We start from the raw sequence: 72089 nt of genomic DNA, 5'->3' as shown, positions 1-72089 counted from the left end.
TAAATTCAAATGAAAATAAACCTGCATATGGCCACACACAAAAAGGACTTTGCCTTTTTTATTGCCATCAGGATCTCCATAACAAAATAGCAAGCACTGAAGGTATGATGAATATATCATCAAATAATCAGACGAGCTAAAAATCTCTTCTACCAAAATTTCAATAGAAAATCTCTGAAAAGCTACATTCATTGTTTGTTTTCTTTTCAAAATGTGACCAGAGAGGAATGAATAATTAAGTATATTAACTAATAACTGTTTACATGTAATGCAAACTTCACTTCTTTACCTCCTCATACTCGGCGTCAGGAGTCTTGGATCCTCCTCCTTCACTAGAGGACGACTCGCCATCGCCGCCGGCGCCACCACCACCACCAGATTTTCCGGTCATATGCTCTCCAATCTTCGAAACAGCTTTATTAGCAGCTTCAAGCTTAGCTTTAATCTCATCAACATTTTCAGTTTCCATGGAGCTCCTCAATTCAGCAATAGCCAACTCAATCTCAGAAACTACTTCCCCCGGAATCTTATCCCTATACTCATTCAAACTCTTCTCCATACTGTAGATTGTTGTATCCGCATTGTTCTTAAGATCAATTAGTGCTTTTCTTTCCTTATCCTTTTGGGCATGAATTTCAGCTTCTCTAACCATTTTTTCTATTTCGTCGTCAGAAAGGCCTCCTGAGGAACGAATTGTGATTTGTTGTTCTTTACCTGTTGTCTTGTCTTTGGCAGAAACTGTAACAATTCCATTTGCATCGATATCGAAAGTTACTTCTATTTGAGGCATGCCTCTGGGAGATGGTGGAATACCAACAAGATCAAATTCACCTAGACTCTTGTTATCGGAAGCCATCTCTCGCTCGCCTTGCAACACCTTTATACCCACTTGAGTTTGGTTGTCGGCGGCTGTTGAGAATACCTGAATCAAATCATTCATTGTATATTTTCATTAACTTGTTAGGGCATGTTTCTCTTATCATCAACATAAATACTAAAATATTAAATACAAAGGATATTTTAGTCATTTAACCTAAAAATCAATTTTTGCATCAACGTGTTTTTCTTTTTGTTTAAAAAAAAAGAAAACTACATTAAACAAGCACTTGGTTTACCAAAACCCCATCTCAACATGCAAGTTTCCCACTATGTTCACGTAAATTTAGCAAACACTCTGTCAGATATCAGAAAAGATTAAATATTAGCCTATTTGAAAACTACCCCAATTAGAAAATTGTTAAAGTTAAAATTGAAAAAGATTTAATTTTAGTTTGGTACAAGATCACATCTGGATCATTATTTTGTGGTTTTAGTTGCTTCATTTAGCATACAACTTATTTTCTATATCATTATCCAAACTATAGTCAATTTTTTTTAGTTGATATCATGATCCATATTACTATGTTATAGATCCCTTGGCAAACAACTATATGATGATTAGCATGACAAATGTTGATAATAAAACAAGCCATTTAAATAGAAAAAAAAAGTGCAATACCTGACTTTTCTTAGTAGGAATAGTTGTATTACGATTGATCAACCTAGTGAACACACCACCCAAAGTCTCGATACCAAGTGAAAGCGGAGTGACATCAAGAAGCAGAAGTTCCTTAACATCTCCACGAAGAATACCACCTTGAATGGCAGCCCCCATTGCAACAGCTTCATCAGGATTAACCCCTTTGCTAGGAGCCTTACCAAACAAAGCAGCCACAACTTCTTGCACTTTAGGAACACGGGTCATTCCTCCCACAAGCAAAACCTCATCAACTTCCTTGATAGTGATGCCAGCATCCTTCAGACAGTTTATGCATGGGTTTTTCGTCCTTTCGATTAAGTTGTTCACCAAGCTCTCAAACTTTGATCTGGTCAAAGTGATATTTAAATGCTTAGCACCAGAAGCATCGGCCGTTATGAATGGTAGATTGATCTCAGTCTGAGCAGTTGACGATAGCTCAATTTTTGCTTTCTCAGCAGCTTCTCTTAGACGTTGTAATGCAAGTTTATCTTTTGTCAGATCAATTGCCTCTGTTCTTTTGAATTCACTCACAAGGAACTCCAAGAGGGCATTGTCAAAATCTTCCCCTCCTAAGAAAGTATCACCATTTGTTGCTTTCACCTACATAGTTATAACAGTATTAATAAAACTTAAGGCCTTATTTGATGTGGATTAGTTGTTATTAATTACAAGAGCTTGTTTGAAGTATTTGTTCTTTTTATAGACTGGTTATTTGGAAAAGAATCTCGTTTTATAAAAATGTGGATTAGTTGGGTTTATTGGGCTAAATTACTAAAATACCCTTACATTATTTAATATTTAAAAAGATAAAAAAAAATCAATAATTTGAATGAGGGAGTGATTGACAATGGAATAAGGAGTTATTTAGGTTAAATCTAAATAATCCTTGGTCAAAACAACGTCAAATCACCTAATAACCCATTGACAATCTACTCATCAATCACATAATTAACCAAAATATTCTCTATTTGTTTTAAAAAATATATAATATGGCTAATTTATCTATCTTTTACATTTAGACAAGTGTTAAGTACCTCAAAAACACCATTGGATATCTCGAGTATGGAAACATCAAAAGTCCCTCCTCCAAGGTCAAATACGGCTATGAGACCCTCTTTGTTGTTCATGCCATATGAAAGAGCAGCAGCTGTGGGTTCATTAATTATCCTTTGCACATCAAGACCTGCAATTCTACCGGCATCTTTTGTGGCTTGCCTCTGTGCATCATTGAAATAGGCTGGGACAGTTACAACAGCTTTAGCAACAGTTTTTCCAAGGTAAGCCTCCGCAGTTTCTTTCATCTTAGTGAGTACAAAAGCCCCAACTTGACTTGGAGAATACTGCTGCCCATTTGCTTCAACCCAAGCATCTCCACTAGGAGCACGGATTATCTTGTAAGGCACCATCTTCATTTCTTTTTGTGTCTGGGCATCATCAAATTTTCTTCCTATAAGTCGCTTGGTTCCAAAGACAGTATTTGTAGGGTTGGTCACTGCTTGGCGCTTAGCAGGAGTACCAACAAGAAGCTCTCCCTTTTGAGAAAAGGCAACCACAGATGGAGTGGTTCGAGACCCCTCAGCATTTTCAATTACTTTTGGATTCTACAGAACATATGAAAAGATAATGGCACATGTTAGCAATTTTTTAACTCTTCCACTAAAAGGTTTATTATCAAGACCTCAAATAGTTTTTACCTTGCCTTCCATGACAGCAACACATGAGTTGGTTGTACCCAAGTCAATTCCAATAATGTCATCTCCAAGAGGCTTTGAACTGTTACAGAGAGAAGGTAAATCTTACAAGATTTTACTATCAAAATGGATTCAGTAATAGTTCTATGGACAGTACCTAAATGGTCTGACTAAATTAGCCGATTTCTGTCCCATACGTGATGTTGACCATGTGGTGGCATTTCCAGTCAGCTGGAAAAGGCATCCCAATGATAGATTAACACATCTTTGCACTCAATAAGGTTTTAATGAAAATGATTTTTAAAGAGCAAAAAATGAGCAAGTATTCAAAAAGATCAAATTCAGAAATTACTTCATTTTTAGTTACTTATGGGCTAAATAACATATCAATTCAAAAAGAAAGATCACAAAAGACCAGCTTCAACAATTTTCAATACCAAATCAAAAACTGCAGGGGTTAGAGCATGTAAACCAAACTAAAACACCTGACCATTCAACTGTCAAAAGGCCAAACAAACTATGAATAAATAATTCCATAACTGGAAGACCATCAACCAGTGTTCCTATAGGAGTAATGGATCAACAAAAGCATCCATCATGTTGAAACTGTAACTGAATAAGGACTCCATTCAATTTATACATAAAGTATGCACACTTCAAGATAACAATCCTTTCATGAAAGATGAGAAGAAAGAGCCAAAAAATTGCAAAAGTTATATATATATTTTCACCAAGTTATAAAAAAAATGATGGCAAGTGTTGACATATGTTTACTAATCTTTGCCCTCAAAAGATGCTCCAGCAAGGTCCAAAAGTTGAATCTTGGATATCAAAGTGATTTATGAGTATTCAACAAAAGATTGTCTAGTTCCATAGCATTAATAGCAAATGAAATCAGCCAGACATCTATTTCCGGTCTCTATCAAAATCTTGAGCAAGAAAGTTAGAGCTATGCAACTATTTGCTCTTTTAACTCCTAACATGTAGATCTAAGCCTAAGACCACGAACCAGACACGTTGAGAAGTAATAAAAACAAAACAACTAGACATATCTAAATATAAACATACAAATTTCAATTAGACACGTTTGGTTCATTTCTAGAGTTCAACTGGAACAACAAATGCATACAAATAATAATAAACAAATAAATGTCGCAAAAGAGAATCATTGAGAAATCAACTATAGTCAAAATATCATTTCAAACTTTTCTTTTGGACAACAGAAGGGGTAAAAGTTGAAAATACTTGAAATGAGTCGGTCAATCACAGCGGAAATATATACGTGCAGGTTTGATAATTCATAGAACATGAAAGGATAAAATAAAGTAAAAGGAGAGATATGCATCCCTATAACACTTGTATATAATGGAGTCTGATCAACTAGGCCACAACCACAATTAAAATCTATGAAAGATGTAACAGTCGTAAGCATCTTCAAGTATGGAAACGACCAAATAGATAGATATAGCACACGAAATGTTGGAATCAGTATATTAATTCGCATGAAAAAAATATAATCTTTGGCCTCGTACGTATTTGTAAGCAGAGATAGGAGAAGAGGAAAGATCGCGGCGCCTGATCGATCTGAGCAACACGGAGGTCGCCATTTTTGAGAGAGAGAGAGAGAGACGGATTGAAGGAAACCTGAAGCTAGCTGATGAAGGATGGGTTATGGGTTTTCAAATTGAGGGTTTAGGGTTTTTAGAGTGATTGGACAAAGGAGGCGCTCAAAAGAAGAGGTGTAATAACAACGAGGAATTCATTAAATACGGAAGGCAGAATCAAAGTGTGGGTCGGTCGGGTATCCAAATATCCTTTTTCCAATGTTATTACTATTTTTTTTAATGAAAATCACTATAATTATCGAAAATGAAACCAAAAAAAAATGTAATACAAAAAGCTTAAAGATTATTTTTGGGTTTTAATTAGGAGCATTCAATGTTTGGTCTCAATCGAATATCGAATTTGAATAAATTAAATTCGAATTTTATTTTTAGTTTTCAAATTAATTTGAATTTAAATACGGTTTTTGAATTAATTTTCGAGTTGAGAATTCAACCCGAAAACCAAATCGAAAACTGAATTCATTTTTCATTATTTATTTTATTATTTATTATATATAATATAAAATTTATTATATATTATATTATTTAATATATATAATAATTTCTCTCTAATTTCTTAGCCGGTTCTTACCTCATTTATGGCTTCATCTTTATTCTCTAACATAATTAAATAATCTATCTAGTCTCCCTATCTCTATTCTCTTAACCTAATCTCAAGCCGTCATCTCTCTTTCATCTTCATTCTCATATGAATTAACATAATCTTTAACGTCAACTCCATCTTTCATCTTCATTCTTATATGAAAGAGCCTTAAGGCTTCAATTACATCCATTCTTCATTCTCACATGAAGAAGTCTTCAGACTTCAACTATATCTGAGTTTGATTTATTTAATCTTGTTATTTCTTAGTTTTTTCTTTGTTAAAACTGTTAAATCTTAATATATCTTCGTGACGTTTAACACATATTTTGAATTCAAAATCTATCTTCGTCGTTCAACATCATAATTCAAATTTTGTTTTGAATTAGAATAATCCGAATTAAATATTAACAATAAAAGTTAGGGGTGTTCAATATTTGGTCTGAACCGAATATCCGACCGAATTCGAATTCACCGAATTCGAATAAACCGAATTCGAAATACATTTTCGGTTTTCGAATCGAATTTTAAACCGATTCGATTTCAAATACGGTTTTCGGTTTGGTTTTCGAGTTTAGGTTTCAACTCGAAAACCAAACCGAAAACCGAATTCATTTTTATTATTTATTTTTATTATGTATTATATAATTTATTACATATTTATTTATATTAAATTATCATGCACCTCCTACTAGATCCCTACATTAAATCCATAATCCCTAATTCATTTTCGCATTTCTCTAGTTATCAACACGTCACAACCGCCATAAATTGTCGTCGGCGACACTATTTTACTTTCGTCGTTTAATTGTCGAATATATATTAGCGTTAAGCTAAATTTGCGTGATTTATATTTTTTTTATAATTTAAGTAGATAAGATCTCTTTAACAACTTATTTATTTTGTTAACTCTTTTTAAAAAAATTATCTTATGAGTAGGTGATGTTCTATATTTAGTCTAAACCGAATATCCGACCGAATTCGAACCGAATTCGAATTTACCGAATTCGAATAAACCGAATTCGAATTTATTCAAATCGGTTCGGTTTTCGAATTTTCTTAAAAAAAATAAAAATTCGAAGAACCCGAACCGAAAACTCGAAGAACCCGAAAACCGAACCGATGAACACCCCTAATAAAAGTAAAAAAGAAAATCGAATTTAGTTCGAATTCGAATTATTCAAAATTCGAACTGAATACCAAATTCGAATTTAGTTCGATTTTATTAAAATTTATTCAAATTCGGTTCGATTTTCGAATAAGCTAAAAAAATAATAATTTGAAGAAACCGAACTCGAAAACTCGAATAACTTGAAAACCAAACCGATAAACCCCTAGTTTTAATACTAAAAGAATGGTGTTATTTAAATAAATTAAATAGTTTTTTAAAAATTACAATGAAATGAAGTAATTTAAATTTGTTTAAATAAAAAAATCAAATTTTATATTTAATATGTATAAATTTAAATATAATGTAAATTTTTATTTTTATTTTTTTGTGTTAATATATTATATTATATCATGAAAATGAAGTTTTATATTAAATATATAATTTTATATATTTAGTTATAAAATATGTAATTTGGTGTATTGATGTATTTATAGTTTAAATTTTTATATTTTATTTTTCATATATTTTTTTTCTTAATTTATTTTTAATTTTCATATAAATAAAATATGTTACATTATAAAATTAAAATAAAATACTATAAAATAAATTTTTAAATAAATAAATTTATATTAATAAATAAAATAAAAGTATTAACAATAAAATTATTACAAATATAATATGTTCAATTATTTATAATTAATATTTGATAACCAAAATATGAAGCCTAATGATTGATTAATAATGTGATGTGAATCATGTGATATAAAATTATAAATAACTAAAAATATGTTATAATATCTACTATATATTTTTATTTACTAATTTCATAATAATAATAAAAAAAACAAAATTTAATATTGCTGGTAGATTTTAGAAGGTTAGGAGGGAATGTCAAATATATATATATATATATATATAAAAATTAATATTATTGATAAAATATTATTATAAATATATATGATCAAATAAACTTATTATATATATAAAAACAAATTGGAAAAATATTATATAAATATAAAAATTTATTATTAGGTTGCGTTCTTTGGAGATGCTTCTTCAATTTGAACATACACATATTCATATGAAATTTTTATACAGTTTGGCAGTGTTTTTCTATTTTTGACCAATCATGATTAGGGGTGGCTAAACCTACGGATCAGATACGATCCGGTATTTTGGATCGGATATCCGCTTTTATTCTTTTAAAAATTGCGATCCGTATCCGATCCGGTATCCGACCACTATCCCATCCGAAAATACCGGATCGGATCGGCCAACCGGATACTCGCTGATCCGATTTTTTTTTCATATTTTAATTTTTTTCATATGCTAGAAAATTGAAATTGTTCTATTAAGGATTTCAATTATGAATAATGACGATTTGAGAACAAATCTAAAGGGAAATGGAAAGAAAAACAAATGAAAGAGACATATTTTTGTTTGGGTTTGTAAAAGAAAATGGGAGAAAACATAAGAAAGAGGGAGATTTTGTATTTTTGTTTGGGTTTGTAAAGAGAAGAAAGGAAGAGATAGATTTTTATTTAGTTTGTAATTGTTTAATAATATTTTTATTTTGATTTGTAAAGAGAAACATGAAGGAAAATATAAGAAGAGAGAGATTTTTGGTTGGATTTATATTTATTTAATTATATTTTTGTTTGTGTTTGTTTATTTAATAAATTTTAAAAATGACCGGATCGGCTTCGGATATTCGAAATCTTTTATGCCCGATTCGTATCCGATCCGGAAATCCGATAAAAATATCGGATCGGATCGATATCCGAATCTGATCCATCGGATACAGATTTTTTCGGATTGGATCTGCCGGATCAACGGATTGGGTCTTTCGGATCGGATTTTTTGGCCACCCCTAATCATGATGCATCTTGAATATTATTAAATTAATTTTGGGTTAAATAAAATATATATTCGGAACTTGGAAATAACATCGTTTTCTTCCTAGTCCAACTTGAGAACCGCAAAAGGGTGAAGATTTTTTCACTTCACTCCCTTTTACATTCATTTTACAATATAAAAGGGAGTGAAGGAAGTGCACATCAGTAAAGATTACTTCACTTTACTCCGTTTACATCAGTAAAGATTACTTCACTTTACTCTGTTTACATCATTTATACAATGTAAAAGGAAGTTAAACAGACGCATAAAAAGAAGTGAAACTAGCTTAACTCCCTTTTACATTGTAAAAGGAATATAAAAGGGAGTGTAGTGAATCACTCGATAGCGCTTTTTTCACTCTCTTTTACATTGTCAATATAAGTGAAACAAACTTCACTAAATAACGTTTCATGAATATCGCTGTTTCCTTCACTCCTATTAACACTGTAAATTGGAGTGAATCTAACTTCCCTAATATACACTTGCTCACTTTTATTTATAGGGTAAATAAATGTGAATCTAGATTCACTGAATAACGTTTCCTTCACTTTTATTTACCGTGTAAATAAATGTGAAGCTAATTTCACTAAATAACGATTCATTCACTTTTATTTACAATGCAAATAGAAGTGAAACTAACTTTACTGAATTACGCTTATTTCACTTTTATTAGTACGGTAAATATAAATATAAATGAAGAACTTCGCTCTAAATAAATATTTATTATTTATAATAAAATATTTTATTATTAATTAATTTATAATTATTTTATTAATTAAATTATCGACAAAATATTTTCCTGTAATGTCACTTCAGCTATCATGATTATTTCACATCAATCCTCAGATCTTATTAACTCTTCCATCAATCCTCAGTCCTTATTAATTAATTTCTGATATATTTAAATTATTTTGTATTAATTAATTTATAATTTATATAATTATATATTATATATATAACAACATAATTAAAAACTAATTTGTGATATATTAAAATAAAAATAAATTATTTTGTTTAATTATTTGTCTCCTTTTTATGAATTTAAATACAATTATACAATATATATGCATACCAAAAATTATAAAATAAATGTGAAGTTATCTTCACTAAATAGCGCTTCATTCACATTTATTTACAAGTGTAAATAATTTCATTCACTTTTATTGACACTCTTTTATTGACACTGTAAATAAATGTGAAGCTAGCTTCACTCTAATGTGTTTCCTTCACTTTTATTTATACTTTAAATAAATGTAAAGCTAACTTCACTTTAGTGTGATTCCTTCACTTTTATTTAAACTTGAAGTTAACTTCACTGAAGGAATAATTGAAATAAATAAAAATATTTCTCGTTACACTCTCAATATTCACTTTCTCTCTCAGCGATTATCTTTCAACTTTAAACCCTAAGACGATTCTTTTCCGCTACAATCTTCTTACAAAAATGACACAAAATGACAACAACAACATGCTCATAGCGGTATCCAACAACCAAGAAATCGTCTTGATGGTATCTAACAACAATAAAATTATCCCTATATCCGACCACATCAACGAAATTGTCCATGTATTCAACAACAACACTACTGATAAATTAGAGAGGTAATGTATTTTGATTAATTATGTGTTTCTAGTATTTTCATTAGTGTATTTCTAGTATATTTTATTTCATATGTAAATTACTACTTGTTAGGATCTAGATTGTCGATAGTGGACCGGGGTTCGACTAAAGGATAATCTCTAACAACACTCAACGGTTGGCGCTAATCCGATTAAGAATTAACACCAGTTTCAATACTACACAAGCTGTCACAAACCCTTGAACCGAGTTCAAGTGCGGAGGTGGTTTGTTTCAGATTGAAGCAACACACTCATAGGATGGATAGAGATGAAATATAGAGGATATCAGTTTGAAGGTTAGTGAGGCGGTTGGGATGATATGAGTCAGTTAGGATATCGAGCCGATAGGAAATAAAATACAGGACACATGTTTTTATGGATGTTTGGAGATAAAACTCCTACGTCATCCCTTCTTCTCAAACCACGAGAAGGATATTCACTAAAGAATACACACACAATACACAATCGAGTCTTATTTATTGCTCGATAATCACTCTTACAACTCTCACAGAAATTGTAATACACTTCACAAATACACACTTAAGCTTTGAATCTTTTAGAGAGATAAGGGCTTTTGATCACTTTGTAACTTAGTAACTTGTTCTTGTTCTCTCTATTTTGCCTTTTTCTTCTTGTTCTTCAACTTCTCCTTTTATAGATAAAATGTGCCAACGGTCACATTTCTTCAACGGATACCTTCAAGGTAATCCTTAAATCTGATTGGTTGAGCAGAGGATCAACATAGCATTAAATGCGGTTTAGGCTTCCAAGGCATGGAGCAAACCGACTTGATTTGTCTTTACTTTATTATAGCAACTGTCGGTTGGACAGTTGCCTGTACTTGGGAGGTTGCTCCTTTAACTTATACCAAAATGGTAACTTTTCTTCAGGCAATCTTCTACAGCCTGCAGCGTATCATCAGACTTGTATGAATATGGCAATGTCACAGTCTGATCCTCTGATGTAATCTTCTGCATATACTCAAAGTATTTGTTTGCACCAATTTGTACACTGTTCTTGATTTGATATCCTTGACTTCTTTCTCTAAATAGTCTTCTCGTTGGATTTGGATTGTATTCTTCACTTCAACTGATTATGTTTACAGGTTGTTCAGTTCAACCGGATAGCTTCAGGTTTTAGATGTCATTTGCTTCTTCTAGCCAACTTGATTTCTTGATCGGTTGGAGTTATTGACCGGTTAGAGTTCTTGACCGTTCCTGCACAATAAGTTTGTTTTGTTAAGTTCTTATTGACCGGTCAAATTTATCTAACAATTTCTCCCTTTTTAATTATTTTATTTAAAATATTCAAAACCATGCGTTCAGTGGTCGTTTAAAGATTTTAAAAAATTTTGCGAAAAGTTTTATCAAAAATTAAAAAAATTTATCCATCAATTTCTCCCTTTTTGATTATTTTATTTAAAATATTCAAAACCATGCAAGAAGTAAGAAGTAGGCCAGTTTTCCAAAAAAATATTTTATATATATAGAAAATATTATAAGGTAGACATAGGATAAACGAAAATAGACATAAAATAAATAAGTGGAAGTTTATTCTCTCTTCTTATCGTTCTTCTTGTTGTCCTTCTTGTTTATAATTCCCCAGAGGTACTCAGACATCAATCCTTTTCCCAGATTACACGGATCGAAGCCCGGTCTGGAGGAGGATGCTCGTATGCCTGAGTAGCCGGTTACTTGTGAAGGCCGTGTTGGTGGAGCAGGAGATGTTTGAGAAACCGGAGTTTGGTGAGTGGGACTTGGAGGAACTATTCGTAGTGGCATCATATCGATCGGAGTAACCCACGTTCTTTTCTGCAGCGGTGGAACATCTTCCTCACTTTCATCGGAGTCCGAGTGTTCCAAGTTGACTGGTGATACACCAGTTGGTTCCGCAGAGTCGTCTATCAACCTTTGAGCCTTTTTAGCCACTGCCTTTTTGGCTTGTTTTCTCTTCTTCGTCTCGACTCGTGTTGTATGAATAACCGGAGTAGATGATGTATTCTATTCCGTCAAGTCCGGATTGGCATTCTCTACTTCATCAACCTGTCGGGCCATCTCCGCAATCGCCTGCTCCCTTTCCTTTAAAATTCGCCGTCGTTCATTTTCTTCCTCTTGGATCTTTAAGGCCGCCATCTCATTCTTTTTGATTCGTGCTTCGTCGGCTGCCATCTTAGCCGCGATCAATTCTTCAAGTTATGCTGAGATATAGCAGACTCCATCGATTTATCTTGTCGTGGGGGCTCATTCTGACTAGATAGCAGATCATCCGTCCTAGTGTTAACAGGTTGTCGGTCATAAGACTTACTTGAAGAGGACTTGGCCGGGAACTTTGGTTGAGGAGAGGCGTTGACGGCCTTTTCTAAAGTTTGTCCGGCGTTAGGCTCTGATCTTTGTACTCTTTCTTCATCATCAAATTCTGACCGAGAGGACTGGGGAGCGTCATTCCCTTGACTGGTTTCTGATTCCAGCCACGTCATTGTGTCATTCATTTCTTGTTCCGACTTTTTTAGTGCCTCCAGCACCATCTGATCAATTACGGCCATCTCATGGGAATGTTGTTGTATGTTGAGGATGGAGTCGATGAATTCTTTTAACTTGGCGTGTGTCTCTACTAGCATTCCCTTCTTAAGAGCAACCACAACGCTCTTCGTTTTTGCCAAGTCAAAAACCATTTTCTCGAGTTCCACCAGCGTTTCCCATTTTAGATGGGCAGGAGAATCCAATTTCCGTTCTTATAGTAGCCCATTCATAGAAGACGTTACTTCGTTCGTGTGCTTTCTCATTGAGCTGATTTATGACTTCGGACACAACCGTATTTCCCATAGCCTTGATGAGATCTTCTTCAGTGTTAGTTCCTTCAGTTGTTTCCGGTTGATTGACTGGACCGGTTCCTTTTTCAACATTTACCGCTGGATGTCCTTCATCGTCATCCACTTGATCAACTACTTTCTCTTTCCCTTTACTGCTCGCTTTATCTGCATTGTCTGACCGATCTTTCTCGGTTTCGTTGTTAGGGACCTAGAAGAGGCATTAACTTGATGTGCTGAGTCGTCCTTGGAGCGGCTAGAAATGCTAGCCGTGGAGATGGTAGGATTTGGAACATCGGCTTGAACGTTCACCGAGCCGGATGTGCGAGGGGCTGTTCTTGTCCTTTTGCTCCCGGTTTCCTCTGCCACCGGAGCCTTCTTCTTCTTCGGTTGAGTTTTCTTGGTTTGAGCCTTCGGCTGTTTAACTGCTGAGACTTTCGTCTTGCCGGTTCTCGTGAAGTGAACCGATTTTATTATTTTAGAACTCGGGAGGAAAATGCCTGGATTGGTCTTGATGTTGAGATGAAGTAACAACTTGCCAAGTTGAATAGCATATCCCTGAGATCAGTTTGAATTGGGGTCCACCATTTCACAGAGATTGGAGAATATTACTTCGGCCCAGTTAATCTTTTCTCCTTTGACTGGTGAGGCTGTCGAAGTTTCCTCCCCTTGCCTAAATTGATTTGGATATAATGTCGTAGAGCGGCCTGTATTCAGGTTTTAGGTCGCCTTTCTTACCAGACACTGCCACCGGTTCGTTGGTATTGGAGATGTCACAGCAAACCACCAGGGTTTCATCTTCATCCCCATCCTCGGTGAAGTCACGACCCTCCGTTGGAAGTTGAAAAACCTCAACAAGCAGTTCCTTTGTGAGAACAAAGGTTTGTCCACCGACCGTCGTGGAGATGGTTTTGTCATGTAGTATAGCGTTCGTGAAAACTCCGTCACCGCATCCTGATAGATGACGAACGAACCATTTAAAAATTTCTCCAGACCTGAGGCCGTGATTAACTCTATTACGTGTCGAGCTTCTTCCGAACCGTTGCTTCGAACATCTTCGAAGTCGACTTGCGCGATGTGGACAAAAAGAGCAGAATCCCGACCCATTTTAGTTTTAGAGATTTGAAAGCTTTTAGATTTGGGAGTTGTTTGTAGGAGAGAGAGAAGACTGATTGCATAACATGATTTTGTGAGATGTGTTAAATATTTATAGACCGCGTGGGACGCGTCTCAGAATGCGAACCGGCATATTGAAAGATGTGAATTGTCAAATCAAGAAAAGGGTGCCAACTTTTCCCTCCAAAACTATTGGCGGTAACTTTGAACGGTAAAATTTTGATGATAAACGATAATTTAAGCGGCAAAGATTTTTAATTATGAGAAAGAGATACACTGATACATTGAAAGTAAAACCGATGTAATATCGGTTGGAAAAGCAATTGCGGTTAACTAATTTAACCGGCCAATAGCCTATTAACAATCCTAGTCATCTTGTCTTCCACCGATTCCTTGGTGAGGACGTTTGTCGGATTTACCGGTGATCCCGGTCCAAGATTTGGAGCGATTGATCGAATGATTCGGCTTAGTTAAGGAGCGTAACCGAGCTTCCTCTTGGTCTCGACCATTGTCCTCAGGTTTTCAAAAATAACCGAGGCCTAGTTGATTGGAGTTGGACTTACGATGTAAGTCATCATGTCGAAAGCCTTTTTGGTATAGTTCTGATTCGGAGTTTGACACAGAATGGATCAGTTGACGATCTCATGCAGAATTTGGATGTGAGGAATGTTGTTTTTGGCACAATTAAAATCGCACATCGGAAGATGATGGGAGTTGGGGAAGTTTCTTAGTGTATAAAAGAAACTCTCCCCTCTTTGGTTTATTGCACCCAAATTTGTATCTCTTCTTCCTTATTAATTGATAGCCTTAGTGCTCGGAGACGTAGGCAATATTTTGGCCAAACTCCGTTATCAAATTCTGTTAGTGTTCTTTCAGTTTGTTTTTTCTTCTTTTGTGGTTCTGTCAGGGTTTTCCCCCAACAAGTGGTATCAGAGCCGAAGGTTCGTCCTTGGCATGGTGGAGTCTTCAAAAGGGGCGTCAACTCCTTCGTCATCCTGGACGAGGACACCAATGTCGAATTTGAAGTTTGCGGTGGAGATCTTTGATGGAACTGGGCATTTCGGCATGTGGCAAGGTGAGGTTCTAGATTGTCTTTTTCAGCAGGGTCTAGATGTTGCTATTGAGGCCGGAAAGCCAGATGGTATAGAAGAAAAAGAGTGGAGTATCATGAATCGGTTGGCGTGCGGAACAATTCGGTCGTGCCTGTCCAGAGAGCAGAAGTATGCTGTGAAGAATGAAACTTCTGCACAGAAACTGTGGCAAGAATTGGAGGACAAGTTTCTGAAGAAGAGTGGTCAGAATAAGCTTATGAAGAAATGACTGTTCCGGTTTGAATACCAATCAGGTACTACGATGAATGAACATATAACTAAGTTTAATCAGTTAGTAGCGGATTTGTTAAACCTTGACGTTAGGTTTGAGGATGAAGATTTGGCTTTGATGTTGCTATCGTCCCTTCCTGATGAATTTGAACACTTAGAAACAACGTTACTTCATGGGAAGGGAAATGTTTCTCTTGATGCTGTAAGTTTTGCTTTATATAGTCATGAATTGAGAAAGCAGGATAAAAGGAAAAGTAAAGTAGATACAGCAGATGAAGCATTGATGGTCAGGGGCCATCAGCAGAGCAAATCAAAAGGGAAAGGAAGAAGATCTGAAAGTAGAGTTGCCAAAGATGAATGTGCTTTCTGTCGTGAGAAAGGACATTAGAAGATTAACTGCCCAAAGTTGAAAAAGAAAGAGAAAGATTCTGAAAATGCGAATGTTGCAGAAAACAAAGGTGATGCAGATTCAGAATACTCTTTATCGATGTCACACACAATATCACATCCTGATGCGTGGATATTGGACTCAGCCTGCACTTATCATATGACACCAGTTCGAAAGTGGTTCTTTGACTTTAAGGAGCTAGATGGTGGAGTTGTTTATATGGGAGATGCTAATACATGTAAAATAAAGGAGATAGGTTCAATCAAGCTGAGGAATGATGACGGATCCACCAGAATTATTAGAGATGTTCGGTACATACCGAATATGAAAAAGAATCTCATTTCTTTGGGGGCCTTGGAGTCGAAAGGCCTACATGTGAAATTGGAAAATGGAGTTCTTAGGGTAATATCTGGAGCGCTAGTGATGTTGAAAGCTATCAGGAAGAGTAATAATTTGTATTATTATCAAGGTAGTACAGTTAATGGGACATCATGTGTATCAACTTCCGAGAGCAGTAAGGAGTTAGAGGCAACAAAGCTATGGCATATGCGATTGGGGCATGCTGGTGAGAAATCTATGCAAACTCTTGTCAAGCAAGGATTGTTGAAAGGTACAAAAGTTTGTAAGTTAGATTTTTGTGAACATTGTATTCTGGGAAAACAAAGACGAGTAAAATTTGGCACTGCTATGCATAATACCAAGGGTATTTTGGACTATGTGCACTCAGATGTCTGGGGACCTGCCAAGACTCCTTCTCTTGGAGGTAGACATTATTTTGTTACTTTTATTGATAATTTTTCCAGAAGAGTATGGGTGTTTACTATGAAGAATAAAGGTGAAGTGTTTGAGATTTTTCTTAAATGGAAAACTCAAGTTGAAGACGAGACAGGAAGAAAGATCAAAATTCTTCGGACTGATAACGGTGGAGAATACAAGAATGATCCATTCCAGAAGTTATGCCAAGAGTGTGACATAGTTCGACACTTCACAGTTAGAAAAACACCACAGCAGAATGGAGTATCGGAACGTATGAACAGGACATTGGTGCAGAAAGTTCGATGTATGTTGTCTAATGCTGGGTTAGACAGGAAATTTTGGGCAGAAGCTGTGTCATACACTCAACATTTGGTAAATCGCCTACCATCATCTGCACTTGGTGGCAAGACTCCATTAGAGGTATGGTCTGGAAAACCTGCAACTGATTATGATTGTTTGCATATTTTTGGTTCTATTGCATATTATCATGGAGTTGAATCAAATTTGGATCCACGAGGAAAGAAAGCTCTTTTTATGGGATTTACTACAGGAGTTAAAGAGCATCGCCTCTGGTGTTTGGATGCAAAGAAAACCATTATCAGAAGAGATGTTACTTTTGATGATTATTCAATGTTGAATAAGGTAATACCAGACAAGATTGATTGTACTCCGCAACAGGTGGAGTTTGAGCAGATAAAGATAAGCCCAACTAGAAGTGACTCTCCGACGACAGACGAAGAGTTAAATGAGGAAGAGGTTCTGATCCAAGAACCTTCAGAACAAAGTGAATCAATTGCTGTGAATAGGCCAAGACGAGTTATTCAAAAACCAGGTCGGTTTGTTGACATGGCGGCCTATGCACTTCTAGTCGTAGATGATGTTCCATCCACTTTTCCAGATGTCAGTCGAAGTACTGAAAATGGAAAAATGAGAGGTGTTATGGAAGATGAGATGCAATCTATTCAGAAGAATGAGACATGCAAGTTGACGCATCTACGAAAAGGGAAGAAGGCTATTGGTGGTAAATGGATCTTTGCTAAGAAAGAAGGATTTCCTGAAAAATTTGATGTTCGCTACAAGGAAAAATTGGTAGTTAAAGACTACGCTCAGAAGGAAGGAGGTGATTATAATGAGATATTTTCTCCTGTTGTTAAACACTCTTCCATTAGAATTTTGTTGGCCTTGGTAGCGCAGATGAATTTGGAGCTAGCTCAACCAGATGTGAAGACCGCAGACATACACGATCATTTGAACGAGGAAATCTACATTTATCAACCAGATGGATTCAATGTTGCTGATAAAGAAAATTGGGTTTGTAAGTTGAATAGATCATTGTACAGGTTGAAGCAATCGTCGAGACAATGGTACAAGCAACTTAACAAGTTTATGATGGAGCACAAGTACACAAGAAGCAGATTCAGTTCATGTGTGTATTTGCGCAAATTGCAAGATGAGTCTTACATCTATCTACTCTTGTACGTTGATGATATGTTGATAGCATCAAAGAGCCAATATGAAGTTGACAAGTTGAAGGTTCAATTGGGTAAAGAGTTCGAGATGAAAGACATGGGGAAAACCAAATCTAATTGTTTAGATTTGGTAAACATCTTCCGCGTTTGAGTCGGCGCTGAAGAGCGCCAATTGGAAGCACTGAAGGACTATTTTTAATATTGAAGAATTAGTATTTGGATATTGTGCCAAGGTGGAGATTTGTTGTTTTTGGCACAATTAAAATCCCACATCGGAAGATGATGGGAGTTGGGGAAGTTTCTTAGTGTATAAAAGAAACTCTCCCCTCTTTGGTTTATTGCACCCAAATTTGTATCTCTTCTTCCTTATTAATTGATAGCCTTAGTGCTCGGAGACGTAGGCAATATTTTGGCCGAACTCCGTTATCAAATTCTGTTAGTGTTCTTTCAGTTTGTTTTTTTCTTTTTTTTTCCCCAACAAGGAACAAGGTTGGCTTTGAGCCTATTGTTTTGAACCGGAGTTTCAGAGATGAAGAACAGGTCAGCATACTCATCATGCATCCCGTTCACCCGAGGTGGGAAGTCCGAAAATCCTTCAGTCGGGAGGTTGAACATTTCAGCGATTGTGTCCTCCGAGATTTGAATGAGAATATTGTTGTTTACGATGGAGACGATGAGATCGTCAAGTATGAAAGCATTGGAAAAGAACTCCAATACCTCAGGAAGAAGAATGGATTCGGACTCTTCCAGAAATCCGCGAAGACCGGTGTCGAGGAGTGATTCGAAGAGGATCTCCTTTGTTTCAACATCATCAGATGAGAGCACCGAATCAAAGTTAACACACAAATAGTTTCGAAGTGTTGGGTGAGACATTTTTCAGAATGTGTAAAGAGATGTAGGTTGTGTTCTTGCGAAATGTGTTGTGATCTTTGAAGGAGTGTGAGGTTTCTTAAATAGGGTGTAGAGGAGGGAGGGATAACGTAAGGATATTAATTAGCGGGTTTTTGTCATTTATGAGATGTCTTAAAGTGTGAGGAATATTTATGTTTTCAAAGTAAATTTCTTGGAAAGTGGTAGTTTTTGACTGGTTCGAGATAAGAAATCTAGTTGGAAACTGACCGAATTTAATGTTTTGTAGTTTCCCATGCAACTAGAATGTAATAGGCTAAGAGTCGTTAAAATAAGTAGATAATATTAAACCGACATTGAGACATTGGTACAAAAAATTGACATAATTAATTATACAACCGGTTCATGCAACAAAATGACCGGTTGTCCGATAAAGTGGTTCCTTAGCGGCTGGTGGAGGAGTTGCCTCTCTACTTCTTCTTCCAAGCTTTCTCGAAGCATTCTAAGAAGGAGTCGGCCGATTCTCTTGTCATGATCTGAGACGGGCTTAATCCCACGCCCAGACAGAGAGGAACACCGAGATCGAAAAGAAGAGTGCTTATTTGAGGAATGTAGCCGGTGTGACGAGTGGAGATCATCCAGATTAGGTTGTCAAAGAGCAACCTTGACCAGTTGACCGGAACATCATTAGTGATGACGGTCATGATATAAAAGGATTTGGTGCAGAAGACATTGGTAACATCCTTTCCAAGGATGGACTTACCAACAATGTCGTTGAGCAAGTGATATTCAGCCCTCAACGAGGATCTTGCCCCATGATCATCAACTGGGAGAGGAGAGCGAGAAAACTGCTGAAACATTGCAATCTTTTGTTCCGCCGAAGGAGAGAGATTGGTGAAACCTTCTTTTGGTAGGTCATAACAACGAACAAAGTCTTTCTCGGTAAACTCAAAAACTGTACCTCTCACCTTGGACTGGATGAGAGTGTCATAGAAGGGAGTACCACAGAAGATTCTTGCGTTCTGGAAGAACTCAAGAACGGTATCAGGAAAGATAATGTGTCGGTCTTCAAGGAAAGTTCGTAGGCCGAAACTTTACACTGATTTTATTATTTTGTAGATTTCGAAATGGTTAGTGCAGATAACTGAGTCGAAGTCGATCTGAAGGATGTTTTGGAATGAAGAATGAGACATCTTGTTTCTTAGTGAGATGAGAGAGATTTCTAAGAAGTGTTAGATAATTTAAGAATGTGATTATTTGTTGATGTTTATCTAACTTATATAATAGATTGTAAGATGGCAGTTGATGATATTATCCAGTGGATGATGCACGATGTAGGTTATTAACCGTCGGATAAAAGATCTTTACTAAGATTGGGTGTGATAATAACCTAAGGATGTAGGTCATTAGCCTAGACGGTGAGAGATATCATATCTTCACGTCTTTTGAGGCATGACTGCTTTGTTTTGAAAATGAATCTTTTCAAAATAGATACGTCCAAACGCAATCGGTTATTCCCTTTTTGTTGGGAAACAAAATATTCCAAAGTAAAGTATATTCAAATCGGTTGGTTTTCAGTTAGTAGTCCTGATACAGTTATTTGGTTAAGTACTAAATAACTGGTCGGTTTACTATAACTGATAAGCAATGCGATTTTTCAATAAATACAGGTAATTTCATTTTCCGACATTTTAGGAAGAACTGCTGGTTTTGTCTGTCCGAGCCGATTTTTCTTTTTAAAGGAATAACATTTCGGTTTAAGAAATAAGTTGATTCATATCGGCAAGACCAAGTATATTTCTAAAGAAAGAAAACTTAGCTTCCTGCAGAGGCTTTGTGAAAATGTCGACAACTTGTTGGTCGATTGATATATATTCGAACCGGATGTGCTTCTGCTGGACATGTTCCCGGATGAAATGATGCCTTATATCAATATGCTTAGTTCTTGAATGTAGAACCGGATTATATGTAATTGCTATGGCACTTGTGTTGTCACAGAATATTGGAGACTCTTCAGCGGTGACACCGAAATCTTTCAGTTGCTGTTGGATCCATAGAAGTTGAGCACAACAACTTCCATCTGCCAGGTATTCAGCTTCTACGGTTGACGTAGCAACCGATGTTTGCTTCTTACTGTACCATGAAACAAGTCGATCTCCTAAAAATTGACATGTTCCACTAGTACTTTTTTTTATCAACTTTACATCCTGCATCAGAATAACTTGTTAGATTAAAACTGGAGTCCTTTGGATACCATAGTCCGACTTTCGGGGTTCCCTATAGATATTTCAGAATTCGTTTGACGGCTGTGTAGTGAGATTGTTTGGGATTAGTCTGGAATCTTCCACACACTCCAACTGCAAATAATATGTCTGGTCGACTTACTGTCAGGTAGAGGAGTGAACCGATAATTCCACGATAGGCTGTCAGGTCGACTCCCTGACCGTCATCATCTTTATCTAGCTTGATTGATGAACTCATTGGGGTGGATGCAGGGGAACATGTTTCTATACCAAATTTCTTTAGTAGTTCCTTTGTGTATTTAGACTAGTTAATGAATGTTCCTCATTCGATTTGTCGAACTTGAAGACCTAGGAAGAAGCTTAATTCTCCCATCATACTCATTTGAAACTTGTTAGTCATTAGTTTTGAAAATTTATCACATAGATTAGGATCATTTGAATCGAAAATAATGTCATCTACATATATTTGAACAAGTAGAATATGTTCCTTTTTCTCGAATTTGAATAGGGTTTTATCTACTGAACCTATAGTGAAGTTATGATTGATCAGGAATTTTGTTAAAGTATCATACCAAGCCCTAGGAGCTTGTTTTAAACCGTAAAGAGCTTTGTTTAGTCGATACACATGACTAATCAGGTCAGCATTTTTAAAACCGGGTGGTTGTTCAACGTATACTTCTTCACATAATTCACCATTTAAAAATGCACTTTTAACATCCATTTGAAACACCTTAAATATTTTGAAAGCAGCAAATGCTAGAAAATTCTAATGGCTTCAATTCTAGCTATAGGAGCAAATGATTCTTCAAAATCAATGCCTTCTTCTTGTTTGTATCTTTGTGCCACTAATCTAGCTTTGTTCCTCGTAACCAAACCGTTTTCATTGAGTTTATTTCTGAACAACCAGGGACGGACCTAAGATTTTGACTTGTGGTGGGCTTGAATTTAATGTACTAAATTTTGTACCTAGATACTCTAACATATTTGGTTGATAATGCCCCATATCTATATATATATATATAATGATGCTTAATTTTTAAAGTGTTCGGATTGTCAGGTTGAGAGCTGTGATTAATTTGGATTTATGTGAGAGTAAATGGATATTTGGGTCGGATTGTGGGTTGACCCGCCCATAAACTTAAAACAGTTAAAAATAAAATAAAAAATGCTATTTGTATGTTTCGAACATGCAACCTAACAAAACAAATACAACCTTTTAACCAACTAGACTAACAACACTTTATATTGAAGATTCAACACCAAATTTGATGAACGCGAGATATTTTAACAATAAAAGTTCAATTTTTTTACTAACTAATATATATATATATAATGATGCTTAATTTTTAAAGTGTTCGGATTGTCGGGTCGAGAGCTGTGGTTAATTTGGATATTTATGTGAGAGTAAATGGATACTTGGGTCGGATTGTGGGTTGACCCGCCCATAAACTTAAAACGGTTAAAAATAAAATTAAAAATGCTATTTGTATGTTTCGAACATGCAACCTAACAAAAGAAGTATAACCTTTTAACCAACTAAGCTAACAACACTTAATATTTAGATTCAACACCAAATTTGATGAACGTGAGATATTTTAACAATAAAAGTTCAATTTTTAACTAACTAATCTATATATATAATGAGACTTAATTTTTAAAGTGTCCAAATTGTCGGGTCGAGAGCTGTGGTTAATTTGATGTTTATGTGAGAGTAAATGGTCTACTTGGGTGAATTGTGGGTTGACCCGCCCATAAGTTTAAAACGGTTTAAAATAAAATTAAAAATGCTATTTGTATGTTTCGAACTTGCAACCTAATAAAACTAGTATAATCTTTAACTAAGTATGATTGAGATGTGGTTTGCCGAGGGATAATAGACCGGTATCATTTGAAAGTGGTTAAATAAATATGAATCAAATATTTGATTGACCAAAGTGTGAGGTCACAATGGTAATTATTAAAAAATATGAATCAAATATTTGATTGATAAAGTGAAAGTGTAAAGTCACGAGATGAGAGATTCATTCGGAAAAAATATGTGATGAAATATGTGAGAAAATAAGTTATTTTATTTAAGTGAATAAAATGTGGAATCAGAGCATTATATTTTTTATTTTAATAATTTTAAAAATTGAATAAATATGATTATAATTTTTTTAATTTATTTTGTTTTTATTCTTATCCGTGTGTATCACACGAAAATGTTTATAGTTTAAATAAGAACGACGCATCTCATCTCGTACATTAACATCATATTCACATATGTATTTTTTTCCCCTCGATCAATAGAATTAGAAAATGAATTATATTCGTTGTTAAAAGAGGAAATTTGAAGACTTTCACTAGATTGATTTTGGATTGTAGAGACCGCATATGGAGAATTTTCACTAGTTTGACGATATCTGTTTTTAAAGAATGAAGATATCAATGTCTTTCCTTTCTTTGCAGCAAATTCATGTTCCATTTTTTATATATTTATACACAATTTTTAAGATTGAATATTTTATCAAAAAAATTAAAATATAAGATCGAAAAACATTTAAAAAGTCCAAGTAAATATTTTAAATAGTTACAGATTTAGAGTATAATGATGAAAAAGTAGAAGAAAAAAAGTAATACTAACATGAAAAAGTCTCAAAATTCTACATTAAATCAAACATACATAAAATTAATTATAAATATGATATATATACATAAATTGACGATTATACCAATTAAAAACATGAAAATTAGAAAAAAAATTAAAAAGAAAATAATTTTACCTTTTTAGAAATATGTCTATTTACAAGCGAGTGTGGTGGAAATTAAAAATAAAATCAATAGTGAAACTATAGAAGAATTATTATATATAAAATTAGGAGTGGACCGGTACGGTATACCTTAATGTTTTATCAATACCTTATACATTACCTAAAATTTTGGTATACAAAAAATTCATACATTTACCTTATCTTGATTTCGGTATACCTTAATTTTGGTATACAAAAAATTGATACCTTTACCTTACCTTGATTTCAGTATACCTTAATTTCGGTACGGTATCGGTATTATACCTTTGATACCTAAAAAACATATTAACTTTAAAAAATGTAATTATATATAGTTACTATATAAACGTTACACAAAACTAAGAAAAAATATTTATCATAAATTAAAATACTAATTTTAAAATCCATCATTTGTAAAAACTAAAATATATTAAAAATTAAAGTTGGTCAAAAGTTTTGGAGTTAACAGAAATAAACATAAGTATAGTCTTCAAGTTATATTAAAGTGAAGGCGAGAGAGTGAAATTCAGAACAGTCTTTAATCATATTTGTATCTGTAATTTTATTTTATAAATTGATAATACAACTCAGGTTAAATAATAATATTAATAATAAATAATTAATTTAAACTTAATTAATAAAAAAATTAACTATTTTTATTTTTTTCAATTTTCTTAAATAATTCAATTTCATCATCATCTGTAGAATATTTCTATAAGTTCTTTAGTTATTGTGCAAGCCAATATTTTCACCATTTTAGGACTCAAACTATTCTTAAAAGTATCTATTATCCTTCTACCTAAACTGAAAACAAAGTCACTACCAACTGTTAATGATGAGATTGTAAAAATATTTTTGACAATAATTAAAAGGATTGAATACTTTACTTCTTTTTCATCACTTGAAGAGATTGAAAGTTTGGTTGGATCTTTTTTCAATCTCATAGGTAATGTAGAAATTGCATTGAATAATATTTTAGTAATATTATATTTTGATATTATTCAAAAATTATATTTCTATAATTAAATTAATATAAAATTTATTTAATTATTTCCTTATAAATATTATATATATATTATATATATTTTAATTTATAAAAACTATTTCGGTATATCTCGATATACTAAAATTTTAAAAATCTCATACCTTTACCATATTAACAATTTTGGTATCGGTATCATACCTTACTCTTTTTTTGGTATACCTTAAAAATCAATATTTTCGATATATTGCGGTACAGTATTTTCAATATACTTATAATATCGATAAAATAATTGAAATATATATACTAATATAGTTAATATACTTTCATATGAATTTTTTTATTTTATTTGATATATTTAATATAATATATATTTTTTAAATTTTAAAAATTAATTATTTAACATTTATTTTCATGGGTGAGCTTAAGCCCAACTCAGCTCATTGTTAAATCCATTCTTGTACATAATAATTTTATATAATATATATAATAACGTTTAATATAATTTTTAAACTTACAGTAAAATTATAAATTTCCTTCTTCTAAATAATTAATTTTTTATTTTTTTTATCTTAATATATAATATATATATTCTCTCCATTCTAATTAATTACTTTTTATTTTTTTCTTTAATTATATATATATATATATATATATATATATATATATATATATATATATATATATATATATATATATATATATATTTGATAAAGCTTAATTCCTTGATTTGCAAAAATTAATGAGTCGTGCATCGGTTAGTGATTTGAATATTTTTGTTAGACAAAATTAATGAGGTTTATAAATAGGACCCTAATTAAATATAAATAGGACCCTAAGGGAATGGATATGGATATAATAAATTAATAATTAATTATGTAACTTCATTCTACTGAATTTCAATGTTTTTGTTTCCTTTTTAATTATATTTTATATTTTTTTCTAATAAATAAATAATTATATATGTATATATATTAATAATTAATTATTATATATATATATATTACAATCTATTTTGCAATATATTTTAATAATAATAAATCAATTGATTTAATTATTTGTCTCTTAGTTATATTAACATATTTTTCTCTTAAATTAATTTTTAATATTTTTTTTTAGATTTTCAAGCATGAAAATTTAACATATTCAATTTTATAAAAAAATATTATTATTTTTAATAATATTGAAATAATATTTTGAATTTTTAAATTCAAAATAACCCAAAGGATGAATTAAAATCAAATAAAGGGTTAATTATTGTGATAATTAAACTCCAATTAGGAAAATTATTAAAAAAATCTAAAAATAACACGAGGTAAAAATATTGTATTTATTTTATTCAAATTAAACCCAATAAGGGGTTGAAATTATTTAATTATGATTTAATAATAAATTATGTTTAGTATATGGCTTAAAAACATTTAAATAAATACCCAAAATTCTTAAAAATCTAAAAAATAAAAATAATTATCATAATTGTTATTATTTATGTTTCCAAAAATATTATTTTGGAACTTTTAGTGAAGAAAAACTCAAGAAAAAGATTAAAATTTGATTTCTAATAACCATTTTATTAAAAATAAAGATGATAAATCTGTGCTGAAACTATGTTTAACTGTTGCAACAGGATTCGGGGCCATCAGATGAGCGCATGTATATCATCCAATGCTCAGGAACGCGCCACATAGCCTGTTGTAGCGAAGCTAGCGCCGTGATCGATTTTTTACGTTGACAAAAAAACTTGAATTATTTTCTAGGATCTCTCTTTTAAATAAATTTAAGTTTTGAAAAAAACAAGTCAAATGTGAGGGAAATTAATTTTAAGGTTTGAAAATTTTAAATTTATAAAAATGAGGCTTTATAGATAGGGGTGAGCAAATGGGTAAAACCAATCCATTTTGTCCGATCCGTATTAAATCCAAACTAAGTTTATCCAATCCGTAATCCAAACCATTTTACTAATTAATACGGATCGGATACGGATTGGATTAAAAATGGTTTGGATAATCCAAACTAAAAAATATTTATATATATCAGCTTGAAATTAGTTAACAATTTTTAAAAATTTTTTTTTTTTTAAAATTTAAATTTTTTTTTTTAAAAAAAATCGAATTTTTTATTATTATTAAATTTGAATCTGAAAAAAACAATAAAAACAATAATACTAATAATAAAATAAAAATAAAAATAAATATCGTTGTCAAGTGATGATAAATAAAATATATATTATATTGAGATTAAATTTAATTTAAAGAAAATTAATTAATTTTTTTATTTTTATTTAGATAGTTTGGATAATTTAGATAATCCTAATCCAATCCGATTTAATTCAATCCGATCTCAATCCGATCCGATCTCAGTCCAATCCGAAATATCCAATCCAAATTAGTATTTAGAAATTCGGATTGGATTGGATTTCGGATTAAACCACCCAATGCTCACCCCTATTTATAGACAACTCCATAACTTACCATCCAGTCGAATCAAAAAGAGATTTGTAGTTTAATAGGAGGTATGTCATAAGATTACTTTAAATATTTTCAAAATTTTAATTTCTTCATGACTAGTCGCCACCTAATTTATAAAAAATAGGAAATTAAGAGATTCGAGTTCGGTCCTTTGTTACATGTGGGAAAAGACTAAAAGTATAATGTCTCACAATGCCCCGTAGGTCTTTACTTCAACAATTTTTGACCTTTAGAGAATATTTATTATTACACTTTACATTTTGGACATTTTGAATTTTGTATCATACCGTACTAAACATTAATTTAAGTAAATATCTTATTAATGTTTGAATGAAAAACATAAATTATTATATAAAACGTATAAAAATTAATTTTCAAAAAATATCGTTCGAACATGTTTATACTTAATAATTATATTAATGATTTTAATTCATTCATTCTATTCAGAGATTTGAAGATGGAGAGATTATAAAATAATATTTAAATTATAGATATAAAAATCTTTAAGATATTTTTCTAATCAATCATGCTAAACACAATTATAATACTAATAGGCATGCATTAAAATATTAAATAATAATCTGTAAAAAATATATATGATATATATAAAGTTAATTTTAGGAAATAACAATTAAATATGAAAATAAATAATGACCAAAATGGTAATGAATTTTAATTTACATAAAAATATTATTTTCTTGTTAAGTTTGGATTTATTTAATTTTTAAGTAATTATGTAATTAATATAATAAATAAATAAATAAGAATAAACCTAAATAGCATTAGACCAGCACTGACTGAGAGTTCATAGACCAAACAATGGATAGAACTGAAATTTGGACCTCTGTTTTCAATTTATTTATTTGTTTTTTCACTCTTTAAATAAATTAATATTAGGCCAAAAATAATATAACTAAACATAAATGTGTACTCAAAGCCCATTAGTGTGTTTTTGGTTGAATTTGGCATGCAGGTTTCGAATCTCGGGTTTGACCTGCGGATTTGGAACATTATACCTTCAGACAATGGCCGACAAAATGAAGAATATGGATCTTCATGCTCCTTTTTAAACACAGATAAAACGTAAAACCTAATAATTTCTATAAAAAATTTATCGATCAGGTTAGTGTGGATCAATTAGGGTTTGAAAACCCTAACTAAATCTTCAAATCTTCATCATATTTCATTTTAAGTTACCCTTCTTGAGCCTCAGCTTAGAATGGACGACTTCAAAATCAATCTCAAAATGTAAAACACAAACCACAAACCTATACCTGTTACACTAAGGTCAAAAGATCTTTCATATTTAACAAATAAACTCAAAAGAAAAGTAAACTTCTTGAACGTCTATGCAGGTATATAACAACATATATTTAGAATAAATAATCACAAAGGTGCTTACAGTGTATCTGTTATATCAAAATAGCTAATTAACTTAGGATAATTAGCCAATAATTGTAAAATCACCAGATTTTGAATATTTAGCTTAAATAATCAAAAATGGAGAAATTGTTAAATAAAAGTATTAACTATAAGTGTATAAATAAAGAACTGAACTGTGTTAAATCAATTTTTTGCAGATTGAAGAAAACCGGAAATGAAAAGTTGTCCGGTTGTTGATCAAAATCCGGCATTTGATCAAACTTCGGTTTTATAAAAGAAGCGCTTCCTGTTTTATCTCCACTTCGGTATTTTACGTACGCGCTTCTGGTAGTTTGTGACTTCGGTATTTTACATACACGCTTCTGGTAGTTTGTGACTTTGGTATTTTACAAAGGCACGTCCGGTATTTTATCTTCGGTTTTATATTGAAACGTATCCAGTATTTTGTAGTTCAACTTATTTATAAGCATGCGTCCGATATTTTACGAGCTTCCGGTATTTTATCAAGAAATGTACCCGGTAGTTTATCCAAATCGGTTTTTGGATAAACATCTCCGGTATTTTATGCTTCCGGTATTTTATAAAAAAGCGTACCTAGTAGTTTATCAAAATCAGTTTTTGGATAAACGTCTCCGGTATTTTATGTTTCCGGTTATTTATCAAGAGGCACACCCGGTAATTTATTCAAATTGGTTTTGGATAAACGTCTCCGGTAATTTATCAATTCGTCTCTACATTAAGCGTCTCTGGTATTTCCCATGTTTGGCAGTTTGGATAAGGGCTTTCATGTACCTAATAAACCTTAGTTCCCGAATAAGCATTCGTTATGAGAAGTCTGACACGGCAGCAGAATCAGACATATAAAAGACTACTATGAACCAAGACAAGTCAAATATTCTAAGTTGTACATTCTTCGTACATCGTAATCCCATTAATGAGAATTTGACTTACTATTATTCAAGTACAGACAAGATCAAATATGATCATCCCTAATGTACTATTCTGGAACTCAGTCAATAGAATTAGGACAAGTGTCCTCTAAAGCAAATATGTCCGTTGTAGTTCGCATACTTAAGAACAAGATAAAGGACAATTTGCGACATACAAGGTTTTACTAGTTCGTGAACGATCAACTACTTTCACAAGTAAAAACACCGATTGTTCTCAGTACTCTTTAAAACTCTCAAAATCCTAAAAGCTCTCAAGTTTGCTAGAATAATAAAATTGTATTACATACTGTTTATTCTGTGTGAGTCCTCAGTATTGTAAGTTGACAAAATTTGTTTCAGTTCAACCGAGTGTGTGCTAGGAGTTTGGAAACAAGTAGTGTCTAAGTCTTGGTTGTCCGGCTGGGTTTGTACAAATGTTGTATTCAAACCAAATCTTCTAGTGATTATCCTTCTCAAGGTTGAGATGAAGGGGTGACGTAAGAGTTTCTACTTCGAACATCCATAAAATGCCCCATCTCTTGTGTTACTTCTTTCAATCCCATTACTTACTGCTTAAAGTCTAAACAAACAGCTCCGCACTTGAATCTGTTTCAAGAGTTTGTGAAGATTTGCGAAGAATAGAAACAGATACTAATCCCTCACAGGATTATTATCAAATCGAATATCTTAAGCTATTCAAGCGTTTGAACGTCATCATGTCTACCTCGAACAAGCCCCCATGTTCCGAAGTGAAGACTTCATTGATTGGATGCTACGTATGTAGGTGTATTTGGCCTCGCAAGACAACGACATGTGGTATGTTATCACTAACGGCCTGATGAAGATTGAAAAGAAAAGATGCGAATAGACCAATGAAGATAAAAGGAAGAACAACCTTGACATCTTGGCCAAGAATGCCATATATAATACCCATGATAAAAATAAGTTTGCAAAGATTAGAGCAAGTTCCATTACCAAGGAAGTATGGGAGAAGATCATTCAACTCAATGAGGGAAACGAACAAACCAAAGAGAACAAAATCTTGGTTGCCACTCAGAAGTTTGATAACATCAAAATGCGTCCTGGAGAAATGATGAACGAGTTTGACGAACATTTTACAAGCATTGTCAATAAACTTTCCATTTTGGGAAAGGTTTATGGCAATAAGGAAATTATAGTCAAGGCGTTGAAGGTTCTTCCTAGTGCTTGGGAGGTTAAGACAACAGTAATGAGGGAGTCCATAAACCTCCACAAGATGCAGTTGTATGACATGTTTGATGATCTGAAAGCTCATGAGTTCGAGATGAATTCAAGGAATGAAGATGAGCCTTCATCCTCGAACGTAACCAGGGCGTTGATGTCATCTATGGAACTAGCAGTCCCTGAACCCATCAAGTCAGCTAAGCAGTTCAGCGAAGATGCGATGACATTGCTTGTCAAGAAGTTTGGCAAATTCATGAGGAAGAATCAATCTAACTCATCTTTTCAAAACAATAACAAGTCTAATGATTATAAGGCTAACATTTGTTGTTTCAACTGTGACACTTTAGGTCATTACAAGTCGGAATGCCGGAAACCAAGGAGAGACGATAGAAAGCTATCTGATCAGAAACATAAAGAGGATCATAAATCATCCAACCACAATAAGGATAAAAAAGAAATGGTGGCTGAAGAAAGCAAAAGCAAGTGGGCTGAAAGTGACTCTAACTCTAGTGATTATGAAGAAGTTAGGTGCTTCATGGACAATGATGAAGATGGATTTGACTTTGCCTTTGAAGAGTTCACTTGAGACGGCTTGATTACTGCACTCAATGATATGGTCATTGAGTACAAGAAACTGTCTTTTCTCGTTTCAACTCAAACAGGTAACACAACTGGTAAAATAAATTAACTATCCTCTAAGAATGAGAAGCTTAAAGAGACAGTACAACTATTGACAAAAGAAAACGAGAGAACCAACTATGTGATTGCAGCATGGACTAAGTTTGGGGATGCGGTCAATTAGATGACGAGTTATCAAAGGCCGACTAACTGCAAATTTGGACTAGGCTATGACAACAACAACTAAAACAAGTCATGCAAAGAGTTGAAACCCAAGAAAGACAAATTTCCTTCCATAAGTTTTGTCAAGGGTACCTCAATTGATACTCAAGCAAGTCACGATGCAAATGAGTCAGTAACTAAAAAGCAACTCAAAAATGTGGAGCTAACTAACAAGTCATGCTAGCTTAACCCTGAGAGAAGGTAAGCCAACCGGTCAGCTTGACATGAACATGACAAGTGGTTAAGGAGGTATCATCAAAACTCATTCTCAAAACATTATGACTCATCTAAAGGCAGACGAAGAAATGTAAAACCTAGTGCATGTAAAATTATCAAGACTAACACTGGGAGGTTCATCAAAATTACACAAGTATGGATCCCCAAAGGACTGATAAATTGTGGACCCAATTAAATGTGGGTACATAAATGTGTAAATAGTTTTATCTTACAGAGTAAAAAAGTCAAATGCTTGGAGGATTCATAATGAGAGGATCTGAAAGCTCATGAGTTCGAGATGAATTCAAGGAATGAAGATGAGCCTTCATTCTTGAACGTAACCAGGGCATTGATGTCATCTATGGAACTAGTAGTCCCTGAACCCATTAAGTCAGCAAGTAGTTCAGCGAAGATGCAATGACATTGCTTGTCAAGAAGTTTGGCAAATTAATGAGGAAGAATCAATCTAACTCATCTTTTCAAAACAACAACAAGTCTAATGATTATAAGGCTAACATTCGTTGTTTCAACTGTGACACTTTAGGTCATTACAAGTCGGAATGCCGGAAGCCAAGGAGAGACGATAGAAAGCTATCTGATCAGAAACATAAAGAGGATCATAAATCATCCAACCACAATAAGGATCAAAAAGAAATGGTGGCTGAAGAAAGCAAAAGCAAGTGGGCTCAAAGTGACTCTAACTCTAGTGATTATGAAGAAGTTAGGTGCTTCATGGCCAATGATGAAGATGGATTTGACTTTGCCTCTGAAGAGTTCACTCGAGACGGCTTGATTACAGCACTCAATGATATGGTCATTGAGTACAAGAAACTGTCTATTCTCGTTTCAACTCAAACAGGTAACACAACTGGTAAAATAAATTAACTATCCTCTAAGAATGAGAAGCTTAAAGAGACAGTACAACTATTGACAAAAGAAAACGAGAGAACCAACTATGTGATTGCAACATGGACTAAGTTTGGGGATGCGGTCAATTAGATGATGAGTTATCAAAGACCGACTAACTGCAAATTTGGACTAGGCTATGACAACAACAACTAGGACAAGTGATGCAAAAAGTTGAAACCCAAGAAAGACAAATTTCCTTCCATAAGTTTTGTCAAGGGTACCTCAACTGATACTCAAGCAAGTCACGATGCAAATGAGTCAGTAACTAAAAAGAAACTAAAAAATGTGGAGCTAACTGACAAGTCATGCTGGCTTAATCCTGAGAGAAGGTAAGCCAACCGGTCAGCTGGACATGAACATGAGAAGCGGTTAAGGAGGTATCATCAAAACTCATTCTCAAAACATTATGACTCATCTAAAGGCAGACGAAGAAATGTTAAGCCTAGTGTATGTAAAATTATCAAGACTAACACTAGGAGGTTCATCAAAATAACACAAGTATGGATCCCCAAAGGACTGATCAATTGTGGACCCAATTAAATGTGTGTACTAAAAGGTGTACATAGTTTTATCTTGCAGGGTAAACAAGTCAGATGCTTGGAGGATTCAGAATGAGAGGATCTGAAAGCTCACGAGTTCGAGATGAATTCAAGGAATGAAGATGAGCCTTCATCCTCGAACGTAACCAGGGCGTTGATGTCATCTATGGAACCAGCAGTCCTTGAACCCATCAAGTCAGCTAAGCAGTTCAGCGAAGATGCGATGACATTGATTGTCAAGAAGTTTCGCAAATTCACGAGGAAGAATCAATCTAACTCATATTTTCAAAACAACAACAAGTCTAATGATTATAAGGCTAACATTCGTTGTTTCAACTGTGACACTTTAGGTCATTACAAGTCGGAACGCCGGAAGCTAAGGAAAGACGATAGAAAGTTATATGATTAGAAATATAAAGAGGATCATAAATCATCCAACCACAATAAGGATAAAAAAATGGTGGCTGGAGAAAGCTAAAGCAAGTGGGATCAAAGTGACTCTGACTCTAGTGATTATGAAGAAGTCAGGTGCTTCATGGCCAATTTTGAAGAGGTATTTGACTTTGCCTCTAAAGAGTTCACTCGAGATGACTTGATCACTGAGTGCAAGAAATTGTCTGTTCTCGTTTCAACTCAACCAGGTCACACAATTGGTAAAGTAAATAAACTATCCTCTAAGAATTAGAAGCTTAAAAAGACAGTACAACTATTGACCAAAGAAAACGAGAGAACCAACTATGTGATTGCAGCATGGACTAAGTTTGGGGATGCGGTCAATTAGATGACGAGTTATCAAAGGCCGACTAACTGCAAATTTGGACTAGGCTATGACAGCAACAACTAGGATAAGTCATGCAAAAGTTGAAACCCAAGAAACACAAATTTCCTTCCATAAGTTTTATCAAGGGTACCACAACTAATACTAAAGCAAGTCACGATGCAAATGAGTCAGTAACTAAAAAGCAACTAAAAAATGTGGAGCTAATTAACAAGTCATGGTGGCTTAACCCTGAGAGAAGGAAAGCCACCGGTCATCTAGACATGAACATGACAAGCGGTTAAGGAGGTATCATCAAAACTCATCCTCAAAACATTATGACTCATCTAAAGGCAGACGAAGAGATGTTAAGCCTAGTGCATGTAGAATTATCAAGACTAACAATGAGAGGTTCATCAAAATAACACAAGTATGGATCCCTAAAGGGCTGTTCAACTGTGGACCCAATTAAATGTGGGTACCAAAAGGTGTAAATAGTTTTATCTTGCAAGGTAAACAAGTCATATGCTTGGAGAATTTAGAATGATACTTGGATAGTGGATGCTCAAGGCATATGACTAGAAATAGTAAGCTTCTTACCAACATTGTGAAGCAATCTAGATCAAAAATCACATTCGGTGATAATTCCAAGGGTAAGACTACGGGCAAGGGTAAGATTGTCCATGGTAATCTCAACATAAACAACGTGTTACTTGTTAAAAAACTGTTATAACCTGCTTAGTATAAGTCAAATGTGTGATATATGATATATTGTTGAATTTCATAAGCAAGCATGCATAGTCAAGAATCAACAAGGAAGTACTCTGTTGATAGGGTATAGGATAAGTAATGTTTATAAGTTCAATTAGAAAAACAAATCAGCTAATCCTATTTGCATGATAACTAAGAATGATCAAAACTGTTTTGGCATAAGAGACTTAATCACTTAAATTTTAAGACTATTAACTCTATTTTCTCTAAAGAACTTGTTGAATGAATTCCTAAATTAAAGTTTTCTAAAGATAAAGTTTACTCTGCTTTCCAGATGGGCAAACAGATCAAGTCAACTTTTAAAAATAAAGGTAACATTCAATCTGAAAGATGCTTAGAATTCTTGCCTATGGATCTCTTTAGTGTAGTTAAGGTAGCTAGTTTAGGAGGCATGGCATATACCTTAGTAATTATTGATGACTACTTTAGATTTACCTGGGTTATCTTCTTAGTATCTAAAGATCAAGCTACTCCTAATTTGATAAAAATGCTCAAAAGAGTGCAAATGAAAAATCGATAAGTATTAATAAAATTAGAAGTGATAGGGGTACTGAGTTTACTAATAGGACTATGTCTTCTTACCTTGAGGAATCCGGTATTAAACAAGAGTTGTCTAGTGCCAGAACTCCACAACAAAATAGTTTGGCTGAAAGGAGAAACATGACCCTTAAGGAGGCGGCTAGATCAATGCTAGCCGAATCTAGAGTGGCTCAAAAGTTTTGGGCAGAGGCCATTAACACAATTGGTTATACTCAAAACCGGTCAATGATTAATAAAAGATTTAACGAAACACCTTATGAAATTTACCATAGAAAAACTCATAATGTTAAATATTTTAGGATTTTTGGTTGTAAGTGTTACATTCATAACAATGACAAGAATTATTTGATCGCTTTTAATGCCAAATCTGATGTTGGTATCATGTTATGATATTCTTCAGTAAGTAAAGCATATAGAGTTTATAATAAGCAAACTTTAACTATTGAAGAATCATCCCATGTTGTGTTTGATGAATCTGTTGAAAGTAACACTTCTATTTCCATTGATTTGTCTAATAGAATGGAGGATGTAATTTTCCAGTCTGATAGCGAAAATGAAGTCCAAATCAATCGAAATATTGCTTCTGACCAGACGGTTGAGAATGTTGAAATTCAATAAAATCAGACCGCACCTCAAAAGACCCCTGATAGTCTGGATAACTCTGAGCAAACTGGTCGGTCAGATCTTGATCAACCAAACGATGAATCAAATCTTGACCAAATAACCGGTCGGTCAGAAAATGTTTCAGGACCAAACTTCAAATGGAACAGAAATCATCCTCCTGATCTAGTTATAGGTGACCCTTCTGCACCTCTTAGGACCATACATTAATCATTAGATGAGTATGCGAACTCTGTTTTTATCTCACAGATTGAGCCTAAGATAGTTGACGAAGTATTGCTTGATCCAAATTAGATCCTTGCAATGCTAGAGGAGCTAAACAAGTTCGAAAGAAACAAAGTATGACATTTGGTTCCAAGACCAACAAATCAATCTGCCATTAGAACCAAATGGGTCTTTTGCATCAAACTAAATGAAGATGGTTTGGTCACGAGGAACAAGGCTAAACTAGTGGCCCAAGGCTAGGGATGTAAATGAACCGAGCTGCTCGCGAGCTATTCGAATCTCGGCTCGACAAAAAGCTCGTTCGAGCTCGTTCGTTAGTCTTAACGAGCCGAGCTCAAGCTCGTTTAAAAGCTCGAAAATTTAAACGAGTCGAGCTTGAACTTCTCGATATTCGGCTTGTAATCTCACGAACATGTTCGTTTATAGGCTCGCTTATAAACTCGTGAACAAGTTCGTTTATAAGCTCACAAACACGTTCAATTACAATATTGTTTAAATATAATTTGTAAATTATTAAAAAAAATAGTAATATATAAATATATATTATAATAATTAATATTATTACATGATTATATTCATAATTATAATTTTAATGTTGCATTCATTTCATTGTTCAATTTATAAACGAACTTTAAACGAGCTCTTAACGAGCTTTCTAAACGAGTTTCTAAACGAGCTTTAAACGAGCCGAGCACAAGCGGCTCGTGAGCTCAAATAAATCCATACGAGCCGAGCTCGAGTTAGATTGTAAAAGCTCGAAACGAGCTCGAGCCGAGCTTGAGTCCGAAGCATGATACTATTCGGCTCGGCTCGGCTCATTTACATCCCTACCCAAGGCTACATATAAGAGGAAGACATTGACTTCGAGGAGTCATTTTCTCATGTCGCCAGACTTGAGGCTATCAGAATTTTTCTAGCATTCACTACTTTTAAAAACTTCAAGGTTTTTCAAATGGACGTTAAGAGTGACTTTCTTAACAGAATAATTTGATAGGATCGGCTTTATCGATAGAGACGGGGGTCTGGCTAAGGATGAAGGCTTATGAAAAACGGTTTGAAAGAAATCATGTTAAGGATTTAATTCGCTTTCTATTCTACGCAAACACTTGTAAACACTTGAAACAGATTCAAGGCGGAACTGTTTACTTAGGTTTGAAGCACAAGATGAAATATGAAAAGATGACAGAAATGAAAGAACACATCAGTTTTTTTAGGATCTAGATCACGGCTGGCGGACCGGGGTCTGGCCAGTTGTCGCGTCTCACTCAAAGGTTGGTGATTAATCCGGTTAGAGATTAATACCTGGGTTTCAATACTACACAAACTGTCACAAACCCTTGAACCGAGTTCAAGTGCGGAAGTGGTTTGTTTCAGGTTGAAGCAGCACACACACGAGATAGGCAGAACCAGATTTGGATGAAGTCGGTTTGGAGTATGGTAGGTCGGTTTTTGGGATTCGGTAATTTGGTTATGATGATGTAAGTCGGTTTAAGTAGAATCGGTTAGGACACAAGACCGACAGAAAGTAAATAATAAGATAACATTTTATGGATGTTCGGAGATAAACTCTTACGTCACCCACAATCCGATCGAGACTTATTTTCTGCTCGATAACACTCGTACATTTGTAACCGAAATTGTAATCACTCTTCAACTACACACATAAGCTCTTTTAATTTAGAGAGATAGAACACGATTTGTGACTTTTGTTGTAGAAAACTCTCAGAACTTGTAACCGCCTTTATTCCTCTTCAACTCCTTCTTTTATATGTGAAATGTGCCAACGGTCACATTTCATTTCCTTGAATCTGATTGGTTGAGTAGAGGTTCAGTGATTCAGACCTGGCGGTCTAGTCTTCAGACCTGGCGGTCAAACCGGCTAGGTTTGTCTTTTACTCAATATGGCAACTGTCGGTTGGACAGTTGCCTGTACCTGGAAGATTTCGTCTCTGATTTATCCTGGAGTGGAAAGATCTTGTCGGACGATCTTCTGTAGCCTTCAGACTGTCCTCAGACTTGTATGAATATGGCAATACGAAAGTCTGTTCCTTTGGTATCATCCTCAATAGATACTCGAAGTATCTATTTGTACTGGTCGATTGTTTATGTTAACCGGATGACTTCCGGTTTTTCCATAGCTTCTGATTGACCGAATGTTCAATGATTTTGGCCTTCTGATTTGACCGGTCTTATCTTCTTGTTCGGTTAGGTTCTTGTTCGGTTGGATTGCTTGACCGATTGAGTAACTTGACCGGTTGAGTAACTTGACCGGTTGAGTAACTTGACCGTTTTCTGCACAAGAAGTTTGTTTTTGTTAAGTTCTATTTAACTGATCTAATTTTATCTAACAATTTCTCCCTTTTTGATTATTTTATTTAAAATATTCAAAACTCTGTAAGAATGCAAAAGTAGGCCGGTTGTTTTTAAAAGTTTATTTGGCCGGATTTTTGGAAACTGACTTGGGAGAATTTTTCGAAATATTTTGGAAGATTTTGAGAAAAATTTTGGAAAATTTTTATATTTTAATTAACAATTTCTCCCTTTTTGATTATTTTATTTAAAATATTCAAAACTCTGTAAGAATGCAAAAGTAGGCCGGTTTCCAAAAATACTTGAGATATATAAATGAAATATACTAAGATAAAAATACTTTATATATATTAACTGAAGGAAACATATGAAAGATAATTAAATAAAGCCCCTATTTCTTTAATCTGGGCGGCAAGAATTTTTCCAGCTGTTCATTGGTCGCTTTTCCCTTGACCGCTGGAACCAGCCTGGATGAGGATCCTTGACCGCCTGAAGTGCCGGTGAAGGGAGAGATCGGTTGAGCGAACGATCTAATTGGAACCGCATCGAAACCCCGCTGTCTTCTGAGCTGTGGTTGACCTCTTCCTCGAAATCTTCATCGGCTTGCAGAGCTGGGTTGAGTGAAGGATCAACAACCGTATCAGTGACTCTGTCCAATAGTGTCATGATTTCCGCCCTCTTCGAAGTAGCCTTCCTCTTTCGTGTAACCGGAACGGAAGGGGAAGCAACCGCTTTGGACTTCTTGTGAGCCTTGACGAACTCATTATATGTTTCCTATTGGACGAGTAGCCGAACAACATCTTTATTTTGTTGGATTACGATGGCCGGTGCACTGTTCTCGATTGTTTGTATATGACCGGCCAGGTTCGCATCTGCCTGTACCGTTTCTTTCTGAATCCGGGCCTGCTCGTCCAGGGCATCTTGGAGCGTCTAGGCCGCGAGAGCATTTGCCTCCTCAATTGCCTTATCGGCAGCCAGCTTTGCCTCTATTAACTCCGCCACCTGTTCGGTGACCGCTTTTAGATTGGCTTCAAGCTTGGGATTATTTTATTCAAGGGTCACCACCCTCTCAAGTGTAGAGCCGGCTTGGGCACCGGATCGAGCAAGGTCCTCATCAACCTTCTTTAGCCTTTGATCGGTTGTTTCTTGAGATTGTTCGATCATAACGACCTTTTGGCTGACAGAAGCGAGGTCGGTAACCATCTTCGGAGTTGTCTCCTCCAAAGCCTTGGTTCTGTCAAGATGACCGTTGTACAACTGATCTGTATTTCCGTAATTTTCTTCAACGGACGTGATCCGGTCGTCCGCGGATTTGAGCTCCTTCTTTGTCGACTCAATCATCTCGACTGATTTAATCGCGGTTTCCTTGATTTTCTTTTGCCACGGCCGGATCGCGGTGTTGACAAATTCTTCGATGAGGTTCTTTGCCCTCTCTTCTGTTATAGCCGGTACCGAATCCCCGGTTTGAGCAGAGACTCTCTGTTCGGTGATCGGTGTGCCCGTCCTGAGGTCGGTGATGTTGATATCCTGTTCCGGTGGAGGGGAGGAATGCTCATTATCGGTCGGATTCTGACCGCCATCATCCTCAGGTGGGGATTTGGAGAAGTTCAACGTCTTATGATGCTCGGGCTCCGCTTCGAGCCGTGCCATCTCCCCGGTCAGTTCCCTTTCTTTGACTGCTAGCAAGTTTAACACCAAGAGCTCAAGGGAAGAGTCCGGTGTCCCTAGAGTATGCTTTTCTTGGAGACGTCGAATGTGTTCGGTTAGCCCCAGTAACCGAGCATGCGGTTCGACCATCCTACTTCATCTTAGGGTGGTCATGACGCTTTGAGCCTTTGTCAGGTTGACTACCTCCGCCTCCATTTCAATCAGCTTCTCGAATTTCTGGTTAGCATTGAGGTCCGAAAGCATGTTTTTGTAGAATATCTGATGCCGGTGCAGGGCCCATTGATTGTAGACATCGGATGCCGCGTGAGCCTGCTCATGAATTTCTTCCATGATCCGGTTTACGAGGTCCTCGGCCGTTTGCCTGGTGTGTTCATCCGCGGAGTCATCTTCCTCCTGTATTCCGTCCGAGCCGACATCAACATCATCCTGTCGGACCGATTGTTCTTTGACTATTGGTCCTTTCCCCTTACCGGACTGATCTCCTCCGGTGCGTTGGGAAATGGTTCGGTCAGAGCTTGATGCCGAATTTTCAGTGTTGGGTGTGTCGGACCGCGGATTAGCCGATCCGGTTGTTTGCTTCTCCCTCCTGCTTCCGGATTTTTCTTTGACCGAAACTTCTTTCTTACTGGCTCCTTTCTTCTTTCGGCCGCTTATAGAACCGGATGCCTTCTTTTTGCCTTGCCTGTCCTCCGGTTTGATGAACTAATGGGACTTTATAATCTTGCTGGGGGCGAGGAGAACACCAGGGCCGGTGTTAATGTTGAAATGACGCATTATTTTACCAAGTGGAATGGCGTATCCCCATGAACGATTAGATGTCGGATCCACCATCTCACACAGGTTTGTGAAAACCACCTTCGCCTAGTTGATGTTGATGCCGTTGACCAAACCGACAATCATCTCAATTTTTATCCGGGTGAGGCTGTCGTAGTTGCCTCCTCGCGCCTGGACCGATTTGGTGAAGATATCGCACATCGGTCTATATTCCGGTTTAAGAGATGACTTTTTACCGGATACCGCGATGGGGGTCTCCGTATCAGAAGGATCCCAGAAAAGCCGTCTGGAAGGTTTCTTCGTCCGTGAACACCGAGAAGTCGCTCCCCTTGGTTGATAAATGCAGTATTTCAGCAACTGACTCCTTCGTTAGTTCTAGCCGTTGTCCGCATATAGTTGCGATGATTGTTCCCTCGGTGAGGATGGCGGTTTGGAAGAATTCGTCGACCGCATCCTGATATAAGACTAATGGCCCGTTCAGAAAGTGCTCGAGACCTGATTCGGAGATCTAGGTTATCACCCGCTGTGCCTCCGCCGAGCCGTTCGCTCGAACTTCCTCGAAGTCGACCTGGACTATGTGTTTGAACAACACGGATTCGCGACCCATTTTCGGTGGAATAAAATGTGAGATCGAAGGATTGAGAGTTTATGAAATGTTTGAGAGCTAGAGAGAGAAGCCGATTCGCATGAGAGTTAAAGAAAATGACTAAGGACCCTATTTATAGTCGCGGGTTGGAATTCCAACCGCCGCAAACCGTCACATCAGTATTGAACGGGAATTTTCCCTCCAAAGGCTATAGGCGGGAAACAAAGGGCGGGAAGTGATGGGCGGGAGATTTGAGCGGGCTTTTGATGCGGTTGTTTAACCAGTGATGAAGCGGTTTGTCTTGTAACCGTTTATTAGGTGAGTCGGTTATTTGACCGTGAGGATGCGGTTTTCGATTTTGACCGGATTTTTCAACGAAGTAATTTAGCGATATCAACCGATTAGTCAGTTAGATAGATATTCTAATATTGCGATTTTTGACCCGGTTATCAAGCTTAAAAATCAGATAATCATTGAAAGAAAAGGTACATGATAGAAACCGATACATTGATCGGTTTAGAGTACATAAGAAACAAAATTATAACTTATGTAATATCTATTCTAAAGAGCTTGTCCTCCACCCCTTCCTCATCGAGAACATTTGATGGGCACGCCGGTGTACCCGGTCCAAAATCTGAACTGTGTTCAAGAATGAGCCGGCTTATGTGGGGGCGTAGCCGAGACTTTTCGTTGTCTCGACCATGGTCCTCAGGTTTTGGAAGAGGACTGATGACCAATTTATAGGGGTGTTGCTGACAATGTAGGTCATCATGTCGAAGACCCTCTTGGAGTAGTGTTGGTTAAGAGATTGACAAATAATGGATTGGTTGAGAATCTCGTATAGGAGTTGGATGTGGTGGGCAAAGCAGATTTTCAGACCGTGGTTTTCCACCGGCACCTCGGTTCCGAAGAACAGTTCCGAATAGTCGGTCACAGCTCTTCCCACCCTAGATGGGAAGTCGGAAAACTCTTCGGTGGGCAGATTGAACATTTGAGCAAATTCGGATTCGCTCAGAGAGATGGTGTGCCTTCTTACCGTGGAGACATTGTCATCGTCACTTATGTATGCATTGTCGAAAAATTCCAGTACTTCTGGAAAGAGCATAGGCCCGGATTCTTCGAGAAAGTCTCGAAGACCGGTGTCGATTAGTGATTCAAACATGAGTTCCTTCGTTTCCAGATCATCATGTTGAAGGACTGAATCGAAATCAATGCTCAAATAGTTCCTTAGTGTGCGGCTCGACATGCTTTCAGATTTTGCTAAGATAGAGAGTTTAAGAAGTTCTAATCTGTTTGAGGTATGTTGGATTGTTAAGGGATGGTTCCTTATATAGTGTGAAGATTGGAGGGAAAGTAGGGGCATTTAATGCTGAAATTCAGTTTTGTCTTATTTAAGAAGAGAATATTTATGTTTCCAAAACTCCTTGGGAAGGAGTTACTTTTGACCGGTTGCGGAGCTCGAGGTGAAGAATCTAGTTAGAAAGTAACTAAGTTTGTGTAATTACCCATGTAGTTGGAAGTTGAAAGTTACGTTTCATTAATGGAGGAAAGTACATGAAACCGAAAGGGACATAGTTAAAACCGAAAATAACATAGACTGGACCGAAATGATCATGGTAGAGTGGGGCAATGGTACAACCGGTGCGTACAACAAAATGACCGGTTGTAGGAAGGTGTGACTTAATTGCCGGAGGAGTTGAGGTGTCGGTTCTTCCTTTTCCATGCCTTCTCAAACCGCTCATAAAATGAGTCGGCAACCTCCTTGGTTATGACCTGGGCCTGGTTCAACCCTTCACCCGGACAGAGTGGAACCCCAAGTTCTAAAAGCAGGCAGCTGATCTGGGGGATGAGGCCGGTTTGGCGAATGCCGATCATCCAGATCAGGACATCGAACAACACCCTTGACTAGTTGACTGGCGTGCCTATTATGATAGCCGTCATCATGTTAAAAAACTGCAGCACAGTAAGTGTTGGTCACATCCCTACCTAGGATGCCTCGACCGATGATGTCATTAAGAACCTGGTATTCAGCCCTCAGTGATGACCTAACACCATGGTCACTAACCGGGCGGTTTGATCGAGAAAAGCTTAAGGAAATTTCGGCCTTTAGTTCAGCCGAAACATTTAGGTCAGTGAGCCCTCTCTTCGGAAGATTGAAGCATCTGGCGAAGTCACTTTCTATGAAATCAAACACAATTCCTCCGACTTTAGACTGAATGTGGGTGTCGAAGTGAGGTGTACCTCGTAAAACCCTGACGTTGTAGAAAAATTCCAGGACGGTTTCGGGAAAGATGACATGTTTGTCATCTAGAAATTATTTTAGACCGGTGTCTTCAAGTGACTTAATCATCTTGAAGACTTCATAGTGCTCTGTCCCTTGAGCTGAATCGAAATCCACTTGAAGGATGTTTGGAAATTGAGACATTTTGTCTTAGTGAGAAGATAGGTTGATACTTGTGAGTATTTTGTCTGATGTTTGCCTAAGTTATATATTAGTGGTGGGATGATAGTATTATCCAGTGGGTGACAGTGGATGTATTCTATTGACCATAGGATGAAACAAATTGCATGAAATAAGCATGTCTACAACTTAGGATGTGAGTAATAGGCCTGGACGGTGAAAGATATCATATCTTCACGTCTTTTGAGGTATGACCATTTTTCTTTGAAAAGGTAACTTTTCAGAACAGATAAACCTAAACACGAATAATTATTCCACTTTTGTTCGGAGGCCAAATAATCCGAAGTAAACTATTTCCAAATTGGTCGGTTTTCAGTCATTCGTTCCGATGCGGTTAATTGGTGCATGCACTAAGTAACCGGTCGGTTTACTCCAACTGATAGACAGCGCGGTTCTTCAATAGGTACCTTGGTGAATTTGGAATCCGACAATTTAGGAGGAACTACCGGTTTTTTCTGTTCAAACCGATTTCCCTTTTTAAACATTTTTAGAGATAAGCTGATTAATATCGGTTAAACCAAGTATGAGTCTGAAGTGAGAAAACTTAGCTTCCTGCAGAGGCTTTGTGAAGATATCGGCTACTTGTTGTTCTGTTGATACGTATTCCAGCCGGATATGCTTTAACATGACATGTTCCCGGATGAAGTGATGCCTTATGTCAATATGCATGGTTCTTGAATGTAGAACCATATTGTATGTGATTTCTATGGCACTTGTATTATCACAGAAAATCGGAGATTCTTCGGTTGTGATACCGAAATCCTTCAGTTGTTGTTGAATCCATAGAAGTTGTGAGCAGCAACTTCCGGCTGCCAGATATTTAGCTTCTGCGGTTGACGTGGCAACCGATGTCTGTTTCTTGCTGTGCCATAAAACAAGCCGATCACCTAGGAATTGGCATGTTCCACTGGTACTTTTTCTGTCAACTTTACAACCTGCATAATCTGCATCTGAGTAACTTGTGAGGTTAAAAGATGAATCCTTTGGATACCACAAACCGACTTCTTAGGTATTTTAAGATTCGCTTTGCGGCTGTGTAATGAGACTATTTTGGATTGGCCTGGAATCTTCCACACACACCGAACGCAAATAGTATATCCGGTCTACTTGCTGTTAGGTATAGTAAAGAGCCGACGATTCCTCGGTAAGCTGTCAAGTCTACTACTTGACCGTCATCATCCGTATCCAATTTGACCGATGAGCTCATTGGGGGTAGCGGCTGAGGAACATGTATCCATCCCAAATTTCTTTAGAAGTTCCTTTGTGTATTTGGGTTGACTGATGAAAGTTTCTCCTTCGAGTTGCTTAACCTGAAGACCTAGAAAGAAGCTTAATTCTCCCATCATACTCATTTCAAATTTGTTAGTCATCAAGGTTGAGAATTTATCACATAGCTTGGGATCGGTTGAACCGAAGATAATATCATCTACATATATTTGAACAAGTAGGATGTGTTCATTTTTCTCAAACTTAAAAAGTGTTTTGTCCACCGAACCGATGGTGAAATCATGTTTTAATAAGAATGCGGTTAGTGTATCATACCAGGCTCTAGGAGCTTGCTTTAAACCGTATAAAGCTTTGTTTAAGCGGTATACATGATTAGGAAGGTCATCATTTTTGAAACCGGGTGGTTGTTCAACATACACTTCTTCACGTAGTTCACCATTTAAAAATGCACTTTTAACATCCCTTTGAAAGACTTTGAAATTTTTGAAAGCAGCAAAAGCCAGAAAAATCCTAATGGCTTCAATCCTAGCTACTGGGGCAAATGATTCTTCAAAATCAATGCCTTTTTCCTGTTTGTATCCTTGTGCCACTAATCTGGCTTTGTTCCTCGTGACCAAACCTTCTTCATTGAGTTTATTTCTAAATACCCATCTTGTTCCTATGACCGGTTGATCTTTCGGTCTAAGGACTAGGTACCAGACTTTATTACTCTCAAACTGGTTTAACTCTTCTTGCATTCCCAAGATCCAATCCGAATCTGACAATGCTTCATCCACTCTTTTCGGCTCAATCTGGGATATAAAAGCGGAATTAAAGTATTCCTCCAGAATTTGTCGCATAGTTTGAACGGGTTCTGAAGGGTCACCTATAATTAGCTCAGGAGGATGATTTGTGTTCCTTTTGAGATTCGGTTTAGGAGTGTCTACCAAATCACCGTTTACTTGATCAAGGCTAGTCATATCGGTAGGCTGAACAAGAGTGTCAGATCGACCGATTTCCTCAGTTTGAACCGAGGTGTCAGCTTCCTGCCGTGTGACAGCTTGATCCGGCTGGTTTTCATTATTACCCATTTGGTCATGGACAAACCGTCTGAAAACTGGGATCAAATCTTCACTAACAGAATGAATATTGTTATTTTCTAATCTGTTGTGTAGATCAAAGGATGATGCAATATTGCTTTCAACCGATTCATCGAAAACGACATGAAGTGATTCCTCCACGGTTAAAGTTCTAGTATTGTACACTCTATAAGCTTTACTAACTGCTGAGTAACCTAACATAATCCCAATACCGGATTTTGCATCAAAAGCAGATAGGTAGGATTTTCCATTTATGTGAATGTAACATTTACAACCGAAAATCTTAAGATAGTTAAGGTTAGGAGTCCTATCAAAGTATACTTCATATGGTGTTTTGTTGTGAAACTTGTTAATCAGAGACCGATTTTATGTGTGACATGTAGTGTTGATAGCTTCAGCCCAGAATTTCTGGGTAATACCCGAATCGACTATCATGGACCGTGCGACTTTCTTGAGAGTTCGGTTTCTTCTCTCTGCCAGGCCGTTCTGTTGAGGAGTCCTAGTACTAGACAACTCGTTTCTAATACCGGATTCATCAAGGAATGCATTTAGAGTACTGTTTGTAAATTCGGTTCCTCTATCACTCCTAATGCTATTAATGCGTGTTGATTTTTCATTTTGCAAATGTTTAAGCAGCGTAATCAAATTTGATGTGGTTTCACGTTTGGATGCCAAGAATATTACCCATGTATATCTAGAATAATCATCAACAATTACCATGGTGTATAGCATACCTCCTAGGCTGACGACCCTAATTGGTCCAAATAGGTCCATGTGAAGAAGATCTAAGCATCGGTTAGATTGAATGTGTCCTTTAATCTTAAAGGTTGACTTAGTTTGTTTACCCATTTGACATGCTGAACAGACCTTATCTTTATTGAATACTATGTCAGGTGTTCCTTCAACTAGCTTTTTACCGCGGATATAGTTTAAAGTTTTCAGGTTTAAGTGGTTCAACCTTTTATGCCATAGCCAGGTTTGATCGAGTTTAGCCACCATGCAAACAGGGTATTCTACTTTATTCTTCCAATCTACCTTGTATATATTCCCTAACCTATTTCCGGTTAGTAGTTTGATACCATGAGAATTTTTAACTAAGCATGCATGTTTGAGGAATTCTACAGTGTATCCAGCATCACACATTTGACTAATGCTTAGAAGGTTAAAATGTAGGTTTTCAACTAAGAGTACATTATCAATTGTTAAATTACCATGGACAATCTTACCCTTGCCCACAGTTCTACCTTTTGAGTTGTCACCGAAGGTGATCATTGCACCGGTTTCTATTCTGATGTCGGTTAGAAGATTGTTGTTTCCAGTCATGTGTCTGGAGCAACTGCTATCCAGGTACCATTCAGAGTTTCCTAGCCATTTCTTCATATCCTGCAAAATATACATATTTACAACTATTTGGTACCCACATTTACTTGGGTCCAAAAGCGATTAGTCCCTTAGGTATCCAAATTTTAACAAGTCAGACAACTTTCCCGGTTATGGTTCTAACTAGTTTTCCTGCACTTGGTTTGGAGTCTTTCTGCTTTCCTAAAGGTGCCTTATTCGGAGGTGGTCTTTGGTTTACCCTATGCGGTTCGACTTTCTTACCTTTGGGTCGGTTGACTTTCCTTTTCTCAGGGTGAAGCCATTTTCAAAATTAGTTGGACCTACATAGATTAGTTCGTCTTCCGGATATGAGGCACTTAATTCCTCTTCATCGGTTAAGGAACTCTTCACAAAACTTACAAAGGGGAGATTATCCTTTGTGAGTCTCATTTTGTCGAAGTGGTTCTGGTTGTTGGATCTGTTGTTCTTGTATCCAAGACCAAACATGCACTTAGGGTGTCTATTATAACTACACATTTTGTTCACCACTTCACTGGATCTTTTCCATGCGGCTATTCGATACTGGATTCGGGCCTCATCCTCTTCGGTCAGCTCTTTGACTGATTCCTCGAACTGTTTGGTCTTAGAGGGTAATTCCGGTGCTATCTCGGTTTCCAGGATTCTATCAGGTTGTATGGTTTTTGGTTCGGTCAAGGTAGGTGCTATGAGGTCGGTTCTAAAGTTGGGTAATAATGTTAATAAGTTCTTATACTCTGCTACCATATCATTTAGTGCATTGAATAACTCATCTTTAGTAAATTCATCACAGGGAGAGTCGAATACCTGTTCCTCGTTTGCCATTAGGCATGTGAGTTCATCATCACTATCACTGTGAGCCCATTAGCTTCCTCCATCATCGGCTATCAATGCTTTCTGAACTTCACTACTTCACCGGTTTGTTGATAGTTATTTCGGTGTTTCTGATCGTCCGGTTTATGGTCATCTCGCCTCAGTTTTCTGCATTCCCACCTGAAATGTCCAAAACAGTTACAGTTATAACATCTAACATTAAATTTATCATCGTAGTTATAGTTGTTATTTGTTGGTTGACTTCTTTTCATGAATCTGCCAAATTTCTGTGCAAGTATTGCCATGGCATCCTCGGTGAACTGTTCAGCGGTTCTGATCGGTGTAGGAGCAACCGGTTCTGTGGATGTGTTGAAGTTGAGGCTGAGACTTCTTCTTCAGTCCTAGATCTCATTTCAAACTCATATGCCTTGAGATCTTCGAATACATCGTGTAGCTTCATCTTGCTTAGACAGTTTGATTCCCTCATCACCATTGTCTTTATGTCCCATGCACTTGGAAGAGATCTTAACGCTTTCATGATGACTTCCTTGTTGTCATACTTCTTGCGAAGAGTTGATAGCTCGTCTATCACACCTGTGAACCGGTCAATGTATTCCCTCATTGTTTCTCCCGGTCTCATCATGATGTTTTCAAACTTCTGGGTGGCCACCATTATATTGTTTTCCTTGGTTCTTTCATTTCCCTCATGAATCTGAATCACTTCTTCCCATATTTCCTTTGCGGTTTTGTAGTCTCTGACCTTTCAGAACGTATTTCTGTTCAAACTGTTAGAGATGCGGTTTCTGGCATGGTTGTCCAGATTGTTTCTTCTCCTGTCTTCAGCTGTCCAGTCCTTTCTGTCTTTATCAATATTTACTGGTCCTTCAGATAGGATGAACTGCATCTCGTCATCCATGGTGATTAAATGCAGGTGCATGCGTGCCTTCTAGTTGGCAAAGTCGTCACCTTCTAGCATTGGGGGCCTATCAAACGACATGCTTGCTTGAGTATTGAAACTAACTGTTCTGATACCAATTATTAGGATCTAGATCGCGACTGGCGGACCGGGGTCTGGCCGGTTGTCGCGTCTCACTCAAAGGTTGGTGATTAATCCTGTTAGAGATTAATACATGGGTTTCAATACTACACAAACTGTCACAAACCCTTGAACCGAGTTCAAGTGCGGAAGTGGTTTGTTTCAGGTTGAAGCAGCACACACAAGAGATAGGCAGAACTGGATTTGGATGAAGTCGGTTTGGAGTATGGTAGGTCGGTTTTTGGGATTCGGTAATTCGGTTATGATGATGTAACTCGGTTTAAGTAGAATCGGTTATGATACAAGACCGGCAGAAAGTAAATAACAAGATAGAATTTTATGGATGTTCGGAGATAAACTCCTACGTCACCCCTTCCTCTTGAAACCGCGAGAAGGATATTCACTAAGGAATACACAAACACAATCCGATCGAGACTTATTTTCTGCTCGATAACACTCGTACAATTGTAACCGAAATTGTAATCACTCTTCAACTACACACTTAAGCTCTTTTAATTTAGAGAGATAGAACACGATTTGTGACTTTTGTTGTAGAAAACTCTCAAAACTTGTAACCGCCTTTATTCCTCTTCAGCTCCTTCTTTTATAGGTGAAATGTGCCAACGGTCACATTTCATTTCCTTGAATCTGATTGGTTGAGCAGAGGTTCAGTGATTCAGACTTGGCGGTCTAGTCTTCAGACCTGGCGGTCAAACCGGCTAGGTTTGTCTTTTACTCAATATGGCAACTGTCGTTTGGACAGTTGCCTGTACCTGGAAGATTTCGTCTCTGATTTATCCTAGAGTGGAAAGATCTTGTCGGACAATCTTCTGCAGCCTTCAGACTGTCCTTAGACTTGTATGAATATGGCAATACTAAAGTCTGTTCCTTCGGTATCATCCTCAATAGATACTCGAAGTATCTATTTGTACTGGTCGGTTGTTTATGTTAACCGGATGACTTCCGGTTTTCCATAGCTTCTGATTGACCGAATGTTCAATGATATTGGCCTTCTGTTTTGACCGGTCTTATCTTCTTGTTCGGTTAGTTCTTGTTCGGTTGGATTGCTTGACCGATTGAGTAACTTGACCGGTTGAGTAACTTGACCGTTTTCTGCACAAGAAGTTTTTTTTATTAAGTTCTATTTAACCGATCTAATTTTATCTAACAAGTTTGTTTATGGATGTTCGGAGAAACTCTCCTACGTCACCCCTTCTTCCAACCACCGGAAGGATTCACTATAATATGATTCGAATCAAATACAGTTTAAATACACTTAACTCACTATTGAACATAACACTTTCTGTTAAATTACAAGATGAAAAATATCACTCAGCTAAAGGTGTTTTGATTCTAGCTCTCTCTTGATTCACACACAGTACAATTAGAAAGAAGCTTCACAGCATGAATATTCAAAGACTTGAATTCTCTCAAGATCGGCAAGTTCGTAAGGTTAGCAGTTCTTCATGTTAAGGTTGATTGTCCGTTGTCCTTTAGATTTGTTAAATAATGAGCAGGAGCTAACGGTCGAATCTTTTAGAATGATACGTGGCACTCTTCCATTGGAAAACCTCCATTGTACACAATAGATTTTGAGCACAAGAATCGTGGCCGTACATCACTAGTAGTGCACCGGATATTCCATCAGGGATGTACCTGCAAAACAAGTAATGTGATGAAAATTCTCTTAAGTGGCATTCCTTGGTTGGTTGCATATAGCTGTTGTACTAATCTTCACTAGAAAGTGGAGCAGGAGTAAGGTACAGCTATAGCACGTGGGTAGGTGAAATGCTAGCTTCAAGCATACTGCTTAAACTGAGCATTAGACGTACGGATTGTGAAAATCAGTCTAATGAAATCAAACATCTCCTTCTAATAACTGAGTCTATTAGACCGCCTGGTCTAATAGAATTAGACTACACGTCTAATTACAATAACCATTAGACTTCACGTTTAACTCCACTGAGTTAGACTACACGTCTAATTCCAGTTCTACCTCAGAATTGTCTGAAGGAGTTAGACTCACGTCTAACTTTCACTAATTAGACTACACGTCTAATTATCCAAAAACCATTAGACTAACTCCACTGAGTTAGACTACTCATCTAATTCCGGTTCTACCTCAAACTTGTCTGAAGGAGTTAGACTCACGTCTAACTGTCACTAATTAGACTACACGTCTAATTATCCAATAACCATTAGACTGCACGTCTAACTCCACTGAGTTAGACTGCACGTCTAATTCCGGTTCTACCTCAGACTTATCTGAAGGAGTTAGACTCACGTCTAACTTTTACTTTCTATTAGACTGCACGTCTAACTCCATTGAGTTAGACTGCACGTCTAATTTCGCACATATTAGACTATCCGTCTAATTGCAAATATATTAGACTACACGTCTAACTCCGATGAGTTAGACTGTACGTCTAATTCCGAATATCTATTAGACAATCTGTCTAATTACAAGTCTATTAGACTACACGTCTAACTCCGCTGAGTTAGACTGTACGTCTAATTTCGAATACATTAGACTTATGTCTAATTCCGTATACATTAGTCTTACGTCTAATTCCGTATACATTAGACTACATGTCTAACTCCGATGAGTTAGACTGTACATCTAATTCTATGCATTCATTAGACTACCCGTCTAACTTCGATGAGTTAGACTGTACATCTAATTCTATGCATTCATTAGACTACATGTCTAACTCCGATGAGTTAGACTGTACGTCTAATTCTATTCATTTATTAGACTACACGTCTAACTCTGATGAGTTAGACTGTTCGTCTAATTCTATGTATCTAATGCCAAAATCGGTTTAATGATCCTCATTAGAGTCAAATCTTATAAAGTATGATTTCGATACACCTGCATCAAAACTCATAAGTCATTTCATCATCAAAATCTCAATGGTTAAATTATTTCAACACTTAGTCAAAATAATTTGACCCAATGAAGAAATTGGAAACCTGCATACATATACCAAAATATGCATTCATCATATAGATAAAACAAACCCTTGTTCACTTACATCAAACTTCCAAAACCAATATTCGAAAAACCATCAAAGAAACATTGTTTGAAGGACTTAAATAGAGTAGAGGAAAAGAAATTATTGTTCTTCCCTTTTAACTCGAGGATCGGTTGGACTCATTTCTTGACCGGGAAGCATGTTGAGATAAGGAGGATAACCGCGACCACCACGACTGCCTCCACTTAATCTTCCACCACAGTCACCACCACTGGCACGACCACCTTGATCAACATTGGATAGCCTACTACGGCCACCTCCACTGTTTCTGCCTCCACGATCAACACCACTACGACCTCCACCTCTCTTGGTTGGCCTATGATTATCATCGTTGCTTGGGGCTCGTCTGGATCTAGTGCCGGTTGACACACCATCATTTCTTCTACTTGATTCACCTTGAGCGGGTCGAGGTTTTTCTTTTTCAACATTAGCCTTTGCGTTCTCCTTTGCTTGAAACTTTCTTGCAATGGAGTCCGCAAATTCCTGTCGTTCATTATCATTTCTGCTCAAGCAACCCTGAATTTCCACCATCTGATTCTTCACTAGACTAAATTCTTCCAAGGTTTCCTTGTGACGTTCATCATTGAATTGCCTCTCAATGTCCAACAATTCGGTTTGACGGCTATATGAGTCTCATACGTGTTCTTCTTCAAAGTGTTGTCCAACTCATTGAGAACTTTGAGAATTTCAGCGAAGTCCTTTCTTTCTTCTTCCTGATTATTCAAGGACTTTATCATGCTCTTCTGAAGAGATGAGAGCACAAAAGACATAAATTTTAACATCTTATTACCACCAGAAGAGGATTCTTCATTTGACGAATTTTCTTGAGACTCTGCTGCCATACTTTGAATCGGCTCAAAGTTTGTATGAGTCTACAAGGATTGCTCCAGTTGATTCTTCTCTGCTTTCTTAGCAGCTTCATCCTTCTCTTCTTCTAATATTTCTTCTTAAGCTCTCTCAAATCTCTCATACAGATTTCCAGAGTAGTGAAGAGGAATGTTGATATTTTCATGAACATTTCTCACAATGGTGTCGGGAAATAGAAAAGGCTTCTTATATGTTGCTTGTTGATCCTGTTCCTCCTCAGATGAGGAACTTTATTCTTCAACAACCTTCTCTTTGGAGGGTTCCCCCTCAGATCTGATAGTTTTTGGCTGAGTTACCTCGACCACTTTCTTTTGAGCTTCCCCTGTTCTCACAACAGGGGTTATCACAACATCTTCTTCAAGAGGAGCTTGATCGGCCTCCTCAATCACATCTTCTACACGAATTTCTTCTTCATTTGTCTCAAGAGCTTGTTTAGGCTCTTGAACAATCAATTCCTCTTCTTCTTCATTTGGATTCTCTTGAATAGGTTGATCCAGAATGCGTCTCTCTTCGGCAGAAAGATTCCCGAATTTGATCAAGAGAGCAGCATCTAGCTCATCTGCATCGTTATCAGCATCAATAATATCCATAACTTCATCATCATTGAGAGGACTTGCGCTAGAGCAATTGGCGCTATGAATGTATCAAGTAGCTACAGAGACGTAGCCATCCATGATGTCGTTCAGCTTCTTCAAAACTTTCATTTCCACTTCAGATCTCTTCTCAGCAGGATTGAAATTAGCCTCTGAAGTTCTGGCCCATTTAAGAACTTTATTTTCATTTGCTACCCGCTTCTTCCATTCTCGGGTTATCGCATAATTCGTAAGAGAATCATTGTATTTGGACGACAATCTCTCTAGACACCATGATTCAAAAATCTCCAATTTTTCTTGCTGTAATGGCTTTGACTTGATCTAATATGAGGTCAACAATCCCTGTTGCCTCCGATACTTTTTCAAGAACTGGAGTCGCAATCTTCTTACCTTTTCCAACAACCTCTACGGGTTTTGGAGCAGGTCTGGGTTCACTAATCACGATTCCACATGTCTGTCTTGCGGAACGCATCAATTCAAACGTAGATTGAGGTTTCTTACATAGCTCAGCAGCGAGGTTTACACGAATAACTTTCCCGGCTACCAATGAATCTTTAGGAGCGGGAACAGAAACTTCTTGTTCAACAGATTGACCAGCAATAAGGGTAAGAACAACACCTTGTTCTGGTTGAGATAACTCTGTAGCACCGGCGGCTACTAGATCAGATTGGACAACAGGAGACACATTCCTGTTAACATTTTCAACATTTGGACCAGCTGACTCAACAACGGGCCCTTCAGCAGACTCTCTCAACGGAGAAAATACAGATTCAGCTTGTTCCGCAATAGGAACATCAAACTTAGGCTCAGCGACCAGAGATTTAAAGGAAGTTACCTTAATTATTTAGACGCGCGGGGCGCCTTCGTCTTCTTCTCCTTTGAGACACGGGATCTCGAAGGCTTTCTTAAAATGGTTGACAAAGTAGATAGAGAGGACATCGGGATTGCAACAAGTATGCTTGGATCTTGCCTTAACCTTGAATCGACTGATTTAGAGTCCTTCTTGTTTGAACTTTTCAGACTGGAGGAACTGGCCTCCGATTCATTCACTGTTTTCGATCTCTTTGCCCCTGTTGACATGACAGAAGAAGACGGTTGCTTGGATCGGGTAGAAAGCTTTCCACCAGTTTGAAGACTAGATGCACCAGATGCAGATTCTAGGTTGTTCTTCATCCTTATTAGTGTGTTAGCCACTGTAAGGGCAGTAAAAACTCTCGAAGAATTGATCTGCACAGGTTCACCAACAGGAACCCCCAAATGCTTCAACCAATGACTCAGTTGGGCCGCAAACATTATGTTTTCCTTGTTCGCCTGACAAATTGAAAAGCAGAGGTTCTGATAAAGGGTATGAGCCCAGTTTACCTGGATTCCCTTCGAAATAGCGCACATATAGTCAAAACGATCTTGACTATAGAGATGGAAAGAGCCAGATTTCCCTTGTAGTGCCTTTGCCACCATGTCGTTCAGCAAAATGAAATGAGGTTTAAGGGCCTTCTTGAGTCCATTTACATGGATTATCGAACCATCGGCAGAAAATATTCTCTTCATCTCCTCCATGATTTCTGGTGAAAGAATCAGATCAAACGTGGGCCCCTCCGTTGGAAGTTTAAAGAACTCCGCATATACAGTTTCATCGAAGGAGAACTCCATGCCATTGACGGTTGCTACGATGGATTCACCCACCATAGTTGCGGATTTGAAGAACTCGCGAACTTCTTTCTCATAGAATATGAACGGACCGCCTAGATACTTCCTTAACCCAGAATATTCTAGGGTTCTGAATATCTCCACCACCTCTGGTTGATCGAAAGAGTACACTTATTGAAAATCCACCTGCAAAGTACAGTGACCCAAAGTGATTTTCTTGTTCACCATTTTTGAAAGAATATGAACCGACACAAGATTTCAGAGAAATTTTAAGAGAGAAATGCAAAGAAAACTAGGGTTCTTAAGAATTTCAAGGGATTGAAAACTTTCAAACTCATGCACTAATGTCCTTATATGGACAGAGAATAGAGATACAGAATAACCGTCTTTTCTTAAGGGTATGGCCCATTAATAAATGTTAGACATCCTTTTTCAAGGAGTCATCATTAAAATTGAAGGTATATCAGTCATTTTCTCTAAACTTGAAAGACACGTGTCTTCATGTTGGTAAGAGATGACTGTTTGATATTTTGAGCGGGAAAAAATAAATAGCTCTCAACGTTGGACAACTGTCCTTGATCAGTCTAATCAGCACGTAGTTAGATGTTTTTCTTACTCCACAAATCCATAAAACAAAACGTCTATTAGACGGATGAGTCTATTAGACGCATACGTCTAATTTCTTGTTATTAAAATCCGTCTAATGTCTATTAGACGTGTACGTCTAATTCCGCATAAACACCACGTGTTAGACGTGTGTCTTGTTAGACGTGAGCATCCTATTGCTCATGACGTAAAAACGTCTAACGTCTATTAGACGCGTACGTCTATTAGACGTGTACGTCCAACCGCGTAGGTTTTAAACCTCAACAAATAGACTTAGATGAATAGATTTTGAGCAAAAATACGTCTAAGTACAAGCCGTTTCTTTTAAACACACTTGTCTAATTAGATCGATTAAGAATATTCGTCTAGAGAGTATCTTTGGTACTTCCAAAGTAATTTTCCCTCTCATTTTGTATAGGGACAGAAAAACATAAGAGATAGTTTTTGTGGTCCAAAGACCAAAAACATTTTTAACAAAAAAAAAACATTTATTCTACTAGAATGGCAAATGCCATTGTTGATCTTCAAGGCTGTGTACTCAGAGGAGTACTCTTCTAGCTTCCTTCCTGCAATCCTCCTATATCACCTACAAAAGAAACTATTTACACATTTTGGTACCCATACTCAATTGGGTCCTCGGTCAATTAGTCCCTTAGGAATCCATATTTGAGTTATTCTGATGGATTTCCCATTTTGTGTTGTGATTAATGCATAGGATTTTCACTTAGCAGATGACTTCCTGCTAGCCACTGCTCTCTTAACTTTTGAAGAAGATTTTTTTTAAAACTCCTTGACTTAGAGTCAGGTTTTAGATTGCCAGACTTATTAACTGCTTCTAGCTTATTCTTAAGCCAGCTAACAGTAGGAGGAACATAAACTATTTCATGTTTGAAAGCAACTTCTTCATGAATATGATCAGATTCAATGTCAGTCATAGTCCCTTTGACAAAACTTATTGGCATAAGTTTGTCATATGAGTTGGACTTTTTGCATGACAGGTTAGGGTCATTGCTGTCATATCCCAATCCGGATCTAGATCTAGCAGGTTTCAACATACTGATATGATATTTGACAGCATCTCCGAACCTTGTTTATGCACAGACAACATAGTTTAACCTTTTGTTTTCAGATGAATGAGTTTGAATCTGTTCTTTGAGCATCTCATTCTCAGATGAGATCTCTTCAATCTTCTTTTCAAAAACATTTGACTCTTCAGCTTTAGACAGACTTGGTTTGTTTACATCTGATGAAGATTTAGTTTCATTTAGAGATTCTGCTAGCTTTGTGTACTCGATGACCATGTCATCTAGTGAAGCTACTAGTTATTCTCTTGAAAACCTTTCGGAAGAGAAATCAAATACCTCAGTCTCCTGAGTTCTTTCTTCATCTTCTCTTGCCATGAAGCAAACTACCTCTTCTTCATCACTTTTACTGGATGAAAAGTAGGAACCACGGCTGCTTCCTCCATTCTTTCCGTCGCCTGCCATAAGCGCCTTCAGATCTTTTCCATCATCCTTGGCATTTTCACGCTTTGGCTTCCGGCATTCCGATGCATAATGACCTTTAATACCACAATTAAAACAAGTAACATTAGCTTTAAATTTTTTGTTGTCATTATAATTTGAAGAGTTTGAGTTAGAGTTGCTCTTATTCATGAAGTCGCCAAACTTCTTCACGAAGAGAGACATGTCATCGCTGCTCAGCTACTGAGCTGCCATCTTCACATCCGGAGCGGTTGGTGGCTCTTCAGCAGTCATCAGCGCCTTGGCAATGATAACGGATGTGGGTTGATCTTCTTCCATCCTACAGTTCAGTTCGAACTCATAGGCCTTGAGGTCAGCAAAGAGATCAAAGAGAGAGATCTTTTTAATATCTTTGGATTCTCTCATCGCCATTGTCTTTATGTCCCATTCCCTTGTAAGAGCACGCATGATCTTGATAGCAAGCTCCCGGTTGCTATAGGTCTTGCCTAGAATAGACAGAGAGGAGACGATCTTGCTGAATCTGGTGTCGAAATCGTTCATTGTTTCACCAGGACACATCTTGAAGCTGTCGAACTGTTGAGTGGCAACCATAATCTTGTTTTCCTTGGTTTGCTCGTTGCCCTCACATAGTTGAGTGAGTCTGTCCGAGACCTCTTTGGCAGTATCACATTCGATAATGTAGTTGAACATGCTGTCATCGAGAGATCTATACAGAACATCAAGATCCATGTTGTTAAGATTGTTCTGCCTCTTTTCATCAGCGGTCCAGTCAGCCTTCTCCTTATCAATCTTGATAGGACGTTCTGTGACAACGCTCCACATGTCATCACGAAGAGAAGAGAGATGAGCACGAACTATTTTCTTCCAAACAATGTAGTTTTCTCGAGAGAAAGTTGGAATGGCTGTAACACTGACATCTTTGGTTATGGTCGACATATTTCAGGAAACACTTGAGAATAGAAAAGGGCTCTGATACCAATTGATAGGATCGGCTTTATCGATAGAGACGGGAGTTTGGCTAAGGATAAAGGCTTATGAAAAACGGTTTGAAAGAAATCCTGTTAAGGATTTAATTCGCTTTCTATTCTACGCAAACACTTATAAACACTTGAAACAAATTCAAGGCGGAATTATTTACATGGGTTTGAAGCACAAGATGAAATATGAAAAGATGACATAAATAAAAGAACACAACAATTTTTTTTATGGATGTTCGGAGAAACTCTTCTACGTCACCCCTTCTTCCAACCACTGAAAGGATTCACTATAATATGATTCGAATCAAATACAGTTTACACACACTTAGCTCACTATTGAACAGAACACTTTCTGTTCAATTACAAGATGAAGAATATCACTCAGCAAAAGGTGTTTTGATTCTAGCTCTCTCTTGATTCACACACAGTACAATCAGAAATCAGCTTCATAGTATGAATATTCAAAGACTTGAATTCTATAAAGATCGACAAGTTCGTAAGGTTAGTAGTTCTTCTTGTTAAGGCTGATTGTCCGTTGTCCTTTAGATTTGTTAAATATTGAGCAGGAGCTAACGGTCGAATCTTTTAGATTGATACGTGGAACTCTTCCATTGGAAACCTCCATTGTACACAGCAGGTTCTAAGCACAAGGATCGTGGCCGTACATCACTGATAGTGCGCCGAATATTCCATCAGGGATGTACCTGCAAAATAAGTAATGCGAGGAAAATTCTCTTACGTGGCATTCCTTGGTTGGTTGCATATAGCTGTTTTACTAATCTTCACTAGAAAGTGGAGCAGAAGTAGGGTACAGCTATAGCACGTGGGTAGGTGAAATGCTAGCTTCAAGCACACTGCTTAAACTGAGCATTAGACGTATTTCAGTTAGACGGATTGTGAAAATACGTCTAATGAAATCAAACATCTCCTTCTAATAATTGAGTCTATTAGACCGCCTGGTCTAATAGAATTAGAGTACACGTCTAATTACAATAACCATTAGACTGCACGTCTAACTCCATTGAGTTAAACTGCACGTCTAATTCCGGTTCTACCTCAGACTTGTCTGAAGGAGTTAGACTCACGTCTAACTTTCACTAATTAGACTACACGTCTAATTATCCAATAACCATTAGACTGCACGTCTAACTCCACTGAGTTAGACTACACGTCTAATTCCGGTTCTACTTCAGACTTGTCTGAAGGAGTTAGACTCACGTCTAACTTTCACTAATTAGACTATACGTCTAATTATACATTAACCATTAGATTGTACGTCTAACTCCATTGAGTTAGACTGCACGTCTAATTCTGGTTCTACCTCAGACTTGTCTGAAAGAGTTAGACTCACGTCTAACTTTTACTTTCTATTAGACTGCACGTCTAACTCCACTGAGTTAGACTACACGTCTAATTCCGCACATATTAGACTATCCGTCTAATTGCAAATATATTAGACTACACGTCTAACTCCGATGAGTTAGACTGTACGTCTAATTCCGAATATCTATTAGACCATCCGTATAATTACAAGTCTATTAGACTACACGTCTAACTCCGCTGAGTTAGACTGTACGTCTAATTTCGAATACATTAGACTTACGTCTAATTCCGTATACATTAGACTACACGTCTAACTCCGATGAGTTAGACTGTACGTCTAATTCTATGCATTCATTAGACTACACGTCTAACTCCGATGAGTTAGACTGTACGTCTAATTCTATGCATTAATTAGACTACACGTCTAACTCCGTTGAGTTAGACTGTACGTCTAATTTCGAATACATTAGACTTACGTCTAATTCCGTATACATTAGACTACACGTCTAACTCCGATGAGTTAGACTGTACGTCTAATTTTATGGATTCATTAGACTACACGTCTAACTCCGATGAGTTAGACTGTACGTCTAATTCTATGCATTAATTAGACTATACGTCTAACTCCGATGAGTTAGACTGTACGTCTAATTCTATGCATCTAATGCCAAAATCGGTTTAATGATTCTCATTAGAGTCAAATCTTATGAAGTATGATTTCGATACACCTGCATCAAAACTCATAAGTCATTTCATCATCAAAATCTGAATGGTTAAATTATTTCAACACTTAGTCAAAATAATTTGACCCAACATAATTAATGAGGAGGTCTACGTTGAGCAGCCTCCCGGTTATAAAAACTCTACTTTGATAAGTCATGTCTTTAGATTAAACAAAGCATTATATGGTCTTAATTAGGACCTTAGAGCATGGTATGATACTCTTACTATGTTTTTATTTGATCATGATTTCACTATAGGATTTATTGATAAGACATTGTTTAAGTTTGAAAAAGATTCTTATATCTTACTTGTTCAAATATATGTTGATGACATCATTTTTGGGTCAACTAACCCCAAGTTGTGTGAGAAATTTTCTAAGATGATGACAGATAAATTCGAGATGAGCATGATGGGGGAGCTAAGCTTCTTCTTAGGCCTTCAAGTTTGTCAACTTGAAGGAGGCACTTTCATCAACTAGGCGAAGTACACAAAGGAGCTGCTGAAGAAGTTCGACATGGAAAGTTGTTCTACTGCCTCAACACCAATGAGCTCATCGATCAAGCTTGATAAGGATAAAGATGGTCAAAACATTGAGATCACTGCCTATCGAGGAATCATTGGTTTTGTGCTCTATTTAATATCAAGCAAGATAGATATTCTCTTTGTTGTTGGTGTTTGCGGGAGATTTCAAGCTAATCCTAAACAATCTCATTATGTTGCTGCTAAAAGAATTTTGAAATATCTTAAGGGCACTCAAAATGTGGGACTGTGTTATCCGAAGGATTACAGTTTCAATTTGATTAACTACTCTAATGAAGATTATGCAGGTTATAAGGTGGACAGGAAGAGCACTAGTAGAACATGTCAATTCCTTGGTGATCGACTTGTCTCCTGGTACAACAAGAAACAGATCTCCATTGTAACCTCAATGGATAAAGCATAGTATCTTGCCGTTGGTAGTTGCTGTGATTAGTTACTATGGATCCAACAACAATTGAAAGATTTTGGTATCCAGGTTGAGGAATCCCCAATATTCTGTGACAACACCAACACTATTGCCATAACATACAACCCGATATTGCACTCAAGGACCAAGAACATAGATATCAGACACCACTTCATTCAAGATCATGTGGTGCAGAAGCATATTCAGTTGGAATATGTCTCAACCGACCAACAAGTGGTTGATATACTCACAAAGCCACTCTAAGAGACTAAGTTTTCTTACTTTAGAAATATTTTGGGTCTTACAGACATTAACTAAGTTTTCTAAAATATGGCTTTCACTTAGGGAGAACCTTTCTATCGTTCAAAATGTTCTTATTACATTTATCTTCAAAAAAACCATGGCATGCATTGAGGGAGAAGCCCCCGTTTTTCAAAATAGTTTTATTGCATTCGTTTTCATAAAAATACCATGCATAAATCTAGGGAGAAGCCTTCGCTTCTCAAAAACATTTTCATTACATGATTTTATAAAATATTTGTTTACATAAATTTAGAGGGAAAATGACCTGATAAATCAATCAGATAGATAAAACCGGACGATTTTTTCGTTTTGAAACCGATCAGATCATTCGACCGAAACACCTGTAGATTAAAACAAAACAGCGTAAGCAACTTGGATCCAAACCAGTCGGTTATTTATAATTTGAACAAATATCGCTCGATTAAGTTTCCGTTTTAAGAGGAAGCGATATTTCCTCAAACTTAAATAACCGATGCCTTAAATACAAGATATGCAGACATATATTTTGGCTATTTACATTAATATTTCGGTAGTCTCATCTTCGAATCAAAATGGGACATTTGTCAATTTCGTCTCTATCTATCTATGAATATTCACTTTTAGATATTAAATAGTCATATATCAAATAACTTGAACACACATGTCTTTCAATGTTCAAAAGTATGACTAACATGGGTAACAATTACTTTTATTTACCCAATGGACTTTAGGATGAATCTTAAATGAATACCCACCTATTTAATGCTATATTTATTGAGAGTAACTTAAACGTCCCAAAACTCCTTAAGTAGATCTAAGTTCCTATCCTCTCTCGATCTAAAACTCTCTTTCCCAAACAAAAGCTATCTCCCTCCTTCGAAATCAAGAAATGGAAGTTTTTGCTCGTAATACCTTGATCATCGACTTCGAATCGTTCTCCTTCGTCTTGGATGAACATATTACCTCTATGTTCGAAACCCTCAAGAATTCAGGACTACAAAAATTTCTCGAAGGATCATATGTGATCTACGAAGACGTTGTTTATGATTTCTTTGAAAATGAAAGGGTAATTGATGATACAACTATCCTGTCAAAATTAAGAGGAGAAGAATTGTGCTTCTCTGAAAAAGACTTTGCAAAATCCTTCGAACTTCCTACGGAAGGGTTCTCTGATTTTCCTCCTTCCACAAATGACATCGTCTACAAGATGTCATTAATCTTCTTAAACTCCTCTGCTCTTGTTGGAACTCATGGGATCAAGTCTTCCTTGAAGACTGAGTTCTCACTACTCAACGACATCATCTCAAAATCTCTTATGGCTAAAGAATCTACACATGTCTACTCAGAAAAGACATTTGAAATGATGGTGACTATTACTAGAGGCATCCCAATCAACTAGTCAAAGGTCATTTTCGATAACTTGAAGAAAATTATATCTTCCCCAAGAATGCTGACAGGATATGTTGCTCAACTTAGCACATTCGTCTTCGACATTGATGTTTGTGTTGGACCCGTAACTAGTCCCAAACCCTCCCATTAGGGTAGAAACGGAAAATGCCAAGAAAGAAATGCTCCTAGGGTCCCCAAGTCATTAGAATTCATTCCTTTTAATCTTTCTGATGTTATCAAGAAGGGGTCGTGGAAGAAATGCTGGCAGTTGAACTGTTGGGAGTATTGTGGACTAGGTCATGGGGGACATTGACGAAAAACAAATAGGATACGCAAGGGAGGGACACTAAACTTACCTACCTACTTATTTTTTTCTTTATATTATATAATCGTTGAACTGATTTTGTAGAACAATTGGTTCTGACTAATTACATTTCCTGTTTTGATTTTTAAACAGGGAAAATCAAATGATGCATGTTAAAAATATTTTTGATCAAATACTGGTTTTGATAATTTTAAGATAAAACTATCAAAAAGGGAGAAATTGCTAAAAATACATACATAATTAACTTTGATAATTTATTTTAAGCAATCAAAGAGGGAGAAATTGTTATATAAAAATAGCTAATTAACTTAGGATAATTAGCGATTGATTGTAAAATCACCAGGTTTTGAATATTTAGCTTAAATAATTAAAAATAGAGAAATTGTTAAATAAAAATATTAACTATAAGTGTATAAATAAAGAACTGAATTGTGTTAAATCAATTCTGTACAGACTGAAAAAAACTGGAAAGGAAAAGCTGTCCGGTAGTTGATCAAAATCCGACATTTGATCAAACTTCGGTTTTATAAAAGAAGTGCTTCCGGTTTTATCTCCACTTTGGTATTTTACATACGCGTTTCCGGTTTCATCTCCACTTCGATATTTTACATACACGCTTCCGGTAGTTTGTGACTTCGGTATTTTACATACATACTTCCTGTAGTTTGTGACTTCGGTATTTTACAAAGGCACGTCCAATATTTTATCTTCGGTTTATATTGAAACGTATCCGGTATTTTACAGTTCGGCTTAAATATAAGCATGCGTTCAATATTTTGTGTGCATTCAGTATTTTATCAAGAAGCGTACCCGGTAGTTTATCCAAATCGGTTTTTTGAAAGGGGTTGATTCCCTGGAAGGCAAATGCTCCCTTGACAGAAGACTTTACTAAATGAGTGAAAAGTCCATTTCATTCAAAAGTAGATATTTCAATATATATATCATTAAGGTTTGAACTATTCAGTATTAAATGCTTCTGGTATTTTATCAAGAGGCGTACCTGGTAGTTTATCAAAATCGTTTTTGGATAAACGTCTCCGATATTCTATGCTTCAGTTATTTATTAAGAGGCACATCCGGTAATTTATCCAAATTGGTTTTGGATAAACGTCTCTGGTAATTTATCAATCCGACTCTACATTAAGCGTCTCTGGTATTTCCCAAGTTCGGTAGTTTGGATAAGCGCTTTCATGTACCTGATCAGCCTTAGTTCCCGAATAAGAATTCGTTATGAGCAGTTTGACATGACAATAGAATCAGACATATAAAAGAATACTGTGAAACAAGACAAGGTCTAAGTTGTACGTTCCTCGTACATCGCAATCCCATTAATAAGAATTTGGCTTACTATTATTCAAGTACAGACAAGATCAAATATGATCCTCCCTAATTTACTATTCTGAAACTCATCCAATCGAATTAGGACAGGCGTCCTCTGAAGTAAATATGTCCGTTGCAGTTTTAGAACTTAAGAACAAGATATAAGACAATTTGCGACATATAAGGTTTTACCAGTTCGTGAACGATCAACTTCTTTCACAAGTAAAAACGCCGATTGTTCTCACTACTCTTTCAAGCTCTCAAAATCCTAAAAGCTCTCAAGTTTGCTAGAATACAAAAATTGTATTACATACTGTTTATTTGTGTGAGTCCTCTATATTGTAAGTTGACGAAATTTATTTCTGTTCAACTGAGTGTGTGCTAGGAGTTTGGAAATAAGCAGTGTCTAAGTCCTGGTTGTCCGTCTGGGTTTGTACATGTATTGTATTCAAACCAAATCTTCTAGTGAATATCCTTCTCAAGGTTGAGAAGAAGGGGTGACGTAGGAGTTTCTACTCCGAACATCCATAAAATCCATCGTCTCTTGTGTTACTTCATTTCAATCCCATTTACTTACTACTTCAAGTCTAAATAAACATTTCCGCGCTTGAACTCGGTTCAAGAGTTTGTGACGAATTGCAAAGAATAGAAACAAATATTAACTTCTAATAGAGTTAATATCAAACTAAGTGTGTAAGCGTTCAACATAGTTAGACCTCCGTCTCTATCGCTGATCTTGATCCTAACAGTATCAGATTTAAAGCAATCTTACAAAAGACAAAGAACTTGAATAACTAACCCAAATCACCGTGTTCTAGATAACTCTACCACTCTTTGTCACTCTAAGAAGAATAATTGAAAGAATAATGGGGTGTTCTTAGATCTGGATCTCTAGAGATTCAAGAGACTCTAAGTTGAGATTATTCTTCGGTTCGATCTTCTCGGCGGGCATCGGGGAAGACTAGATCTAGTCGGAGATCATGGCATCTTCTACTCGGTCTTCTCGGCAACCGAATATCTAGATTTCGCTGTCCGTCTTCTACCTCTTTTGACGCCGGACATTGTTGAGAGAAGGTTAGATAGAGGCGAGAGCCTCGCTCTCCCTTTGGAAGGAGTTTACGACGTAAGTGAGGGGCAGAAATGTTAGAATAAAGGAAAAAAAATCCTTTTTAATTATCTTCACTCTAGGATTATTTCCTCTGGTCTGAACGTTTATGGATTGGGCCTACTCTAAATAGGCTTGCCTCGTTTGGGCTTATCTCTTTCCCTTTCTACAAAATAAAAAATAATCATAATAATAATATTAATATATATATATATTATATTTGTTTTCATTTTATTTATTTCCTAAGATACCTTCAAAATTAAACCATAATTAATAACAATTGGTGCATTTACCTTAATTATTATTTTTATTATTATTATTCTATTCTAAAAATATCTAAATAATTTCAAATTAATAATGAGTTTATTTAAACTAAACTCATTAATTAAGTTTATATTATTCTCCAATATATATATATATATATATATATATATTTTTTTTTTGTTTTTGAACAAAATTACATGGATATATTAATCAAATTTTCTTTTCCAATTGTTTCAACGTTTATATTTCAGATTTTTAATTATTTTTATAGGCTTAAAAATATAAACCTAGAGCAGGGGGTGTAAATGAGCTGAGCCGCTCGGTTAAAACTCAATTCGAGTTCGGTCAAAATCGAATTCGAGCCGAGCTCGAGCCAGCTCGTTGAGCTTTTTCAAGCCTAATTATATATTTTTTTAATTATATTTTATGTTTTAATCAAAATTAGAAACACGCATAAGACTATTTATGGGTTTATTGCTTATGATACCGATGCTAAAATATTGGTACGTAAAAGGTATAAGATTTTCAATATTTTGGTATATCAAGATATACAAGAATTATATTTATAAATTAAAAAATATATATTATATAATATTTATAAGGAAATACATATATTTGATATTAATTTAATTACAGAAATATAATTATAATTATATTGTAATATTATTTAATATATGCAATGTCAATATATTATATTTTATAAGATATAAAAGTATTTTTATTTCATTATAAAATATTTTATTTTTTAAAACCATTTTGCAAGAATACTCAAGAGAATGCCCATTGATAATTCTTCAACAAACTTAGATCGAGAATTTTTGATTGAGATGAACACGCATTTTGCTGAAATTTGAGATGAACACGCATGACGCATGTTGCTGAAATTTTATGTTTTATGAACTATATTTTGAGTTATGGTTGTCTTTTTTTTAAATAATATATAACTAAGGATATGAAATATTTGTGTGGTGAACTAGTCATTGAAGAATGGTGATTTAGGTTTTTTTAATATAAGAAATTAATATATAAATATATTTAAAGCGAACTCAAGCATAATATTAAAAGCTCGACCGAACTCGAGCGAGACAATAAAAAACGAGTCAAGCCGAACTCAAGCGAATGCTAGATCAAGCTCGGCTAGGCTCGTTTACACCCATAACCTAGAGGAACAAAAATTAGTTTCTACAAGCGCACGCTTGCTCCAACGAATCAACTAATGGGATGCCTAACCCCGTTAGCCCAAACACTGATAGACACGATGGAACGTAAACGATGCCAATGATACGACGCTGCTTTGGGTCGTCTTCTTCGCCGCAACAGGACGCTCACCGAAAACGTAAATCACCAATGTGATTCTTCTAAAAGCCTTATCTCCACCTACAACCATCCTTATGCCTATATTTTTTCTTCCACGTGCTCGCCTATCCTCGCTACACAACCCCTATGCCTATTGATCTTATCCTACCTTAATCTAGGATGCCACAAATCAAGATAACATTAGGGATAAGATCGTCGGAGATCAATTTTGACTTGAATTTGACCACCTAATCCGACCTAGCTCGACTATAAATACTCCCCCACTCCCCCTATCAAAATAATCAAACAAACACAACAAATTATAGACTAAATCAAGGAACTCAAATTTCGGCCAAGAAAAATTTTTGTAAATTTTTTTTGGCCATTACAGTTCTGATCCAGGATTTTAGAAAGCTTTCAACACATTTAAGGAGTGTTCTCCAGCTGTTGGTATGAATCCAGAACATCTGTAATGTAATTTGTGTTTGAAAATTTAAATTTTTTCAAAATTTTCAAGTTTGATCGGTTTTATCACTTCTAGGGCTTAGTTATGTGATTTCTTTGTTTAAAACCATTCCATATATCATGTTTGAACTTTATGTTGAAAGAAATAAGATCAAATCAACCCGAATCAAATATTTCAAAAAATTAGTTTGAAAATTAGATTTTTAAAAATACATGTTCTTGAGTTTTATTCTTGATTTTTCGATTCAAATAGCTACTAAAAATGTTTGTAAACATATTGGGATGATTTCTCAATGACTATAACATCGTTTTGATCATGTTTGATAAAATTGTATTTTTGAAAGTTTTGAGTTTTAATTTCATCTTCAAAAATCTTTGTAATGATGTTATTGTTTTGGTTGTGTTCAACTATATTCACCATTTCAAAGCTAATGGAACAAAAATCAGATATTGAAATGCCTTAATTTGAAAGATCCAAAAATTTGAGCTAAAATTGGTTTTTAGAAATTGATCTTTGTAAAGATCAAATTATCGTGATTTAGGTTATGGATTTTGTTCTTCAAAATCACATAAATCATCTATAACTTACAAATTATTTATCCATGATCTGTATCAAAAGTTATAAGACCTGCAATTTATTCATACCAAATAAAGAACATTTGGTCCTAGGACCGAGTCCTATAGTCTGTAAGACCAGAACCGGGACCGAGATCAATGACCGGTGTTCTTGAGTTAGGAACGAGACTGTGACCGTTATTCTTGAGATAGGACCGAACTCAAGACCGGTGTTCTTGAATTATGACCGAGACTGAGGACCAATGTTCTTAAGCTAGGACCGAGACTTAGGACTAGTGTTATTGAGTTAGAACCGAGACCGATGAACAATGTTCTTAAGCTAGGACAAAGATTCAAGACCAGTGTTTTTAAGTAATGACCGAGCAACCTGACTGAGGTTTCTAACTTTGAACCGAGGAGTCTGACTTAAAACCGAGCCTCCCAAGTCCACGACTGAAGAAACCTAGACCTAGGACCGAATAGTCTGAGTTTAGAACCGATCCTCATGAACCCTAGGACAATGCCCTCCGGTCCCTTGACCAAGAAGTCCGAGTTCGGAACCAAGCCTCTAGAACCCAAGACCGAGCCCTTCCAGTCCCTTAACCCATGCGCCCGAGCCCTGGTCTAGACTAAGCCCGTCCGAGCCTAGATCCTTAAAATCGGACCTAGACCCTAGGACTCAGGTCCCAAGGCCGGTTTGGTTCAACTTTTCAAAATCCAAAATTATTTTTGTAATTTTGGAACCCAAATCCATTTTCAAATAATTCAAAAATATCAGAAAATGATATTTATATATTTTTGAGATATTTCCTAAGCCAATATTTTGGCTAAGGGTCTGTTTGGAATTTCTTTTTAAATTCTAACACTTTTCTGATATTCTTTAGGGTTTTTACTCAGTATTATATCAATGCAAACGCATGTACGCCCTTCAAAAGAATTTTATACAATTATTTACGCAATCTAAACTTATCCTTGTTTAGGACCATTTGATTACTAATTAAAGAAAAATAAATGTTATAATTAAATTTGAAATATTCAAACTTTGTTTATTTAATGTTTTTAAAAACCGTCATTTGACGGGGGCGGAGGACATAACGCATAAGCTCTTTCCTGGGCGTAAACAAAGTCCGAACCCCTTATAGAAATTCTGATATTAATACATTTATACACGTTTCATTTTATTGATTTTCAAAAAAAATTTGGCGACTCTGATTTTCAAATCGACATTCTTTAAAATTAGTTATGTTTAATTAATTTAAAATGGGTTTTGGTCAAATTATTATTTGGCTCACAGATTATTAAAATTTGAAGAAAATTAATTATTTTTATATAATAAATTCCAAATTTCCCATGCATAATTTTAAAAATCTTTTAAAATAATGTTTTCTTTTAAAAAAGCTTGACACATAAACCAAGGTTGAAACGTATCGAATCTTGAGCCTCCCCGTGATGTATTCCATGTATTGTGATAAGATCGGCTTTATCAATAGAGACGGGTGGTATGGCTAATGATGAAGGCTTATGAAAAACGGTTTGATAGAAATCCTGTTAGGATTAATATCTCTTTCTATTCTACGCAAACTTGTGTAAACACTTGAAACAGATTCAAGGCGGAATTGTTTACTTGGGTTTGAAGCACAAGATGAAATATGAAAAGATGACAGAAAAGAAGAACACAACAGTTTGTTTATGGATGTTCGGGGAAACTCTCCTACGTCACCCCTTCTTCCATCCACCAGAAGGATTCACTATATGATGAGAATCAAATACAGTTTACACACACACTTAGCTCACTATTGAACAGAACACTTTTTGTTCAATTACAAGAAGATGAAGAATATCACTCAGCTAATGGTGTTTTGATTCTAACTCTCTCTCTCGATTCACACACAATACAATCAGAAAGAAGCTTCACAAAATAAATTCAGTAAGCAAGATGATTGAATAGTCTCTCTCTGAAAAATCAGAATGCTTGTTCGTAAGATTGGTTGAGGCTGATTGTCCGTTGTGCTTAGGATTGATTAAGTACTGAGTAGGAACTAACGGTCGAATCTTCAAGAATGATACGTGGCGCTCTTCTATTGGAAGCCTCTATTGTACACAGCAGGTTCTGAGCACAAGGATTGTGGCCGTACCGAACTGGTAGTGCACCGAATATTCCATCAGAGATGTACCTACAAAACGGGTAATGTGAGGAAAATTCTCTTACGTGGCATTCCTTGATTGGATGCATATAGTTGTTGTACTAATCTTCACTGGAAAGTGGAGTAGGAGTAGGGTACAACTATAGTACGTGGATAGGAGAAATGCTAGATTCAAGCGTACTGCTTGAACAGAGCATTAAACGTATTTCAGTTAGACGGATTTGAGAAAATCAGTCTAATGAAATAAGTCAACTCATTCTAATGAAAAACGTCGATTAGACCGCCTGGTCTAATATAATTAGATACCCGTCTAATTATTATATAACCATTAGACCGACACGTCTAACTCCGATGAGTTAGACTGACGCGTCTAATTCTGGATCTACCTCAGACTAATCTGAAGGAGTTAGACTCACGTCTAACTTTCACTAATTAGACAACCCGTCTAAATATTATATAACCATTAGACCGACACGTCTAACTCCGATGAGTTAGACTGACGCGTCTAATTCCGGTTCTACCTCAGACTAATCTGAAGGAGTTAGACTCACGTCTAACTTTCACTAATTAGACAACCCGTCTAATTATAATAACCATTAGACTGGCATGTCTAACTCTACTGAGTTAGTTAGCCACGTCTAATTCCGGTTCTACCTCAGACTTGTATGAAGGAGTTAGACTCACGTCTAATTTTCACTAATTAGACAACCCGTCTAATTATAATAACCATTAGACTGGCACGTCTAACTCCACTAAGTTAGACTGCCACGTCTAATTCTGGTTCTACCTCAGACTAATCTGAAGGAGTTAGACTCACGTCTAACTTTTACTAATTAGACAACCCGTCTAATTATAATAACCATTAGACTAACACGTCTAATTCCGGTTCTACCTCAGACTAATCTGAAGGAGTTAGACTCACGTCTAACTTTCACTAATTAGACAACCCGTCTAATTATAATAAACATTAGACTGACACGTCTAATTCCGGTTCTACCTTAGACTTGTCTAAAGGAGTTAGACTCACGTCTAACTTTCACTAATTAGACAACCCGTCTAATTATAATAACCATTAGACTGGCACGTCTAACTCCACTAAGTTAGACTGCCACGTCTAATTCTGGTTCTACCTCAGACTAATCTGAAGGAGTTAGACTCACGTCTAACTTTCACTAATTGGACAACCCGTCTAATTATAATAACCATTAGACTGACACGTCTAACTGCACTAAGTTAGACTGCCACGTCTAATTCCGGTTCTACCTCAGACTTGTCTGAAGGAGTTAGACTC

The 72089-nt window shown here is 36.1% G+C and overlaps 2 protein-coding genes across 2 annotated transcripts; both read right to left on the bottom strand.

Moving 5' to 3' along the window:
- Window positions 1-30: 30 nt before the first annotated feature.
- Window positions 31-4954, bottom strand: LOC124940511 (heat shock 70 kDa protein, mitochondrial-like). Its single transcript, XM_047481033.1, has 6 exons — window positions 4743-4954; window positions 3368-3441; window positions 3214-3292; window positions 2554-3120; window positions 1499-2119; window positions 31-922 (listed from the first exon to the last, which is right to left on the bottom strand). The coding sequence occupies exons 1-6, from the start codon at window positions 4815-4817 to the stop codon at window positions 278-280; spliced, it is 2061 nt and encodes a 686-aa protein (XP_047336989.1). The 5' UTR covers window positions 4818-4954; the 3' UTR covers window positions 31-277.
- Window positions 4955-48576: 43622 nt separating this feature from the next.
- On the bottom strand, window positions 48577-53018 carry LOC124939122 (protein FAM98A-like). Its single transcript, XM_047479631.1, has 2 exons — window positions 52619-53018; window positions 48577-48596 (listed from the first exon to the last, which is right to left on the bottom strand). The coding sequence occupies exons 1-2, from the start codon at window positions 53016-53018 to the stop codon at window positions 48577-48579; spliced, it is 420 nt and encodes a 139-aa protein (XP_047335587.1).
- Window positions 53019-72089: the final 19071 nt, after the last annotated feature.

Source organism: Impatiens glandulifera, chromosome 5 (genome assembly GCF_907164915.1).
Source record: "Impatiens glandulifera chromosome 5, dImpGla2.1, whole genome shotgun sequence".
NCBI lineage: Eukaryota > Viridiplantae > Streptophyta > Magnoliopsida > Ericales > Balsaminaceae > Impatiens > Impatiens glandulifera.
Note: the sequence above shows the minus strand (reverse complement) of the source record. Positions and strands in the feature narration are given on the sequence as shown.

What these genes read in the sequence shown, in the direction of transcription:
- LOC124940511 (XM_047481033.1), bottom strand. Translation starts at nt 4,817, where the DNA reads ATGGCGACCTCCGTGTTGCTCAGATCGATCAGGCGCCGCGATCTTTCC. An exon ending in CTATCTCTGCTTACAAATAC is followed by an intron (nt 3,442 to 4,742) that starts GTACGAGGCCAA and finishes TGCCTTTTCCAG; the next exon opens with CTGACTGGAAATGCCACCAC. An exon ending in AATTTAGTCAGACCATTTAG is followed by an intron (nt 3,293 to 3,367) that starts GTACTGTCCATA and finishes TCTCTGTAACAG; the next exon opens with TTCAAAGCCTCTTGGAGATG.
- LOC124939122 (XM_047479631.1), bottom strand. Translation starts at nt 53,018, where the DNA reads ATGGTGGAAATTCAGGGTTGCTTGAGCAGAAATGATAATGAACGACAG. An exon ending in TTATCTCAACATGCTTCCCG is followed by an intron (nt 48,597 to 52,618) that starts GTCAAGAAATGA and finishes TGGACATTTCAG; the next exon opens with GTGGGAATGCAGAAAACTGA.